At 35.9% G+C, this 72,089-nt stretch overlaps 1 protein-coding gene across 1 annotated transcript; it reads left to right on the forward strand.

The window, feature by feature from the left end:
* Positions 1–14,966: 14,966 nt before the first annotated feature.
* On the forward strand, positions 14,967–23,943 carry LOC131153049 (uncharacterized). Its single transcript, XM_058105071.1, has 4 exons — positions 14,967–15,626; positions 15,872–15,963; positions 16,452–16,570; positions 23,721–23,943. The coding sequence occupies exons 1-4, from the start codon at positions 15,404–15,406 to the stop codon at positions 23,797–23,799; spliced, it is 513 nt and encodes a 170-aa protein (XP_057961054.1). The 5' UTR covers positions 14,967–15,403; the 3' UTR covers positions 23,800–23,943.
* Positions 23,944–72,089: the final 48,146 nt, after the last annotated feature.

The following is a 72,089-nucleotide window of genomic DNA, read 5'->3' on the forward strand; positions in this document are numbered from 1 at the left end:
AAGACTACGACTATGTTATTAGCTATCACTCAGGAAAGGCTAATGTGGTAGCCGATGCTCTGAGCCGAAAGTCTGTGGATGCGTCTGTTTCGGCAGTGGAGGTTCAGCATTAGATCTGTATGGACCTTGGAAGGTTGAGTTTGGAGGTAGTAGAAGGAAACCATCAGGTTGTCTTTGCTAGCTTGGTGGTATAGCCAACTTTGCAGAAGAGGATCCATGTGGCACAAAAGGAGGATCTCGAGTTGGTTGAGGTTATGGAAGGAATTCAGAAGGGGTTGAAGCCGGATTTCAGTATCTACGGCGAGCGGATATTAAGATTTCGAGGTAGGGTTTGTGTACCAAATGATGCCATGATTAAAAGGGTCATTCTAGAGGAGGCACATCATTCACTTTACACTGTACACCCTAGTAGTACGAAAATGTAGCGATATTTGAGGGAATCTTTCTGGTGGTCCAACATGAAAAAAGACATCGCTCGTTTTGTAGAGTAGTGCTTGACATGTCAGCGGATCAAAGAAGAACATCAGAAGCCGGCAAGACCACTTCAACCACTCTACGTCCCTAAGTGGAAGTGGGAATATGTCTCAATGGATTTTGTGACGGGTTTACCTGCGGCGGTGCATGGGCAGAATGCCATATAGGTTATAGTGGATTGGCTGACGAAGACTGCACATTTCATTCCAATCAGAGTCAACTACTCTATGAATAGACTAGCAGAACTTTATGTGCAGGAGGTGGTACGACTCCATGGTGTCCCTATATCTATTGTTTCAGATCTCAGTTGACCAAACTTGCCTTGAGGGAAAATTTGTATTTTTGGTCAAGCTTGAGCGACCGACCCCTAAAATGAACTAAATGCTTGGCCAACCAACCATACATTTTGGTCTGTCTTCTGCTCCTCAACCGATTGACCTTGTAGGTCAAAAGGGCTCAGGGTGACTGAACCTCAAGCATCGGTAGATCGGCGTTTGGCCTCAGCCGACTAAACCTACGAAGGCTCAGAATCTCTTTCGGCCAGCCGATCGATACCACCCATAGTCGACCAAACTTGTTTTAAATTTCAAAATGGTTGTGTGCGTGTTAATTCGACCGATGCTGAGGGTCAGCCAATCGAACCTCTCAGTTTGGCTTATTTTTTAAGCGATAATCATCATTAATTTTTCACTTAACATTTCAAAAATACCAAGTGTGTCCCTTAATTTATAAATACCCCTTCATAAGCTTAAATTAGCAACTTTGATTAATTTCAAAACTCTCTAAAATATTTTGTTAATCAAAGTTCCCCCCGTATTGTTTTCATTGCAAAAATTCTATTTGGAGAAAATTTTTCACACTCTCGCCAACTCTCTTTCATTCATTGAAAATTTATTTTACAAGAGAGGATTTTATTTGGGCATTCATAAGCACATATTCTCACTCTCTCTTTTATTTTTGAAAATCATTTTGTGAGAGTTAGCTTAGTGGTTCTCCACATTGTTTTTCTTTGATAAATATTTTTGTGGATAATTTTTACAGGTTGTGAACCTTTGCATATTCATTGTATGATTCACAAGCTTACTTGTGTTTATTGACAAAAATCTTTTTTAGCTAAAAACCCTAGGTTCTCCTACTTCTTATTGAAAATATGTTTTTGGAGAAATATTTTATAAGGTTTCAATCTTTGAGTATTTATCTTATACATTATTTTGAAAGATTGCAAATTTTATTTTAAGAAAAACACCCTTGCTCTCTGAGCATATTTCATATCATTATAGAGTGCATATCTAAGCTTTAATGTTGTACATCTCTTCTTGTATTTTCATAAACATTTTTATATGTACAAAAATGGTTTTATGTACTAGTTCGGTTTAGCCTGTAAAATGAACTACGGAGTCTGTGCCCTATGAGGGAGATCAGTTTAGTTCAGTCTAGTAAATTGAACTGGGAGTCTCTGCCCCGTAAGAGAGACTAGTTGGGCTCAATCTGGTAATTGAACTAGGTCTTGGCATTGCCCATAAAGTGTTGTTGGGTTATAACTTCGTCTAGTAAGTGTAGCTAGGATTTACCTTGCTCCATAAGGAAAGGTTGTAAACGGCTTCTGCTCCGCCCGTTTAAGTGAGTAGGGATAGTAGAATCCTTGGAAGGTATGCCCAAGGTAGGGACGCAGGCTGGTTTGGCCGAACCTTGATAACAAATATCATGTGTCTTTTGTTTATCTCATTTATTTTTTGCACTTTAATTTCCATAAGTGTATGCTTGTTTATTTACTGTTATAATTATCTGCATGCATAAATTTGAATTAAATGAGATATGTTGCACAAGTGTATGTTTACATATAGAGGCTAATCATTTCACATACACGCTTTAAATCTCAAATGGGATATGATGAGATGTTGATATGCAAATATTTAAATTGTAGAAAATGCCATATTTGTTTTTAAATATTTGCATACTTTATTAGTTGGGGGAATTAAGACTGCTTAGAAAGACCCTAGGTTGAAAAATACTGTCTGAGATCTTAAGTTGACATAGAAAGTTTTAAATCTCCAATTCACCCCCCTCCTCTTGGGATCACACCAATTACATCAGAAGCTGAGTTAATGGATTGTCCAATCAATGCAGTAAAGGCAATATTTTCAGCTTTTGGAAACAAAAAATGTCAAAAATTCAAAACCAAAACTTAAAGAAATCTTCATGATAAATGCAGAATGAATGTTTGAACAAGAAGACAAAATGAAAGAAGAAACCTTGTATAAGTCTGGACTTGCAATCCCAAATATTTTCTACAATTTTCATAAGTCATCACATGTTATGAAACATGGATTGGAGATTGTATCAGAAGAAGATGTTAGTTCAAGAAATTCAATAACCCATTTGAAGGCAAGCCAACACTTAACCAAAAGGAAGCATCAATTGGATGTTTTTATATATGAACAATTAATCTCCTAAACACAAACCTTTCTTTAGTTTGACCTGTTGTCAAAGAATAGGTTTTCATAATAAATGGACTTATCTTTGTAATTGGACCATTTTACCATTTCCTTGTATTGTCCCTCAAACCCTAAGATATTGTTAGTTGTAATAAGAATACTTTATCTAGTCTGAATAAAATAAATAAGGAATTAGAAACATATAGAAGCTCTTGAAACTGATTGAAGCACCATGATCAATCGTTTGGAAGATATGAATGGGAGATTTGACCCAAGGATGTCATTTGATATTTCATTGAATTAGAAGTGATCGAGTTCATGGACATGTTCATTTGATAAAAAAGGAATTTGAAGAGAATGGACAACAACTTCAACAAATAAAGAAGGATATGCACTGTTGCGACGTCCCGGAGCACGAGTGCCTCAAGGTGGCGAAATAAAAATTGTGATTTAAATTTCGGGAAAAATGGTGTAATGGAGTCGCCACTAACCTTCAGTGCAATTAGAACACTTGATATTTATCCAATTAAAGGTAGAATCAGTCTGCGTCACCAAAGTTGGGATCGAGAGTTTAGTTACGCAAGAGGAAGGTACGAGTACCCCCTACGCACTCATTCTTACGAACGGTACCTAATTAATTTTGAAATTATCCCTAAATAAATTTAAAAAATCTTTAAAATTACTCCCTTTTAGTAAATTTTTGAAATACACATAAAAATATATATAATATATATTCCCTCAGAACCGGGGTACGTGAAACCTAAAAACTCATACCCTCTCATTAAAATCATAGGGATAAAATCGAAAATATTTCATAGTGTAATATGAAAATATTATAATAATGATAAATATATAAATTCAAATTAGAGTACTAAGCATACCATATCAAACCTAAAAGATAAATAAAATACTAATGTATCAATTACATAATATTAAAATGATAAGATACCAAATATACATTATAATCCTGAATCTAATGTACTAAATATCTAATATTACTAAGATACTAAATATTTATTATTACTTAAAATAAAATATACTAAATAATATAATGTTACCTCGAAATACTAAATTACTAATTATATAATATTATTAAAATACTGAATTGCCAAATATATGTAACTACTTAAAATACTAAGCTATTAAATATGTGATTACTAAAAATACTAAACTACTAAATATATGATTACTACGAACCCAATTAATACTCACAAAATCCTACAAATATAATAATACTAAAAAACATCCCACAACGATACAATAATAACAACCAAAAACCTAAACACGAAGATCAAGTATTAAAATACAAAAGACAACAATAATTCTATAATAAAAATATTAAATATTTAATATGTACAACTAATCTAACAAAAATTTGACCTTAAACATTGAGACAAACCCCAATAAAAATTCTGCAACCATAATGATAAATCAATTAGTATCTTATAATGACTAAAACAAAAATATGACCATGGATATAAAACCAGTATTACAAAATAAAACTCAATAGTAATAAAATAAAATAAAAAAGGTCAGCATGTGTGTACTCTGTGTGTGTGTGTTGTGTGTGCAACGGTGTGTGCAGCGTGTGTGTGTGTGCGTTTTTGCATGTTTGCTAGGGTGCGTGAGTGTGTTGGCAGTGTGCTGTGTGCGAGAGTTAGTGTGTGTAAATGAGTGTTTTAGTGTGTGTAAATGAGTATTTCAGTGTGTGTAAAGGTGGGTGTTTCAGTGTTGCTGCTGTGATGGCTCACGGCTGGGCTGCGTGTGGTTGCTGTGGTAGTGCAGAGGCGGCTACCTAAGTGATGAGAGGACATCGGAGCTGCGGGATGGGGCTGTATATGTAAGCTCCTCGTTGGTGGGTGCTGGCCGTGGGTGTCTTGCAGCTGGAGTTGGCTGCGCCGGTGAAGTGAATCGCCGTGGATGTCTCACGGCTGGGCTGCGTTGGGGGGGGAGGGGGGGTCGTGAGCTGCTACAGAGGATTCGTCGGAGATAGTGATGGAGGTTGGAGATGGAGATGGTGACAGGCGTCTCCTCTGTGGCTGCTATGTGTGAAGACGGTTGTTGCAGCATCGTGGCCGAAGATTCTGCAGCGTCCTCCCTTGTTTGCTGCTGTGAAGGTGGTGCGGCTACTGTGGGACGCAAGAGCTACCAGCTGGGATGCTGGCCATGTGTTTTGCGATGACGTGATGGAGACTGGGCTGGGAGATTATGGTCGTGAGGGAGAATGGTAAAGGCTGTGGTGGGTCTGGCCGGAGAAGAGGGAATGGGGGTGAGGAACGGAGGCGGCTGCTGAGGCAGCCGGGAGGATGGTTGCTGGGGGAATGAGGGAGATGGGAGGATGTCATGGCGGTGGCGGTACGTGTGGCTAGGGCTGCCGCGTGAGGATCAAATGGGAGAAAGCTAGGGTTATTTTATCTCCTTTTTTTTTTTCTTTGGTTTCCGCCCCTTCCAGTTTTTGTGTGAACCCCCTCTTTTATAACCCTAAACCCCTAAGAAAACCCTAAGTTAACTGTGCGTGTGGGCTTGAGTGCAGGCCTATGGCCTCTCTCTTCTATTTTTCTTTTTTATAATAATAATAATAATAATAATAATATTATTATTATTATTAATAATACTGATAATAATAATAATTGTATAATAATAATAATAATAATGATAATTATACTAATAATAATAATAGTAATAAAGTAATAAATATTAAAACTAATAATAATAATAATAATAATAATAATAATAATAATAATAATAATCATCATCATCATCGTCATCATCATCATGATAATAATAATAATAATATTTAAAAGTAATGATAATAATAATAATAATAATAAAACTTTTGTTATATTAGGTTCAGGTAAAAATGGGGTGTCTACATGCACCATTAAGGTCACTATGTAGCGAAGATAGATCTTTGGAGAAGTTTGATATAAACAAATGAGTCTAAGCCTTAGAGCTTTATTTTTTTGCAAAATTAATGTATTGCCCTTTTGACAAACAATAAAGTTCAAGTTTTCCCTGAATATGTCTTCAATTTCAATTGTGACATCATTATTACTTATGGGAGATAGTTCTCTGTAGGCATCTTAATTATGGATGGGCTTGATCTCTAAAAGTGGGGTACATAGGCAACCTATCAAATGACGTGATAGGCTCAATCCATATAGTCACAAGGTTGTGGTTTCTATGAGAATTTAATGCTTGTTATTTGAATTTATAAATCAAAGCTTGCAATTCATTAAGACTCGGGTTGTTGGATAAAAAATTCGCTCAACTAAAATTGGGGCAGTTAAGGTTGTTCTTTGACATTTCAAGGATAATAATTGGGGCAGTTTTAAGGAAGTGGATGGACATTTTCAATATCTATATATATATTATGCTCAAATTTCTTATTTATTTCATAATGAATAGTAGTAAAATTATCGTTAGAACAATTAATAATGATTTTGCTGTTGACACCAAGTTTTCTTTTAACCTAGCTTCCAACAAACTTTTCAAGCTGAAAACTATTTATGAAGTATTTAGCAATATCACTAATGAAAGAATGAAAATACAGAAGATATATTCTGTAAGAACAAATGAAAAAAAGTTCAAGCACAAATTTTGATAGTTTTGGAAAGCTTTATTTAAGTACTTGGCTAAAGTGATGATTAAATCATAGAGTGACAATTTATATCATTCTCATTGGAGTAGTCCAAAATGGACATCTCTATCTTTTTCTAGTATATTAATAAAAAAATGTTAGTAAAAGGGGCAATTGTCAACAATTATTTTTTAACGAAACAATTTTTAACCTAAATGAAGAAATCAAAAGTGAAGAAAAAAAAAGAGAAAAATAAAACATTCTTCACTAGGGGTCGACCAGCCTTCCCTCCAAAATTTAGTCGTTAGTACCTCCTATATGCGGTCAACTAGCCTCGCCAATTTTCAAACTTTTGAGTTTTTTCCCTCTGATTGGTCGGAGATTTTGGGGTTACTATGTGCCTTTTTTATGTGACCTATCAACTTCTAATAATAGTAGTTGATAGTTAGTAGTTTTTTGTAGTTTTTTTTTTAATTTAAATTTATAAATTTTAAATTCAAAATGGATTTTCCCTCCATTTTATGCAAGTTCTATAAAAGAACCTCTTATGACATAGTTTAGGACACACCCAAGTGGGGGAAAGGTGAGGATTTCAAAGCATTTCATGGAATCAAAAGAGGATTTCTATAGAAGAAAAGAAACAAGAGAGAAACCACACTTCTCTTCTTTTTAAAAGGGGCTTTAGAGTGTGATTTGAATTGAGGGCGCCTTCCACTTGATTTAAAGAGGTTCATTATTCAAATAAGTCAGTGCCTAACCCTCTACGTTGTTCAATTCCAATCATTTGATCCCTTTTAGCATGTTGAGGCATATTGATGTATCTTTGAATATTATGATGAATGTTTCATGATTTCTCCATTAATTTAATTTGGAAACGCGTGTTAGGAGTAGTAAAACATGTTTATATCTTAAATGCAGAGAAAAAAGAATGTTTGAATGCCAAAATTTCATGTTTGTGTGGGAGTGCATGTTTAGATGGTCTATTAGCCCATGCAAGCGATCGAATAACCCCTTTTCCATTTGAAAAAAGTATCTGTAGGCTATAGGCAGTTGACTAACCCCATCAAGTAGTAGACCAACAAATCCCGAGAAAGCTATTTTTTTTGTACTCTCTTTTGATTTCCTCAAGAATCTCAAATATTTTGAAGTCTCTACACATGGTAGAGCACTTTTGGTTAAGTTTGTTTAACCTTTCCTAGAGTTTTTCATGATTTATCTATTTAAAAAAAAAAATTTTTTTTTATTTAAACAAATGAATTTGTATGAGTTTTCATAACAGAGTTCATACATCAATGAAGTAGCATTTGGATGTTCTTTATTTTTTCCAATTACATAAAGGCATGTTTTTGGTTCTCCTTAAAAAAAAAAATCCACAATTTCTTAAAATGGTTATTATGGTTTTCCTTCTAAAGAAACCAAAAAAGACTTCTTAGAAAATTCAACTTTTTTGACGAACCATTCATGATGTTGTTGTTGAATAGATTAAAAAGTTTCTTTTCTTAAAGTTAATGCAAGAGTTTTTAGGTTGGATTTTGTGATTTTCCTCCCAAAGAAACTAAAATTATGCGAATTCAAGAGTTTTCACAAAAATAATCCAAAAAATATTTTTAACTTTGAAATGAAATTGTTTTTGGGAACTACAATGGTTTAATTCCTCTTTTAAAATATTAGTCAGTCTACTTTGTAAATTTAGTCATACCAAACAAAAAACCAAAAGTGTCTTCTTCTTCTCTTCTTCATTTTATGTAATGTGTATGTTTGTATGTTTATTTTCGAATGGATGCATATGTACTAGGATTTTTATGAGATTAAGTTCTTTGCATAAATTTTATGAAAGTCTTTTCAAAAGAGCTAAGGGTTGATGAGTTTTCTAGTAAAGGAAATGAAAAGTTGCAGAAGACGGTCGATCAACCTCTGCAAGTGGTTGACTGTTTGGTATTCAAAAATATTTTATTACTAGTATTTTTCCAAAATTCAAATATTTAATTCAAAAATTTCTTTTAAATTGGAAGATACAAAAAAATAAAAAAATAAAAAAAATTGCAGTAACTGTTCATGGAATGGATGTTTTAGAGTGCTAGTTCTTTGAATTCCAATAAAAAGATATTCAAAGTATTGCCTTTTCTATTCACAAACGCGTCTAAACTTAGTTTCTTCTAAAAATTTCCTTTATTTTGTCTTTTTAGAAATTAAAATAAAATGATGTCTCCATTTTTTTTTAAAAAAAGGATAGATTAGAGAATTAATAATTTAATTGTCTATATTTATTTGATTTGTAAATAATCACCGAGATATAGGCTATCCAAAAGGAATTTCAAAAATCGATATCAATAGTCCCCAAAAAAAAAATTTATTTTTGGCAAACAATTCAACTTGCAAGTGATCTTGAATATTTCATTTCCTTTGCTTCCTTAGAGATTTATACCTTCACCTACATCTCCTTTCCCCAAACTTCTCCTTAATAAATAACTGTAAGCATATTAAATCAAAAAGCAACCTTTTCTTGTAAATTTTCAAACCTCCCAAGGAAATGGGCTTGTAAATGCTTTCCCACTCTTTAACATGAACCTTTTCTTCTCCATTAATATCCCTTTTTTTCATTAAAAAAAAAAAATTCTGATTTTTTTTTTATTTTTATTTAAGATCGGAATTCACAAGCCTTGTGTTTGAGAAAATGTATTTTAAACTGTAAGTTTGAATTTGCATGAATTTAAATAAAATATAATATAAAATTATATTATTTTTTAAAAATTCACACAAATTTAATTAAATTCAAAATTTCAAACGCTACCTGATAAACTTTGGACTTAAGGAATTCATTGAAAAGATTGAAAGTGATTTATATGTTGTTATCTAAAAAGAAGATATTGTATTTGCAATAGTATTGAGTAGTCATTTGCATGGCTCTTCTGATGAACATGACGCGAAGTTCAGTATCTATCGTTTTATAGGTCAAACTTGTAACCATTATTGTTCACTCTTTGCTAGTTTTGTATTTCTTATTTTACCAAATTGCACAATGCTTTTCTGTGCATTCTTATGGATAATTTATTCCAATTTTTAATTTTGTGGTTTTTAATAAACCATAAAATATCTTCTTTTTTTTTAGATCGTTCAACTATTAGAATTTATAACTTCTATATTATAAGTATTAGGTTCTAATTTAAGTTACGTTTGATTAATGAAATACTAGGCATATAAATTATTATCAAAAAACAATGACAAGACAACATTTTTAATAACAAGAAACAAACAAACAATAAATATTCATAAATTTTACTATGATAATACTTATTCCTTTGCTATTTAATGTTGTTATGAAAAACAACTATTCTCAAATTTGTATTACATTCCATCTTATTCACGAGAATAGCTTTTTGCGAATTAAAGTTAATCTAAGAGTTGGTGACAAGAAAGATAAGTGATCTCTATGAATTGAATCTTTTTAGATATCAAATGAGTTAAAAAAAAAAGTCTTGTTTTTTAAATGATGGCAAGCACTAATTTGGTACTTTCTTTTTTCTTTTCATTCTATAATGTTAAGTACAATTTCAAATTTAAACATTTCGATTTTCTTGCATGGGAATCTCAATGAATCCTACTGATTCTCTATGTGTCCCATCGAAAGCACGCATCACCAAATTGTTTTGCATCATGTATGAGAGGTCAACGGGTAATTTCTGTAGCGTAGTCATCGGCATAACATTGAGAGAAGACCTATTATCTATCAATACTTGCGATATCATATGGTCCTTGCGTTTGGTGGATATATGGAATGCCTTGTTATGACCCTGACCTTCTGACGGGATCTTCTCATCAGCAAAAATATTCAAAAGCTAAAATTTTAAATACAAATATTCTAATATATTGTATATGTATGTGTCTGTATACACACACACACACACACACACACAGATATATATATATATATATATAAAGAACAATAGAAATTGACCTCTCTTGACATTTAGTAAAAAAACCTGAATATATCTTGAAGTTTTAAAATTTTAAATTTGGTGAAAAAACCAAGGATCTTACTTGAGATTTGACAAAAAGATACAACTCTCAAAAAGATTTTGTGAAAGTTTTGAAAACCTTTATGGAGACATATTTCTTAATCTTCATGCAGATCTATGCATGATGATCTAGAACTTGTGATCAGCACAGTCTCATGTGTAACACTTTTTTTAATTTTTTAAATGTATAAGATTAATTTTGGGTAAAGATTCATTTATAATTATAAAGTATTATAATTTCACTTTAGACATAGCATTAGACTACTAATAAAAAATAAAAAAGTTAAAATTTCATTATATCGGATTTCCTCCTTAATTATATATATTGTAATTTGAAATAACACCAAATTTTGTTCATTTCAGGTAGGTACAATGTAAAACATGATGAGTGAGTGTAATAGCAAATGAACAAATTAATTAAAGTCAACTTATATATTGTAAGGAGATTTTGATCAATTAAATGAGATTTATAACCGAAGTTATACATAGATCCAATCTGTTAGGACCCTGTGAGCATCCAGAAGAAAATGACATCAAGAATTTTACGTGGTTCGGTCAAGAACGACCTACGTCCACGAAGCACACACCAACTATTCAATAACTCGCCGAAAAAATGTTACAATTCTCTCTCTCTTTCTCTCTTCCTCCCTTCTTCCTCTCAGCTCTCTCTGCACTCTCTGTGCTCTATCTGCACTGTGCTCTGCAGTTCTGTGCTATTGTATTGTGTTATACAATATCTTCCACAGCCTCTTTATATAGGCTTGGATTTTAAATGATAATCAATACAATTTAATCACAAATTGGAAGTTAAAAGAATAGATTAAATGGAGAATAAATTCCACGCATTTTCTAACTCATCTCAACGCGTCTCCAGCTGTGTTTCTAGCTCCATCTCTAACAATCTCCCACTTGGAGACAGAGACACCTTCTCAACCAGTATCATGAATAAATGATGTACTCAAAATATGTGTCTTCAGGCATGAAGACCAACTGAAGTTGAACACAACTTAAGTCCCTCTATAGTCGCCACCTTCTTGTTTGCTCAATTTCTGCGAACTAATCTGATGGCTGTCATCTTCACAACTGGTGTAAAAATGCCGATGTAGTCAATTCTATCCTTCTGTTTGAAGTCTTTGACTACCAACTGAGGCTTATACCTTCTAAAGCCGTCATGCTCCTCTTCGATTCTGTACACCCACTTATTGTGAAGGCCTTTGGGCAACTTCCACATTCTGTTGGAGGTGAGGGACTTCCTCTCATCCTTCATCGCAAGCTCCCACTTGCTCGTATCTGCCGCCTGACATGCTTCATCATAGCATTTGGGCACTCCTCTATCTGGAGTAGGAGACGGTGGTGCGACAATCTGCTCCACTAGTTCCTCCACCTGAGGATTTTCGGTATTCTGCTGATGTGTGCCAACACATTCACGGGTGTTTATCTGGAAACTAACCCTCTTCTGTTTCCTGATTATACAATCCTCACACATGTCAACCTGCACTGACTGTAGACCACTCAATTTTTCCTTTGAGTGCATCACCCTGAGTCCCTTCTCGCTCATGTGACCAAGCCATTGGTACCAGATGTTGCTGTCACCATTTCCTGCAGCAACTGAAATAGACATGGAGACATTGGAGGTTAGAAAAAGTGCTCCGCTTTTCTTACCTCACGCAATCGTTAGTACACCCTTTAAGACTTTCCATTCATCGCCAATGAATTTCGTTGTGTATCCCTTATCTGCCAACTGACCAACTGAGATCAAATTCTTTCTCAGGTCTGGAATATACCTGACATCCTTCAGCTTCCATACTGACCCGTTTATATTGATCTTCACAACTCCCTTGCCGGTTACGTTGCAAGGTTGATCGTTGCCAAGGTACACCTTACCAAAATTACCTGGTGTGTACTCCTCTAGGCAATCTCTGCAGCATGTGGCATGAAATGAGGTTCCGGAGTCTATAACCCAAGACTTCTATTTGCTCTCCGAAGAGCAGATCAACATCTCATCATTCTCAGAAGCAATATTTACTTCTGTCTTTGCCCTCGTCTCGAATTATTTCTTCTAACTCCTGCACTGGTTCCTGTAATGACCAGCCTTTCCACAGTTCCAGCACTCAATAACTTTAGTGCTCTAGGAACCTGTGTCCTGAGTACCTCTGGGATTTTTGGATTGAGACCGCCTGGACCTAGATCTACCGCGGTTGTTTGATCGTCCATGCCTGTTTCTTCTACCTCGACTCTCCATGTTCAAGGTTGAACTCGAATTGGAGCTATCGTTCAGCTGCATTCTTATTTCCTCCGTCAAAATCATGCTGATGACCTCATCGTATACAAGCTTCGATTTTCCTGCGGAGCTACTGATGGCAGTGATGACACCATTCCAATTTTCAAGCAGCTGACTGAAAATTAGTAGAGCCCGAATCTCATTATCAAACGTTATCCCAACTGAGGCGAGTTAATCAGACAACTCATTAAAGTTATTCACATGCCTGCTGAAACTCTCACCTGCAGACATGCTCATCGTAAGTAATCTTTTCATGAGATGTACCTTGTTTGCGGCTGAAGGCTGCTCATACATATTTGTGAGCGCATCCATCAGAGACTTGGTGGATGTTATATGCTTGATGTTGAACACCACATATTTCGACAACGTCATTCTGATGGCTCCGAGGGCTTTTCGATCAAGCAACTCCCACTCATCCTCGTTCATGGATTTTGGCTTACTCTTCAACGATAAGTGTAATTCCTTCCCAAACAAATAATCCTCTATCTGCATCTTCCAGAAACCAAAATTGTTCCCATTGAACATTTCGATTTTTTAGCTCTTTTTATTCGACATCTCAATTTGCTAATCTAGAGATGGAATTAGCTCAAATGGATAGCACGGATGGATCCAGAACGATCGAAAACCCTAGAAATGGTTCAAGTCGCTCGAAAAATGGACCCAAAACGATCCCGAAAAGCTTAGTCAAAGTTTTCAGTCAAATCTGGTCAAACCGTTGACGTGGCGCTGATGTGGCACCTTGCTGATGTGGCAGAAGTGGGACCCACTGGTGACATGGCGCTGACGTGGCAATGTGGGCCCACTAGCTGACGTGACACCTCTGCTAACGTGGTGCTCTTCTGTTGACGTGGCAGTGCCTGCTGATGTGGCGGCTCCGGCTGACGTGGCGCTTCGCTGCATGTCAGCTGACGTGGCGCTTCGCTGCATGTCAGCTGACGTGGTCGGTTCTGAGCGGTGGATCGGATCCGGTTCGTGGATCGGATCTTGGGTTCACCAGAGACTGAGAGTTTTTCGGGTCGGGCCGGGTAGAGAACCGGGTCGAGTCGAGGTAGTCGGGCGAGGAAGATGCATGCGGCGCATCGCCGGCGCGTGGAGAGGCGTCTTGCTTCGGCAAGATGCGTGGAGGCACATGCGGGCTTGTCTGAACTCCGTTCGAGCTCCGATGGACACCTTTCTCTTTGTCTCGACGAGGTGAATACTATGGTGGCCTCAAAACACACTTTCAATCTACTAGACGGAGCTCTAAATTTCGGGATCACTTATGATCTGGATTTTCTGCTCCAACCGGGCTCTGATATCACTTGTTAGGACCCTGTGAGCATACAGAAGAAAATGACACCAAGAATTTTACGTGGTTCGGTCAAGAACAACCTATGTCCACGGAGCACACACCAATTATTCAATAACTCGCTGGAAAAATGTTACAATTCTCTCTCTCTTTCTCTCTTCCTCCCTTCTTCCTCTCAACTCTCTCTGCACTCTCTATGCTCTATCTGCACTGTGCTTTGCAGTTCTATGCTATTGTATTGTGTTATACAATATCTTCCATAGCCTCTTTATATAGGCTTGGATTTTAAATGATAATCAATACAATTTAATCACAAATTGGAAGTTAAAAGAATAGATTAAATGGAGAATAAATTCCATGCGTTTTCTGACTCATCTCAACGCGTCTCCAGCTGTGTTTCTGATTCCATCTCTAACACAATCCATCAATGGGTGTATAAAAAATTTAAAATCTAATAATAAAAATTTACATATTTTTGTCAAACTTTAAAGATATCAATATCATTTTATTTATTTTCATTTTATGACGGACTTGAGATGGTCAAGCCTTCTAACTTGTCAAAATTAGGTGAACTCTTGTCTACCAATTACCGAATGAGCATCAGATAATTCAAAGTTTAGGTGAACTCTTGTCTACCAATTACCAAATGAGCATCAGGAAATTAAATTCAAAATTTTTCTCAGGATGAGTTGATCTATTGAAAAATTGAATTTAAAATCTTTTTGAAGCTCTCTCAGTTCACATCGCTCATCTTATTTTTCATTCAACCATGCGGAATGCACAGCTTTATTTTCATCCCAAGGCGTGATTTCAGATCTGCCATGGGTAAATTCAATTCAGGCATTTGAAATGCACATATTAAGTTCACATCGAGCGAACAAAATTTGAATCTGAGCAAAAACAAAATAAGGCGAAAGTGATGGATCCTCCAAGTTCCAACCCCCTGCACGGCGCACAATGCACAGCGCACCGCAAAATGTCCAAGAAAGAAGAAGAGGATAAGGCCGATGCTCCACCCGTCACATTGTCTTTGTGGTGTGGCGCCCACTTCTGATTAGTTGACTATCCGATGCCCCGGAAAATATCTCTCCCCTATTTTCCCACCTACCAAACAGAACATAACAACCTTCCCCAAAACGGAATTTTAAAGGGTACGCCTTCCAATTTCTAAAACCAGCAGCAGCACTCAGATACTTCAATAATTATCCTCTGTGTCTTGCCCGTCGGAAGCACAAATCTGATCTGATCATCCACCCTTGCAGGCTTTATCTTTCTCCGTCATTTATTCCTTTATACTCCTGTGAAACTTGGAGAAAAGCAGAGTCATCAATGGCGGAGGAAGGCGGAGGAGGAGAGGCGGAGAAGAGGGTGATGGTGGCCATCGACGAGAGCGAGAACAGCTACAACGCGCTCATGTGGGTTCTCGACAATCTCAAAGAATCCATCACCAAATCGCCGCTGGTGATTTTCGCCGCCCAGCCGCCTCCTCAGTACAACTACACCTTCGCCGCCTCCCTCGGCTCGGCGCGCATGTACTGCCCTGTTTCAGCCAGTTAGGTTTCCATCCCAATCCCATTGCTTGTTGTCTTCTTTTTAAAATTTTTTATGAGGGTTTTGAGTCCGTTTGGTTGTCGAGAAAGAAAAGGTAAGGGGGAACAAGAAAGGAAAAAGTGAAAATATGAGACTTTCGCGTTGAGTTCGGGTGATCATGTTGTCAAATTATGCATATTGGGTATTGTATTTGCTACTTGGATATCAAAATTGGCGTTGACATGTAGCAAATTTTGTGTGTTACAGCTGCGGATTTCGTGAACTCTGTGAGGGAGCAGGAGAAGAAGGTTGTGTTGGGTCTGCTGGAGAAAGCCAAGAGCATCTGTACTAGCAGGGGGGTATGGCTGCAACGCCTCTTTTTCTCTCATGAGTTTATAAGCATTTCAATGGCATCTGGATAATTCTCAGTTCTTACCGATTGTTTGTAGCAATTGATTTGTTTGTGTTGTTGTTAGTCTTTTATTTTTATTATTTATTTTTCAAAAATTAAAAATTAGATTTTATGATTTTTTTAGTAAGTTTGGCTAAGCTAATTATAATTTCTCTTTTAATTGTAATATTTTTTTAATTGTCGTTTGATTCAAAGGCAATGACAATTTGCTCTACCAATTTTTAATTTATTTTCTTTTTTCAGTTATCGGCTTGGTATCAGTTTGGCCCATTGGATAACCATAATTTAAACGGCTCGATTTCAGTTTGCATTTTCTAATGAATCGAAACTTCGATTTGGTTACGGTTTAGGGGCGTGGTTCGATTAACCGAATCACGGCCACACCTAACCATGAGCTACCTTAAAGGGTGATGCTCTTTATTTCTGTTTTTGCAGGTAAAGGCAGAGATAGTCACGGACATAGGGGATCCTTCCACAGCCATATGCAATGCAGTTGAAAAGTTAGAGATCAGTCTTCTTATTTTAGGCAACCAGGGCACTGGAAAACTCAAGAGGTTAGTTCTTTCTTCTCTTTTCTTTTATTTCTTGGACTCCCCTACAAAACAATGCACATCTCATTTACAAAAATTTTTAAATTGTGTTTCCGAAGCAACAATTTTAAGTTTTAGATTTAAATTTATACGAGTTTGGATGAAATTATATTTTATTTACAATATACATAATTTCAAGTTCAAAAAAAGTTTAATTTTTAATCTCCCAATCATTTAGTAACCCTATGTTTTGAGAGATTTTAGATTTAGAATTGTCTTGGGTTTGATAAGATGTAATCTAAAATTATATTGAAATTTTTTCAATTCCAAATCTAAGATACGAAATCCATATTCCTGAACACGGCGTAAGAGTTTTTCATTAATCTCTATTTCCGATCTCTTTTGAGACCAATATTCATAATTTGACCACTCCTCGGTGTTGGGAAAGGAGGGATACGGAAGTGATGGTCAATACACAAAGATCTCAAGATAAACCTTCCCCTAGTCCAATTAACACTAAATAGAATAATTAATTACCCAATAAACTAAAGTAACGAGTAGTCGAAAAAATACAAATCTGCCACACAATCACAAAGAGAATACCAAATTTATGTGAAAAACCCTTCGATGTGAAGGGAAAAACTACGAGACCTAAGTCCATTTCCAATCTTCTACTATATCAATGGTGGGTTAGAATAGGTATTCTTTAGTTAAAACTACAAGCATACATCAACTAAATTTAAATTTATTAAAAACAAGAAATTATTGGCATACAAATCAACATAAGTCATCACTAATAAAGATGGAATCAAACTTCAAAGGAAAATGGCGAGATCTTACAAAAAGTATGCAAATGATCTCTAAATGACATCAAATTGACCAGATTGAAAAAAGATAGGTCATGAACATGGTATTAAAATTTCAGCTCGATCGGATGATAATCACAATTTGATGGTAATGTTCAATATGATTACATAGATACCTCTAATGCCAACTTTTCTTCTCTCCTTTTCCTCTCATCTTTCTTCCTTCTTGGTTGCAAGAAGATGGGGTAACTCCCGTCATAACTCCCCTTTAGTGGATTATTCCAAGAACATACAAATCTTCGTCTTTCACTTAGACGTGAATTTCACTTAGGCATTAGCCAAGACATCCAAGTGGACCAATCACACATGCAAACACCAAACAACTCAAGAGGTTAGTTCATATTTTCTTTTCTTTTATTTCTTGCATTCCAACTAAAACAATGCATATGTCCCATTTAGAAAAATTTGAAAGTTGTAAAACAACTATTTTAGATTTTAGATTTGAATTTGTACCAGTTATAATGAAATTTAATATAATTTTATATTTTATTTTATTTAAAATGACACAATTTCAAATTTAAATTAAGTTTGATTTTTAAGCTCTCAAACATTCAATAATAGTTTTTCATTAATCTCTAATTCCAATCTCTTCTTGAAACCAATATAGATCACCATTGGTACCTTTTAGATCATGAGACTTTTGTGTTACATTTAATTCATGAAGTGCCTATTATAAGAATAGTTTTATAGATTATTTGTAATTTGTTATAAAAAACATTTATCAATCTTTTATCATGTTCCTGAAAAATTAGGCTCTAAGAAGTAAGATTCTATTTCAAGCATATCCTTCAATCATTTTAACTTATTTAATTCGAATTCCATGAAATTTATCGATCTACCAACAGAGATCTTATTAATAGTTAAATCTTTCATATCTTGTATGATTTACGAAATGAAATTGAATTGAGAATGAATCAATGAAGGATATAGTGAAATAAATATTTTGTTTCAATTTTTAATCAAGAGCATGAAATCAATATCAAACTTGAATTCCAATCCATAGATATGAATTAGAAACGGTGATAACATTAATTGTTGGGAATTAACAACAAATTCCTGAAACCTATGAGAAACAAAATAGAGAAAGAATACACACTAAAGAAAAATAAATCACACGCACAACATAGTATTTACGTAATTCAGTAATTTTGCCTACGTCCACAGAGTTGTAGGGATTTCACTATTATCAGGAAGAAAAACACAGAGAGTGCGACGGTACAATACTCTCTCTCTCTCTCTCTCTCTCGTGGAGTGTAACCGCTTGACCTAATCACCCAAAAACAATCATTTTATATGCTGCGCACAGAGTTCTGAATGGACTACAAAACGGACCTAATCCTTCGCTCCATGGACTAAGTCTTAGGATAGAAATCTCTCATTAAAGAAAAGTAGGGTCATCATTCAGATCGAACGTAACTAGACTCCACAAAAACACCCAATAAATCTCCCACTTGGAGACTAGTTCAAGCACCAATATCAACCTTAATCCTCCAAATAAACAATCCCTCATCCCTGCAACTCATCCTCTTGTCCTTAAGCTAAAAGACCAACTGAAGTTGCACACAGTTTCAGTTTCTCAATAGTGACACCTTTAGTCAACATGTCTACCGGGTTTTTAGATCCACAAATCTTCTCAAGTATTACTAGCTTATCTTCAACAAGGTAACGGATAAAGTATTATTTTGTCCATATATGCTTCGAATTTTTAGCAAGAAAAATTGCACTTTGATTGTCATTGTGTAGAATGCTCATCTACTGCTTCTTACCCAATTCGTCTAAGAAACCATGTAGCCAAATCATCTCCTTTTTAGTTTCAATTGCTGCAACATACTCACCTTTTGTAGTAGACAAAGTAATAATCTTTTGCAGATTTGAAACTCAAGATATAGTTGTACCACCCAGAGTAAATACAAACTCAATAGTACTCTTTCTACTATCATTATCACCAACAAAATCAACGTCTACATAGTCCTGCAGTTTCAAACTTGCACCTATGAAGCAAAGACATGTATCTTATGAACCCCTCCGATATCTCAGAATCCATTTGACTGCCTCTCAATGCTGCTTTCCTGGCCTACTCATGAATTTGCTCACAACTCCCACTGCATGTGCAATGTCTAGTCTTGTACACACCATAGTATACATCAAGCTGCCAATAGTTGAGGCATAGGGCACCTTGCTCATATGGTCCCTTTCTTCTTCTGTCTTCGGTGACTGTTCCTTGCTTAGTTTGAAATGACTACCCAAGGGTGTGTTCACTGGTTTAGCTTCATTCATGCTGAACCTGTTGAGAATTTTCTTCACATACTCTAACTGCAAAAGTTTCAATGTACCATTAGTCTTGTCTCTAATGATTCTCATTCCAAGGATTTGTTTTGTAGCTCCCAAATCCTTCATTGCAAACTATTTTGACAATTGCTTCTTCAAATTATTAATCTCCTCAATGCTAGACCCTACAATGAGCATATCATCTACACATAACAATAAAATGATGTAAGAATTGTCAAAGAACTTAACATAACAACATTGATCAGTTTCACATCTCTTGAACCCAATTTTATGCATAAAACTGTCAAATTTCTTATACCACTATCTAGGAGCTTATTTTAGACCATACAAGCTATTTCTTAGTTTGCAAACTAAATTCTCTTGTCCTTGGACAATGAACCCTTCTAGCTTGATCATGTAGATGTATTCCTCCAAGTCACCACGAAGGAATGCCATTTTCACATCTAACTGCTCAATATGTAGATTTTCTACAGCCACCATTCCTAGTACCAGTCTAATTATCGACATCTTCACAATTGGGGAAAATATTTTTGTGAAGTCAATGCCCTCCTTCTGTTGGAACCCTTTAACAACTAATCTGGCTTTGTAGCGCTTGCTACCATCATGTTCGTTCTTTATTCTGTATACCTACTTGTTGTGCAAAACCTTCTTCCCTACTGGAAATTCAATCAGTTCCCATGTTTGATTCCTTAACAAGGAATTCATCTCATCCTTTATGACTAACTCCCACTTGCTTGAACTTCATCCTGCAAGACTTCATCATAACACTCTGGCTCACCACCATTAGTTAATAGGAGATAATTTAGAGCAAGTGAATAATATTGTGGAGGTCTAACGGTCCTGAAAGATCTACGGACCGCAACTACAAGTGTACTCTGATTTACTTGTGATTCTACATTCTCCTTATCCTCTTCACCCCTTTCCTAGACAGTATTTTCAGTCAACTCATCTAAGTTAACTAACTCAGATTTCTTCTAATCTATCTCTGTGACATCTAGCACTACAGTTGACCTGTCCTTGTACATAACATTTTCATTAAATGTCACATTTCTACTTCTAATGATTTTCCTATTTTGTTAATTCCAAAATCGATAGCCAAATTTCTTATTACCATAGCCAATGAAATAACATATTTTGGACTTTGCATCAAGTTTACTACAAGCATCATAATTAATATGAACATAAGAAATACAACCAAAAACTTTTAAGTGAGAAAACTTTACCTCTTTATTGCTTTAAACCTCTTCAGGAAGTCTGAACTCCATGAGAACTGAAGGTCCTCAGTTTATCAGGTAAGCTGCAGTACTAATAGCATCAGTTCAGAAAGTTTTTGGTAATCTAGTATGTAACCTCATACTCCTAGCACACTCATTGAGAGTCTTGTTTTTGCGCTGCTCAACCACACCATTTTGTTGTGATGTCCTAAGAATGGTCTTTTCCATTCTGATTCCATGTACAACACAATACTCTCTGAACCCTCCATCTATGTACTCTTCTCCATTGTCTAATCTCAAACACTTTACTTTCAAACATGTCTCTGTTTCAACCATAGTCTTCTACTTCTTAAAAGTTTCAAATATATCATATTTATTTTTCAGAAAATAAACTCATACCTTTCTGGTTAAGTCATCAATGAAAGTAAGTTAGTTCCTTGAACCTCCAAGGGATGCAACAGGAGAAGGCCCACACAAATCTGTGTACACTAACTCTAACTTTTCAGCCTTCGGTGTCCTGCCAATTTTCAAGAAACTCACCCTTTTCTGCTTTCTTAAGATACAGCTTTCACATAATTCAAAATCAACGAACTTCAATTTTGGTAGTTTCCCTTTTGACAGCAGCATCTTCATCCTTTTCTCACTCATGTGACCAAGTCTGCGGTGTCATAAGCTTGTATCAGTACTTGCTTCAGCAACTGCAATTGTGTCTCTTAGACTTGAGGTTATGTATAGAGTACCAGATTTCTTTCCACAAGTCAATACTATGGCTCCCTTTGTAACCACCTTCCAAGTGCCACCAGCAAACAGAATAGCATGCCCTTCATCATCAAGATGTCTGACAGAAATCAGATTCCTTCTCAAGTCAAGAATATGTCGTTCCTTCTCCAGTAACCAAACAGACCCATTGGGCAACGACATCTGAACGTTTCCCATACCCACAACATCCAAGGTTGTACCATCAGCCAAATACACCTTACCAAAATCTCCTGCTACATAGTTCTGTATGATTTCATGGTGTGAAGTGGAATGAAACGAAGAACCTGAGTCCAAAACCCAATCATCAAGTGGGTTGTCTACTTCAAGAAGTAATGTATCCTGTATCTCTTCTGATACAGCATTAGCAGAGTCATCCTCATTCTTTTTCTTAAGACTTTTGCATTGTCTTCTAAAGTGACCCGTTTTCCCATAGTTCCAGCATTATCCTTTTTTGCAATATTTAAATTTACTTCTGTTCCGATTATAATTTCTGAATTTTGATCTGCCCCGATCTGAATTTCGGTCATTACCTCTACCTCTTGTCTCAAGGTTTAAGGCAGAACCAAATCCAAAGGTTTCACCCGTATCTCTTTTGCGAATCTCCTCAACCAAAATTAAATCTCTCATTGTACTTCATTTTTTCTTTTCCAGTAGAGTTGCTTACTACCATCCCCATTGCCTCCCAACTGTTTGGCAATGAAGCCAAAACAATCGATGCATGAATCTCATCATCAAAATCAATTTCCACAGACGATAATTGATTTGTGATAGTATTATACTCATTCAAATGTTGTGCTACTGATGCATTCTCTACCATCTTCAAATTAAACAATTTCTTCATCACATGTACCTTGTTATTTGCTGACGGTTTTTCATACATACCATACAGAGCCTTCATCAGACCTGCTGTAATCTTCTCCTTCACAACATTATGTGTAACAGACCTAGACAGAGTTAATTTTATAACTCCTAGTACCTATCTGTTAAGGAGAGTCCATTCCTCGTCCTTCATAGTAACATATTTTTCTCCTAGAAGCGGCAAATGTAACTTCTTCCCATAGAGATAATCTTCGATCTGCATCCTCCAGAATCCAAAGTTTGTGCCATTAAACTTTTCTATTCCAGATGTCTTTCCTGCTTCCTCTGTCATTGCTCCCACTTGAACCTAATCATAGGCTCTAATACCAATTGTTGGGAATTAACAACAAATTTCCGAAACATGTGAGAAACAAAATAGAGAAAGAATACACACCAAAGAAAAATCACACGCACAAGACAGTATTTACGTGGTTCGGTAATTTTGTCTACGTCCACGGAGTTGCAGAGATTTCACTATTATCAGGAAGAAAAATACAGAGAATGTAGAGGTACAATACTCTCTCTCTCTCGCTCTCTCGTGAAGTGTGATCGCTTGACCTAATCACTCAAAAACAATTATTTTACATGCTGCGCACAGGGTTCCGAATGTGTAGTTTGGGCCTTATGGCCCAATCCTTCACTCCATGGACTAAGCCTTAGGATGGAAATCTCTCATTAAAGAAAAGTCGGGTCATTATCCAGATCGAACACAACTAGGCTCCACAAAAATCCAACATTAATGAAATTAGGGTGGAAGTGAGTTTTAAGAGCCTGCCCTATAAATCAAATGCAACCTAGAATAACTCTTAGGTATCTCAATGGCCTCTTATCCTATATTTGCGATACGTTTTGAATTTTGAATTTGTGTGGATTTACAAAAGATATAATACAAAGTTATATTAAATTTTTTCCAAAATCACCTATATAAAATCCAAAAGCCGAAATTCATATTTCTAAATGCAGCATTAAGGTCTTTGGGAGTTTAAATTTTAATCTTAAATTTAAATTTGTTTGTACAAAATATAGTACAAAATTATATTGAATTTGATTAGAACCCATTCAAACTCAAGTTCAGAGTCTGAAATCCATGTTACGAAACAGTGCCTCTAACTTAGTTCAATATAATTCCAACACGTAGATTATCACAATTTATATGTTCAATTTTGTAACTCAATTCTATTTTTGCAGCACTTTGCTTGGGAGTGTGAGCAGCTATTGTGTTCAGAATGCCAAATGCCCTGTTCTCGTGGTTAAGAAACCCCTCTAAGACATCTTACCTTAGTTTGAATCCTTAATAAATTAATTAAACTATGCCAAGCACCTCCATGTTTGTATTATTCATTTGGTCGAACTTATTTCCACTTGCTGTAAATTATTAGAAGTTGATAATTATATATTTAGCATGCACAAATTTTGCTCTTTCATTTCCTTTTAATTGCCATTTATAAGGCTTCGTTAATTTTAAATGTACAAAACACTTGGAAAAGAAATATATTTTTCATGTTTGGTTATATAAAAAAAAAAAAGTATACTTAATTACTTTTAGGCATCAATAATACTTAATGTCGCAACTCCTCAGATGGCCTATCTCTAAACAGGCAGGGGAATGAACCTTTGGATCTCTTCAACTAAATGGCAAACTCGATAATATATGGAGTTTGGTGTAATATATGAGATTGAAAATGGGTAATTTATAAATAAACGAATTCACCACTAACCTATTTATTACAATGAACCTTCGGATTGCTTTGACTAAATGCCAAACTCGATAATATATGAAGTTTGGTGTAATATATGAGATTGAGAAATAGGTAATTTATAAATCAACGAAATCACCACTAACCTATTTATTATAGGTGTGGTTATAACACTTAATATATCATTAGTTTATTGGTCACTAAATTACATCTAGGTCCCAAGGAAATCAGTGATCCATAGTCTGCGTCATGAGGTTCGGATTCGGGAGTACGATTATGCAAATGAAAGGTGTTAGCACTCCTTCACGCCCATCCACTGGGTGATACTTGATTATTTAAAGATTACCTTCAAAATTACTGATCAAGATTTTAATTGTTCTGTTTATTCAATTACCTACCATTTAAATATTCAATAGTCCCACATAAGATAGAGGCTATCCTCACGTTGGGATCTTCAAAAGTGTGTATGGGATCTTCAAAAGTGTGTAAAAGACATGACTCTTAATGATCCATTTCAGGATTATTCAACATTTTTTCTTATTTTAAAAGGTGCTCATTACTTGATCTTTAACTTTTGGGAGGACCTGCATAAGACAATCTCCAATCTTTAGTCTTTAAAGGCATGCGAAGACATAACCTTCAAAAACCAGAGGAAAATTTCTTGAGGTTTTTATTCAATAGCATGTAGACACAAACATGGGAAAGACATATAAACAAGAAAAAAATACAGCATTTACACAATACAGTATTAATATTCAGGAAAAAATGACATGCAAGGTGTGCTCCATGATTCAAAGAGTTTAATAGAACCACTAATGAAAAGATTTAAAGTGATTCTACTAAAATCTCGCCCTTAGGAGATAATTGAGGATCAAAGAACTCCAACTGATTAAGCATTCCTTATAGGGTTATGCATGCATATACAAGCATGCATGCACACATACACATAAAAGAAAGGGAAAAACACACATTCATGTGGCAAGTAGGGCACACAAAAAGCAAACCACACAAGAAAAGTAACCAAAACAAAGTAAAAAGGGGCCTAATTTTTTTTTTATTATTTTTTAGGATTTCTCTCAATTTTTATTTATTTTTGAAATTCTTTATTTTTTTAAAAAAGGTTTTTGGCCCTTTAAATAAAAAAAACTTTGAGAATTTTTTACTGATTTTTTCTATTTTTTTTTTTAAAAAAATTTCTACAATTTTCTTAATTTTTTGAATGAAAAATGAACTAAAAAAGAATTTAAAATTTTTTTTATATAAAAAAAGGATGGAGCGGTTTATGTATCTTTTTATTTATTTATTTTGTTCTCTCTCTCTCTCTCTCTCTCTCTCTCTCTCTACCACAACCAACCACTACCATGGCCACCACCCTCTACATGGCCTCCAAGATAATCCCTTCTACTCTCTCTCTCTCTCTCTCTCTCTCTCTCTCTCTCTCTCTCTCTCTCTCACAACTCTCTCTCCGAATCTCCCTTCTCTTTCTTCTTCTCTTCAGATCTCTTTTTCTCTTATTTGGTTAAGTTAATGGATTAGGCTTAGGTTTTGGGGTCCAATTGACCTGGGTCATGGATGGGCCTAAGGTTTAGCTTTCTGTTAGGTTTTGGGCTTTGGTTTAGTTGGGGCCTAGGCTTTGGGCTTTGACTTAAGTTGGGTTTAAGTTTGAATTGGTTGGGTTAGGGCTTAAAATGTGTTTAATTAGTTGGGTCGTGGTCTTGGGTTAGATTTAGGATTTGGGCTGGGTGATTAGGCTAGGTTTAATTTTTAGAGATTAGACTAGGTTTAGGCTGAATCAAGTTAGGTTGGGCTCCGTTAGGATTTAGGTTAGGGTTGGGTTTAGGTTAATTTGGGCTTAGGTAACTGGGTAATTGGGCTCAGGTAAAGGGGTAGGTTAGGATTTGAATTGGTAGGGGTCCAGGGTAAATGAGTAAATTGACCCAAGTCAAGGTTGACCTAGATTGGGTTCGAGTTAGGTTAAGTTGACTCAGGTCAAGTTGACCCGAATCAATGGGTTAGTTTGACTTGGATCCTAGTCAAGTTGACTTTGGTATTTGGGTTGGTTTTAGGATTCTCGAGTCAAAATTTTGGGTCTTGACCTGGGTCTGTTTGGGATTTTTGTAAGGTTTTAGCAAGGATTTTTTGTCAAATTTGTGAATTCTATTTGGGGTACCTTGGGATCAAATTTTGAGTTTGAATGATTTGAATTAGGGTTTTGGTGTTCTCACCAAGGGATTATGAAACATGGTTGGGAAATTCTAGGTTTTGGTTTTTGATTCTGGTTGGGGCACTTTGGGTTTAAGGTAGCTTTAAGTTGAGGCTTCCTTGCCTATTTTTATTTTATGGGCTTCGCGACTGAGGCAATCATAGGTCTCAAAAATTCAATTAAATGCATGTGAGGTAGTATTTAAATAGGTAATTGAAAACACATTTTATATTAAATATCAACTCTAATTTTGCAAATTAAACATGGCTCACCTTAAAATTTTGCAATGCAATTTGTTGCGACGTCCTCGATGCAGAGTGGAAACACCACCAAGTGTCGTGTTGCCCCCGGGTACACGAACTGAAAAAGGTGGATTTTTAAAATAATTTTTTTGTGGAAAACATAGTGTATGAAGTCGCCACTAACCTTTTAATATGGTTTGAACACTTGATTACTACCTTGTTATGAATAGAATTGGTCTGCGCTACTAGAGTTAGGCTCGGAAGTTCAGTTACGCGAGGGGAAGGTATTAGCACCCCATACGCGCCCGTTCTTATGAACGGTACCAAATTAATTGAAAATTATCCTATAAATTAAACTTAATAAGCCTTCAAAATTACTCCCTTTCAGAAAGTGTAAAGAAATGCCCAAAATGAATACCATATAGATATTCCTTCAAAATCGGAGCATATCATACTTTGAAAAGCTCAATGCCTCCCATTGCAATCATTGGGATCGGAAAATCAAGAAAATAGTTAGAAAAATACACTCTCGCAACTTTTGAAATCTTATAGGAATTTTTGAAGTATGAAAAATAATATTCTAGAAGGTTTGGGAATTCATTCAGGATTAAAAGAGTGTCAAAAATGATCTTCAGCCTCAAAAATATTTTTTCTTGATTTTTCTTTCATTTTTTGAATTTTTTTATAATTTTCATGAATTCTTGAAATAACAAAAAGACAATTAAGGCAAAATCATGAAAATCGAGACCAATTTTTTTTTTTTTTTGAATTTTCTGATTTTTTTTTTTTTTTGTATTTTCCCGGATTTTTGTATGTTCAAAACAAATTTTAGTCCAAGAATATTTTTGTGAAATTTTGTATTATTTGTTTTTTTTTTTTTTTGTGATTTTTAACATAAAAATTATTTTAAGATGAAAGGCACTAGAAACTGGCTTAGAAACATTTTTAGAAATTTCCTCAATTTTTACTTTTTTTATTTTTTTGAAATTTTCTTTAATTTTCATGATTTTTATGGATTTTTAAATGAATTATCTAAACATTTATAATTAAAAAAAGAGAACACAGGTGCAAGCCAATTCAGGGGTGAACCGGTCAAACATTGACCGATCGTGGAGGGAACCGGTTTAAGATTTGGTCAGGACCAAACCAGTTTATGGAGGAACCGGTGGGTTAGCTGGTGAGTAATTAATATGTTTTTGAGCCATAGAGCGCTTAAAAGTTCTAGTGTGAGATGACAAAAGATGACTCTGTTTTCTAGAGCACGACTTTTCATGCATCCACTTGACAAGCATACCAAAACATCCTGGCAGGAAGCTTGATAAATGGTCTTTGATATTCCAAGCCTTCCAAAATGAGAGACACGAAATCCCAAAACTTCATTAACTCAAGATTAGTTATGAGAAATGCCTTCCCAGCCGCAAAAACCATCATGGAACAAAGAGCTTCTTATGTATGAAGAAGAAGAACACCATCACCGATCACCGTGCATGTCCCAGTCAGAGCTAAAACAAACAGACATCTCTGCAACACCCTATGTGTCTCTAACATAGACTTTAATCTCGACCCAAAACATGTTAGGTCTGAACCAAAACTATTGCCATCCTTCTTGTACTTGGAGAGCTCCTCATCCGCAACCTGGCAGTTTGGGTGATGAGTTGACTCTGGCGTGTTGGCAGAGCAAGGAATAGAGACAAGAGTGTCACCATTTTTCCATGCACAAGTGGCATCACTAGAGGTATGTGTGAGAGAGTGGATGGTGGAAGGGCATGAAGCCGTGCGTGAGGTGTGCAGGTAGTGTGTATTTTAGTGTGTGTATGAGTTTGTGTGCAGGTGTGTGTGAGTGAGTGCATGAGGTGCATGAGTGAGTATGTGCATGAAGTGTGTGCAAGTGACCCCTTTTACAACCAAACCGTGAGCATCAGTCAACTTGGAGAACACCCTAAAATCTCATCACCATGATGAGTGTTGGTCCGGATATGCGTCTAGAGGGGGTGAAAAGACATTTTTCGCGGATATGCAAGATTTTCTGCAATCACACAATGTTTTTGGCAAGAACAAGAGTATTATATCGCAGTGTATAAATCAAGCAAATGGTAATGGAAAAGCAACACAAGAGAGAAAGGAGGAGAGACACTTAACACAGCGATATTATCGTGGTTCAACACCGCGCCAACGTCCATGCCTTGAGACCAACTCAAGGATTCCCAAAAATCCACTATATGATCCTCCTTCCGGCAGAGAAGCCTACACAATCAGCTGCTCACAAAGAGCTCTTATAATGGTGCTCACGTAGAGACACCTTACAATGGCTCACAAAGAACCTTACAATACTAGTAGTTGGAAGAGAGGTAGATACAATCTTAAATGCTCCTCTTGAGTTGAGTATCACAATGTAATCCTCACACAATTTCCTCTTTTTCAATGGAGTGTAAACAAAAGCAAGAGCAAGAGGGCAAGTGGTTGCACAATGAAACCCTAAAGTAAATGCACAATGAATGTTTTCAACAATTAGTGAGCTTCACTACTTTGAAGTTAATGCAAAAGACCTATTTTAAACACCAAAGGGGGGAGCTTAGCACTAGAGAGCCATTGGGCATTTATTGATATGAGACAAGAAGAAAACTAGTCGTTCTGCCGCATTAAATGAAGCCTGCAGCTCCATGTTCGTCGACGAGCCCTTTAGCTTATTCGTCAACGAAGCTCTGTGTTCATCGACGAGTCACTGATTCTGAATTTTGGTAGATCTCGGTTTCTTTTCGTTGATGAGTACCCTATGTACATCGACAAAATGTGTGCAAATTTCATCGTCGAATCCCCTATATTTATCAACGAAGGTGCTTTGAACTTTTTGGTGTTCTCAGTATCTTCTCGTCGACGAGTACCTTGTGTACGTCAACGAGGGCCTGTGTTATTCTTGTTGACGAGACCTTGTGTTTGTTGACGGGACCCCTTTTACTTTTTTAAAAATTCATTTCAACCAAGTTTATGTTGAAGTAAAAAAGGTCCTTATCTATATTTTAGAAATGATCTTTGATCTATTTCAAGATGTCTTAGGTTTAATAAAATATTTTTGAGGGTTTTAGACATCTTGTGCATTTTTACTTGACTTGTTATATATGTGGAATTGTGCCTGTGTTCTAGTGATATGTATGTGATTTGCCCATTTCTTACTTGTTCTTTTGAGTCACACCATACACAAAGGATTACAAAAACAATCTCTCTAACTCTCACACTCAACTGAGAACATGTGCTTGCTATGTAGGATCCATGAATGCTTTGGTTTGAGTGGCTGAGTTCTAGTCATGTCATATGTTGCTTTTGGCTGGTTTGAAACTTGCTTGCTTTGGAGCTGTTCTGTGCAACTGAGCTGGACTAGAGAAAAAAGTCCATAACCTTAAAGAACTGCTAATGGGTTGTTGTCATCAAAACACAGTTTGAATGAAAGACCCTTAACCACTTGGTCTAACATTCTCCTCCTTTTTGTTGATGACAATCCATTAGTGTTCTTTTTGAAAATATGCTCCCCTTTACTATATGTAAATGTTTGGATTTTAAACAGTTCCTCCCCCTTAATGTATGCATTATTTAAACAGAGATTCAATTAAATTTTCTGCAGCATGTCGTCTATAAATAATGCATTTTCCATTATTTTTTTAAACTTGCATGAAACCTATGCTTGACAGTTCAGTATATCAACATTTCAGTATTCTACGCAAGTATTCAAACATTTCAGTTCTTTGCATTCAACGTAAGTTCATTCATAATTCATGTTCATCAATCAAAATATATGCAAAGTAATCACTACATCAATCACAAGTACATGCTGAGTTATCACTAGGACTAATACTATCTTATCGATAAACTACTACATCCGAAACTATAACATTTGAAGGCCTATATGCTGAGTTTCCTAGACAGTTTTTTCAGTCAACTCATCTAAGTTAACTAACTCAGATTTCTTCTAATCTATCTCTGTGACATCTAGCACTACAGTTGACCTATCCTTGTACATAACCTTTTCATTAAAGGTCACATTTCTACTTCTAATGATTTTCCTGTTTTGTTAATTCCAAAATCGATAGCCAAATTTCTTATCACCGTAGCCAATGAAATAACATATTTTGGACTTTGCATCAAGTTTACTACAAGCATCAGAATTAATATGAACATAAGAAACACAACCAAAAACTTTTAAGTGAGAAAACTTTATCTCTTTATTGCTCCAAACCTCTTCAGGAAGTCTGAACTCCATGAGAACTGAAGGTCCTCAGTTTATTAGGTAAGCTGCAGTACTAACAGCATCAGCTCAGAAAGTTTTTAGTAATCTAGTATGCAACCTCATACTCCTAGCACACTCATTGAGAGTCCTATTTTTGCGCTCAACCACACCATTTTGTTGTGGTGTCCTAGGAATGGTCTTTTCCATTCCGATTCCATGTGCAACACAATACTCTCTGAACCCTCCATCTATGTACTCTTCTCCATTATCTAACCTCAAACACTTTACTTTCAAACATGTCTTTGTTTCAACCATAGCCTTCCACTTCTTAAAAGTTTCAAATATATCATATTTATTTTTCAGAAAATAAACTCATACCTTTCTGATTGAGTCATCAATGAAAGTAAGTTAGTTCCTTGAACCTCCAAGGGATGCAACAGGAGAAGGCCCACACAAATCTGTGTATACTAACTCTAACTTTTCAGCCTTCGGTGTCCTGCCAAATTTCAAGAAACTCACCCTTTTTTGCTTTCTTAAGATGCAGCTTTCACATAATTCAATATCAACGAATTTCAATTATGGTAGTTTCCCTTTTGACAGCAGCATCTTCATCCCTTTCTCACTCATGTGACCAAGTCTGCGGTGTCATAAGCTGGTATCAGTACTTGCTTTAGCAACTGCAATTGTATCTCTTAGACTTGAGGTTATGTATAGAGTACCAAATTTCTTTCCACAAGTTAATACTATAGCTCCCTTTGTAACCACCTTCCAAGTGCCACCAGCAAACAGAATAGCATGCCCTTCATCATCAAGATGTCTGACAGAAATCAGATTCCTTCTCAAGTCAAGAATATGTCGTACCTTCTCCAGTAACCAAAAAGACCCATTGGGCAACGACATCCGAACGTTTCCCATACCCACAACATCCAAGGTTGTACCATCAGCCAAATACACCTTACCAAAATCTCTTGCTACATAGTTCTGTATGATTTCATGGTGTGAAGTGGTATGAAACGAAGATCCTGAGTCCAAAACCCAATCATCAAGTGGTTTGTCTACTTCAAGAAGTAATGTATCCTGTACCTGTTCTGATACAAGCATTAGCAGAGTCATCCTCATTCTTTTTCTTAAGACTTTTGCATTGTCTCCTAAAGTGACCCATTTTCCCATAGTTCCAGCATTATCCTTTTTTGCCATATTTAAATTTACTTCTGTTTCGATTATAATTTCTGAATTTTGATCTGCCCCGATCTGAATTTCGGTCATTACCTCTACCTCTTGTCTCAAGGTTTAAGGTAGAACCAAATCCAAAGGTTTCACCCGTATCTCTTCTGCGAATCTCCTCAACCAAAATTAAATCTCTCATTGTACTTCAGTTTTTTTTTTTTTCCAGTAGAGTTGCTTACTACCATCCCCATTGCCTCCCAATTGTTTGGCAATGAAGCCAAAACAATCGATGCATGAATCTCATCATCAAAATCAATTTCCACAGACGATAATTGATTTGTGATAGTATTATACTCATTCAAATGTTGTGCTACTGATGCATTCTCTACCATCTTCAAATTAAACAATTTCTTCATCACATGTACCTTGTTATTTGTTGACGATTTTTCATACATACCATACAAAGCCTTCATTAAACCTGCTGTAATCTTCTCCTTCACAACATTATGTGTAACAGACCTAGACAGAGTTAATTTTATAACTCCTAATACCTGTCTGTTAAGGAGAGTCTATTCCTCGTCCTTCATAGTAACATGTTTTTCTCCTAGAAGCGGCAAATGTAACTTCTTCCCATAGAGATAATCTTCGATCTGCATCCTCTAGAATCCAAAGTTTGTGCCATTAAACTTTTCTATTCCAGATGTCTTTCCTGCTTCCTCTGTCATTGCTCCCACTCGAACCTAATCCTAGGCTCTAATACCAATTGTTGGGAATTAACAACAAATTTCCGAAACATGTAAGAAACTAAATAGAGAAAGAATACACACCAAAGAAAAATCACTCGCACAAGACAGTTTTTACGTGGTTCGGTAATTTTGTCTACGTCCACGGAGTTGCAGGGATTTCACTATTATCAGGAAGAAAAATACAGAGAATGTAGAGGTACAATACTCTCTCTCTCTCGCTCTCTCGTGAAGTGTGACCGCTTGACCTAATCACCCAAAAACAATCATTTTACATGCTGCGCACAGGGTTCCGAATGTGTAGTTTGGGCCTTATGGCCCAATCCTTCGCTCCATGGACTAAGCCTTAGGATGGAAATCTCTCATTAAAGAAAAGTCGGGTCATCATTCAGATCGAACACAACTAGGCTCCACAAAAACCCAACATTAATGAAATTAGGGTGGAAGTGAGTTTTAAGAGCCTTCCCTATAAATCAAATGCAACCTTGAATGACTCTTAGGTATCTCAATGGCCTCTTATCCTATATTCGCGATACGTTTTGAATTTTGAATTTGTGTGGATTTACAAAAGATATAATACAAAGTTATATTAAATTTTTTCCAAAATCACCTATATCAAATCCAAAAGCTGAAATTCATATTTCTAAATGCAGCATTAAGGTCTTTGGGAGTTTAAATTTTAATCTTAAATTTAAATTTGTTTGTACAAAATACAGTACAAAATTATATTGAATTTGATTAGAACCCATTCAAACTCAAGTTCACAGTCTGAAATCTATGTTACGAAACAGTGCCTCTAACTTAGTTCAATATAATTCCAACACGTAGATTATCACAATTTATATGTTCAATTTTGTAACTCAATTCTATTTTTGCAGCACTTTGCTTGGGAGTGTGAGCAGCTATTGTGTTCAGAATGCCAAATGCCCTGTTCTCGTGGTTAAGAAACCCCTCTAAGACATCTTACCTTAGTTTGAATCCTTAATTAATTAATTAAACTATGCCAAGCACCTCCATGTTTGTATTATTCATTTGGTCGAACTTATTTCCACTTGCTGTAAATTATTAGAAGTTGATAATTATATATTTAGCATGCACAAATTTTGCTCTTTCATTTCCTTTTAATTGCCATTTATAAGGCTTCGTTAATTTTAAATGTACAAAACACTTGGAAAAGAAATATATTTTTCATGTTTGGTTATATAAAAAAAAAAAAAAGTATACTTAATTGCTTTTAGGCATCAATAATACTTAATGTCGCAACTCCTCAGATGGCCTATCTCTAAACAGGCAGGGGAATGAACCTTTGGATCTCTTCAACTAAATGGCAAACTCGATAATATATGGAGTTTGGTGTAATATATGAGATTGAAAATGGGTAATTTATAAATCAACGAATCCACCACTAACCTATTTATTACAATGAACCTTCGGATTGCTTTGACTAAATGCCAAACTCGATAATATATGAAGTCTGGTGTAATATATGAGATTGAGAAATAGGTAATTTATGAATCAACGAAATCACCACTAACCTATTTATTATAGGTGTGGTTATAACACTTACTTAATATACCATTAGTTTATTGGTCTCTAAATTACATCTAGGTCCCAAGGAAATCTGTGATCCATAGTCTGCGTCATGAGGTTCGGATTTGGGAGTACGATTATGCAAATGAAAGGTGTTAGCACTGCTTCACGCCCATCCATTGGGTGATACTTGATTATTTAAAGATTACCTTCAAAATTACTGATCAAGATTTTAATTGTTCTATTTATTCAATTACCTACCATTTAAATATTCAATAGTCCCACATAAGATAGAGGCTATCCTCACCTTGGGATCTTCAAAAGTGTGTAAAAGACATGACTCTTAATGATCCATTTCAAGATTATTTAACATTTTTTCTTATTTTAAAAGGTGTTCATTACTTGATCTTTAACTTTTGGGAGGACCTGCATAAGACAATCTCCAATCTTTAGTCTTTAAAGGCATGCGAAGACATAACCTTCAAAAACCAGAGGAAAATTCCTTGAGGTTTTTATTCAATAGCATGTAGACACAAACATGGAAAAGACATATAAACAAGAAAAAAATACAGCATTTACACAATACAATATTAATATTCAGGAAAAAATGACATGCAAGGTGTGCTCCATGATTCAAAGAGTTTAATAGAACCACTAATGAAAAGATTTAAAGTGATTATGCTAAAATCTCGCCCTTAGGAGATAATTGAGGATCAAAGAACCCCAACTGATTAAGCATTCCTTTTAGAGTTATGCATGCATATACAAGCATGCATGCACACATACACAAAAAAAGAAAGGGAAAAACACATTCATGTGGCAAGTAGGGCACACAAAAAGCAAACCACACAAGAAAAGTAACCAAAACAAAGTAAAAAAGGGCCTAAAATTTTTCTTTATCTTTTAGGATTTCTCTCAAATTTTTTTTTTTTTTGAAATTCTTTATTTTTTTGAAAAGGTTTTTGGCCCTTTAAGTAAAAAAAGACTTTGAGAATTTTTTCTGATTTTTTATATATATTTTTAAAAAATTTGCAATTTTCTCAATTTTTTGAATGAAAAATGAACTAAAAATGAATTTTAATTTTTTTATATAAAAAAAGGATGGAGCGGTTTATGTATCTTTTTATTTATTTATTTTGTTCTTTCTACTCTTCCCCTCTCCCTCTCTCTCTCTCTCTCTCTCTCTCTCTCTCTCTCTCTCTCTCTCTCTCTACCACAACCAGCCACTACCATGGGCACCACCCTCTACGTGGCCTCCAAGATAATCCCTTCTACTGTCTCTCTCTCTCCCTCTCTCCTCACATCTCTCTCTTCGAATCTCCCTTCTCTTTCTTCTTCTCTTCAGATCTCTTTTCTCTTATTTGGTTAGGTTAATGGATTAGGCTTAGGTTTTGGGGTCCAATTGGACCTGGGTCATGGATGGGCCTAAGGTTTAGCTTTCTGTTAGGTTTTGGGCTTTGGTTTAGTTGGGGCCTAGGCTTTGGGCTTTGACTTAAGTTGGGTTTAAGTTTGAATTGGTTGGGTTAGGGCTTAAGACGTGTTTAATTAGTTAGGTCGTGGTCTTAGGTTAGATTTAGGATTTGGGCTAGGTGATTAGGCTAGGTTTAAGTTTTAGAGATTAGACTAGGTTTAGGCTGAATCAAGTTAGGTTGGCCTCAGTTAGCTGGGATTTAGGTTAGGGTTGGGTTTAGGTTAATTTGGGCTTTGGTAACTGGGTAATTGGGCTCGGGTAAGGGGGTAGATTAGGATTTGAATTGGTAGGGGTCCAGGGTAAATGAGTGAATTGACCTAAGTCAAGGTTGACCTAGATTGGGTTCGCGTTAGGTTAAGTTGACTCAGGTCAAGTTGACCTGAATCAATGGGTTAGTTTGAATTGGATCCTAGTCAAGTTGACTTTGGTCTTTGGGTTGGTTTTAGGATTCTCGAGTCAAAATTTTGGGTCTTGACCTGGGTCTGTTTGGGATTTTTGCAAAGTTTTAGCAAGGATTTTTGGTCAAATTTGTGAATTCTATTTGGGGTACCTTGGGATCAAATTTTGAGTTTGAATGATTTGAATTAGGGTTTTGGTGTTCTCGCCAAGGAATTATGAAACTTGGTTGATAAATTCTAGGTTTTGGTTTTCAATTCTGGTTGGGGCACTTTTGGTTTAGGGTAGCTTTAAGTTGAGGCTTCCTTACCTATTTTTATTTTAGGGGCTTCACGATTGAGGCAATTGTAGGTCTTAAAAATTCAATTAAATGCATGCGAGGTAGTATTTAAATAGGTAATTGAAAACACATTTTATATTAAATATCAACTCTAATTTTCCAAATTAAACATGGTTCACCTTAAAATTTTTGCAATGCAATTTGTTGGGACGTCCTCGACACGGAGCGGAAACACCACCAAGTGTCGTGTTGCCCCGGGGTACACAAATTGAAAAAGGTGGATTTTCAAAATAATATTTTTGTGGAAAACATAGTGTATGGAGTCGCCACTAACTTTTTAATGCAGTTTGAACACTTGATCACTATCCCGTTAGGAATAGAATTGGTTTGCACTACCAGAGTTAGGCTTGAAAGTTCAGTTATGCAAGGGGAAGGTATTAGCACCCCCTACGCGCCCATTCTTATAAATGGTACCAAATTAATTGAAAAGTATCGTATAAATCAAACTTAATAAGCCTTCAAAATTACTCCTTTTCAAAAAGTGTAAAGAAATGCCCAAAATTAATACTATATAGATATTCCTTCATAATCGGAGCATATCATACTTTGCAGAGCTCAATGCCTCCCATTGCAATCATTGGGATCGGATAATTGAGAAAATAGTTAGAAAAACACACTTGCGATTTTTGAAATCTTATAGAAATTTTCGAAGTATGAAAAATAATATTCTAGAAGGTTTGGGAATTCATTCAGGATTAAAAGAGTGTCAAAAATGATCTTCAACCACAAAAATATTTTTTCTTGATTTTTCTTTCAATTTTTGAATTTTTTTTTTTATAATTTTCATGAATTTTTGAAATAACAAAAAGACAATTAAGGCAAAATCATGAAAATCGAGACCAAATTTTATTTTATTTTTTAGAATTTTTTGAGTTTTCTGATTTTTTTTTTTTTTTTGTATTTTTTCGAATTTTTGTATGTTCAAAACAAATTTTAATCCAAAAATATTTTTGTAAAATTTTGTATTATATGTTTTTTTAACATAAAAATTATTTTAAGATGAAAGGCACTAGAAACTGGGCTAGAAACATTTTTAGAGTTTTTCTCAATTTTTACTGATTTTTTTTTTTGAAATTTTTTGTAATTTTTAAAATTTTTTTAAATTTTTAAATAAATTATCGAAACATTTAAAATTAAAAAAAGAGAACACTGGTGCATGCCAATTCAGGGGGTGAACCGGTCAAACATTGACTGATTGTGGCGAGAACGGGTTTAAGATTTGGTGAGGACCAAACCAGTTTATGGAGGAACCGGTGGGTTAACTGGTGACTATTTAATATGTTTATGAGCCATAGAGCACTTAAAAGTTCTAGTGTAAGAGACTAACAAAAAAAAAGTATTGAGATGACAAAAGATGACTTTGTTTTCTAGAGCACGACTTTTCAGGTGAGAGATGACGTTGGAGGATGAGTTCACCAGGGATTCGACAAAGTCTGAGTTGTCGAGTGAGGAGCAGGCAGCGGTTGACAAGGGCGGAGTCTGATGATGTTGATGTTGACCTTATAGGTCACGCCCGGTTTTGATAATGACAAATACCTGTTATATTTAATGAGTGTTTGAGGTTATGTGCAAGAACTCAAATTGACAGATCATAATGCACAAAGAGAAGATTGAAGTTGAAGACCTAATTTTTATTTGTATTGTATTTCACTTTTATTCAAAGGGTCTGTAATAGTAAATAGGATTTGGTCTGTAATAATCATACGTACCACCTGCATGATACAATTGGTAAGCTCAAACTAAAAAAGATAAGCTCAAAATGAAAATAACCTTAGAAAGACCTTCGGTCGACTAACACTAGATTTTTTCGGTGTCTTCAAAAGGACTTAAAAATGACCCTAAGACACTCACTATTGCACATATATATGTTGGTCATTTGAGTAGGGTGTTTGTTGCATGAAACAGAATCGAAATGCACAAAATGTGCACCTTCGGTCAACTGACACCTCATGTGTATTTTGCCCTTGGTCTATCGAACTTGATCCGGGTCAACTAGTTGACCACAGTCCGGTTGAACGAACTGTGTAGTTCATTTGCCTCCGGTCGACCAAGCCTCCTAGGAAGTCAACATTTTGACTTCTTGGTCAACCGAGCAAAAATTGTATACCACCAACCTGGTCGACCGAGTTCCCACATGTGGGAACCCAACTCTCTGGTCAACCGACCAGTCTAGTTCATTTTCACCCTAGACGACCAAACCTCGGACATTCACCTCGAACATACATGCCCGGTTGATGGAACGAGCAATTAATTGTTGGCCCGGTTGATCAAGCCATAAGAACTTCGGTCGACCGAACCTATCTTAGTCGACCAGTGCTCTCGGGTTGGACCTATTTTTTTACCATGGTTAACTCCGTAAAACAGGCTTAAATTAATTAAATAATGATTAAATCTTTTCTAATAATCCCGACTATCTCCCTAACGGTTATAATTCTAGGGGTATCTATATATACCCCTTCATTTGGAAAAATTAGCAAGAAGATTAGCCAACTTCATTAACAAATTCTCTCTAAAGAAAACATTTCTACTACTCATTTTTACACTCCTCTCACTCATACTTATCTTCTCATATTGCTTAAACTCTCTGTAAGTTGATTGAGTGATTCTTCTTAAAGGTTTACCCTTCTTGTTTGATTGGTTGAAACGATTTTCTTGAGAGTCAAACCTAAGTATTCTTAGGGAGCTTTGCTAATAAGTCTATCCTAAGAAGACTTGCTTTAAGCTTCTAAGTATTGCATTTGTGTTGCAATATCTTAGGAAGCTTGTATTTGTTTTTGGGTTGCAAAAAAATTTTCAAAAACATTCTCAAATATCTTGGGTGACTTATTTCAACATATTTTTGAAAGGATATTTGTCTATGTGATATTAATCTTTGTTGCAAAATTCATTGACTTACATATCATTTGCTGAATACAAAGATTATATATTTTTTACAAACCAAGCATATACATTATGTGATATTTACGTGATTGAGATATTCTGCTGATTTGAATATTTGAGACTTAAACTCTTTGTTCAAGCACGTTGAATGAATATCTTGTGAAACAAAGAACATAGTGGTTTGCACTCTCACGCACTGATTACACAGATAACAAATATTTATTTGAGAGTTGATATATTGTAAACCACACTGAGCTTACTTATTATATCTTATTGGTGGTGTATGTGATTACACGTAACTGGGTATATATCTGCTTTACATTAAAGTATAATCACTGTACCATTCTCATTGATTGTAAAAATAATGTTGTATTTCCAAGCATGGGCCTGAAGAGGGAGACTAGTCCTTTAAAATAGTCCCAGAATGGCTTAAACCCGGTTAGGAAAGTTAGGTGCACCATCCTATTAAGGTGTAGGTTAAGATCAGCCCCGCTAATTGACCTGGTTGTAAAGGTTGAGGTCAGCCCTATGCTAATTGACCTTGTTATAATCGGTGCTGCTCAACCCATTAAGTGAGCCTTTAATGGAATCCTCGGACTTGCGAGTTAGAGGCAAGGACGTAGGCACAGCTGGTCAAACCCTTATAACATATCGTATGTCATGTTTATATTTCTGCGCTTTATATTTACCACACGTGTATGCTATGGTGTGAATGATGTGCTTGATTTAAATTTCCACACATTATATTTATTGGCGCATTTGGAATTGCATAGAAAGACCCTAGGGTGTATTATACGGCAATCTCATTTACCCTAGGTGATAAATTTTAAATTTCCAATTCACTCTCCCTCTTGAGAATACACCAATTCTAACAGATGGGGTTGGGAGCTGTCGTGAACGCAGTGCAGAGATGTCAAAGGATGAAGATCTAAAGGGCGTCAATGACGACGGAGAACGAAAAAAAAGACGAAGATGTCACTGATCTATTGCAACTTTCGAAAGGAATGATGATCAAGTGCCGGAAACGTGTAGTGGCCAAAGATAGATTAGGATGAAGGAGACGGTCGACAAAGGAAGGACCGGTAGTGGATGGATCTATGGTGGTATACAACAAAGGGTTTGGCTCTTCTGAGAGCACCACCACAAATTTTGTTTTGGGTGAAGAACAAGGGTTTGGTATTGAGAGGGAGAGGAAAAGGGAAAGAGAGATGGTGGGGTTCGTGAAAGAGGTCTGGGTGTTCGGAGATGGAGATACGTGCTGCGAGTGCAGGTGTGGTCGTGAGTGGGTGAGGCTGTCATCGCCAGAGCTGCAGAAGAATGGAAATAGTGGTTGTCGGGATGAAGAGGATGGATATGGGACCAATGCTTGTTTGGGTGGCGTTGATGTGGCGAGAATGAAGGGAGGAGAGCAAGGAGCAGAATGCTCTTGGTGTGTGTTAAGTGCCTCTTGACTCACTTGAAAAATGAGCAGCTCGAAAGCTATTCCAAGTATAGAAGTTCAATTGTATAATAATTAGCCCAAGGGCCAGATCGTCTCCTCAAGGAATGAAGTTTAATTCCAAACTCAGTGTAATTCCAAAAGAAAATAAGAAACAAAAGGTTTATTGAATACAGTTCAGATTCGGGTTTTAGGATGTTTGAGATTTCTTTGACGAATTAAACAACGTGAAATTTAATTTATGAACCTAGCACGCAATAAATTAACAATGAGATATAGGAAAGGGCACAATGAAATAGACGATGGCAAAATTAAATACCAAACATAATCCTACTTTTAATCAGCCAGGCAAGAAATAAATCTCACGTTTGAACTATAGACAAAAAGCTTAAGGACGATAACTTTACTACGTAACTTAAGCATGCAACTATAAAAAACCTTAATCAAACACAAACTCAAACAAAAACTAAATTTTAATACAATCAAGAACGCAAACCAAAATTAAACTAAATCCAACCAAACTTAAGATTTTTTCAAAAAAAATCTGAGTGTAACTCTAGAAAATAACTCAAATCAAAACTCATTCAAAAAATGATATGAAATAAAATAAAAAGTAAACTAAATTTAATAACGCGAATAACCCAAATAAAAATTTAAACTAATGATATTAAATAAAAAAAAAGTGTGAATAACCCCAACATAATTTAAACTTTCAATAAAGACTTTAAATAAAATACGAAAAAAAAAAAAAACTAAAGATAACAATTCTGAAACATTAACAAGTATTTAAATGCTAAAGAAAGAGAAAGGAAGTAAAGAGAGATGAAGAGAGAGAGAGAGAGAGAGAGAGAGAGAGAGAGAGAGAGAGAGAGGTAGAGAGAGAGAGAGAGAGAGAGAGAGAGATGCAAACCCTGGAGGTCTGTTTCGCATAGCAGGCTTGTTGCTGTTTTTCTTCTTTACTATGGCTGCCTGCTGCCTCCTCTCCAAAAGCTGTACCCAAAATTAATCCTAGCTGAAGTCTACCCTCAAAAAACCGTACCTAAAGCTCTCTCAAAAGCAAACCTACAAACTAATATAATAATATCCCCCAGACTCCCCTTTTTACAATTCGACCCCCAGCAAATTGAAGACCCAAAGCCTCTTTGTTGCATGGGCGAGTCAAATCAAGTTATTTTTTTTTTTTTTCGTTTTCTTGTTTGTTTCTTTTTTTTCTTTTTTATTTTGGTTTCCTAACGCACAAGCCCAATTTTGACCTTTCTACAACTGGTAGCTCTCAAAACTTAAAATACAAAAGTTGTACAGCATTTTCTTGGCTTTCCATAGTATTTTTAATCATCTCGATCAGAGCTCGGACAAGAGAGTAATGCTCAGATTACGAAGTAATGTCTGCTTTAATGTTCATAAATTACCCTGTAATAATAAAATACAAAAATTCATAAATTATTGAATAAAAAGCCAAATATTATAAATTGAGCCCAATGTTAAAATATTGAACACAATTAGACATTTAACTAAAATTATAATCTTTAATGCATGAATTTAAACACCTAATTACACAACTTAGACGCATAATCACACCCCAACTAACGTTTTGCTAGTTTTTAACAAATAACATGAATGAAATCCAAGACGGTACCATCAAACACCAATTTCAGTGAATATTAGATGAGTGCACATGCAACACAAATATGTCATTTCACATACAGGAATATCATCAGATTACACACTAGCTCGTTCATGCACAACTCCGAAGCAAGTCACTCATGCAAGTTTCATCATTATATGATCATCAAGAACAGTATACTCATGTAAAGTCAACCAGAAATTAATTCAGAGTTAATGTAGCCAAATAAATTTGAGTATAAATAAGCGAAATATCTAGACATGTGTAATGTGTGTGACTTGTTACACCCAGGATATCCATGGGACACCTACAGAACGATTGTTTTGACTCGATCTAACTAGTCTACCCTCAAAAACACTCAAAAGGGATGAGTTCACTCATCATATGTGAGGAGGAGTATCATGATCAAACATCTCACATATTGCAAGGAACAAACGCTAAATGTATGTAATGGACTAGTCTGAAAATGATCCAGCCTATTTGTGAGGTGTCGGGTCCTTCACCCTAGTATCTTCTCACCTACTCGCCATATCCAACCAAGACCACCCTAGATCGACTTATTCACAAACCAAACGTGAATACATCTAAGGCATTAAGCGATTAAAGAGTCTTCATATGTGGAGATCATATGTCGTGTCTTTGACTTTGTGTGGTATTTGTTTGGAGCAAGTATTAACCTTTCACTTCATGTGCATTTCTATTTTTCCTTTTTCTTTCTTCTGCTCATTTTTCAAATTTTTTCTTTTCCTGATCAATTAGGACAATCATTACACTTCTTTTGCTGTCTTCATACCATCCATGTGAATTGAGTTCGAACAGTAGTCTATGAACTAAGTCTATCTCTAGGGATGGCTCACCCTTCACATCTTGAGTAGGTTACAAGACCTAGGTTTCTATCTCCCCACTGGATGTCACCTCTAGGCTAGTAAGTCAAAAACTGAGACTAGTATACAAAGAGTATTCGGAAAAAAAAAAAGTTGAGTTTCATAAACTCTGAGATGATGTCAAAAACTAAAAAAAAAAAATGATAAATGGTTCAACAGTACCTCACAAGGTGTCATAGTCGCCACAAGTGTTCTCTCGGTGCTCACAAGGAACCTTAAGTGCAACAAATTATGTGAATGTGTATATTCAGCCTTATGAGATACCATGTAAATACAAAAGTTTATATAGTCAGATTAACACGAATGAACTACCAGTCAACCTTCAAAAAGTTATAATTCCTAGATTAACCATATAAAGAGAAATTACACATAAATAACCCACTATACAACTTAAGTTTATAACTCATAGGTTATATGTAAGTATGTAAAGGGTATAAGTCAGTGTTAATCATGACCTAATCATTCATATTCAAATTATATATATATATATATATATATATATATATATATATATATATATATATATATATATAAACTAACTCAGCAAGTGGAGGTGCACAATGTCACATGCAAATTCTCACCCCCTCCCCTAAAACTAAAGTGAAACATTGTCCTCAATGCGAAAGTAGAGGGGAAATAAAAAACTGCGCACTATGGAAACAAGTTAAAATAAAACACAAAAAATCACTACAACTAATGCAATAGAAAAAAGAAAAGAAAAATGCAAATAAAGAAACAAATAAAGAAAAAAGAAAAAAAAAAGAAAAAAAAAAGTAATAGGAGAGAAAGGTCAGAAAGCTCCCCTAGGGTCTTGCAGATGCAAGACCTCTTCATTTGAATCAAAGGGAGTCATGAGAGGCTTGAGCCGCTATCCATTGGCCATGAAACTGTTACCATTCGTTGGATCCACAATTTTCACTATGTCGTGGGGATAAGCGTGTTCAACGATGTACAAGCCATCCCATCGGGACCTCAGTTTCTCGGAAAGCAGATGCAATCTAGAGTCATAGAAAAGATTTTTCTGATTCATAAAAAGTTGTTTATCCTTGATTTTATTGTCATGCAACATCTTCATATGCTTCTTCGCTAAGCGAGCCTTGTCATAAACTTCCCTCTTGGATTCTTTAAGCTTACACACCTATAACTTTCTCAAGCCTTTGGCATCATCAAGTGAAAAGTTAATTTGTTTTATAACCCATAATGTATGATGCTGAATCTCAACAGGTAAATGAGATACCTTACCATGCACTAACCTATGGGGGAACATCTCTAAATTTGTCTTGAAAGCAGTTTAATAGGCCTAGAGTGCATCAACCAATTTCTCTAACTAACCTTTTCGATTAGGACAACCTATCTTCTCAAGTATGATCTTGATCTCTGCAAAGAACTTACGCTTATCCTATGTTACCCCATGTTTTGGCGTTCGGTCAGTGACAAGGTAGTTCACAATATCATCAAACCAAGAGGCACATGACATATCGGTGATAAGATAGATGATGTCAACATCTAACATTTTTAGGACTTCTTTCTTTACCACCTCCGTCATGGTTGGGTTCAGTTTCCATTACACATCACGAACTAATATTGCATCTATTTCTATGGATTACCAGTCTGATTCTGGAAACTCTCTAATCAAGGGAACTTTTTCATCAAATACCTTAGGCTGCTCGGGAGATTCACTCTCAAATGCACCATCAGAATCCAATGTCGACAACAGCTTTGAAATATCCAAGTTATCTACCACATCAACTACAAGTACATCTGAATCATCACACTCATTCGGCATATTGTGAGCATTAAACGCGTTCATCTCCAATGTCATATTTCCTAATGTGAGATTCAGTACTCCACTTCAACAATTGATCAATGCATTGGAGGTAGCAAGGAATGGCTGCCCAAGAATAATAGATGCCTGGTAGATGTTGGAGACAGGCTGCTGTATATCCAAAACTACAAAGTCCACTGGGTAATAAAATTTTTCAACTTGTACTAATACATCTTCAATAACACCTTGTGGAGCTTTTAATGAACTATCTGCCAACTGTAGCATCATGGGTTTTTTCTTCAACTCACCTAAACCCAACTGCTCATATATTGAAAATGGGGGCAAATTCACACTACTCCCCAAATCAAGTAAAGCTCTCCCGATACGAGATTTAAAAATCATAATAGAAATAGTGGGAGAACCAGGATCTCTAACCTTCTGAGGAGTCGGACTCAATATTAACGCACTAACTTGCTCGGTCAAGAAAGTTTTCTTCTTTACGTTCAATTTTCTTTTCACTGTGCACAGATCCTTCAGAAATTTTGCATATGTAGGAACTTGCTATATGGCTTCCAAAAGTAGAATGTTGATCTTCACTTGCTTGAAGATTTCTTGAATTTCATTGTGATATTTGTTCTTTTGACCAGCTGCTAACCTCTGAGGATAGGGTACCATAGGTCAGTACTCTTTACTAGTCTCATCCTCCACCTTAACTGACTTCTTTGAATCTGAGCTTGCTTTATTTTATTTTTCTTTTGCTTCATCTGTCTCAGTTGCAACGTCAAGTGTTAAGGCAACTATTTGTTAATCAATAGGTATCTCAAGATGGGAAACTTCTTTTATGCCCCTCAAGGTAATAACAGTCTTTGTCATTTCAATAGAATCCCCTGAAACGGTATGCACTGGTTGCTATTGTTGTTGGTATATCCGAGGATTAGGCTGAGGTTGTGCTGGAAATTTCCCTTTTTTCTAAGGTATTCAGTTGTGTACTTCTCTTATTAATAGTTTCTCTCAGTTCATTGATAGCTTGAGTATTGTGGTTGTTGGTCGTGACGTGAATCTGCATGAATTATTGAAACATATTCACCATCTGTGTTATGCTATCATTAGAAGATTTATTTGATGGAATAAGAGCTAAATTAGGTTGAAATCCTAGAGGTGCGTAGCTATGAGAGATCTACTTCAGTTGATACAGTTGTTGAGGAGCTCCAACTAGACGATATAGTAGCTGCGGAGGTGGTGCATAAGACTGCGGAAATTGCTAAAACTATGAGGAAGATGAGCCAGACTGATCATTCCTCCATGATAAGTTTGGGTGATTCCTCCATCCCGGATTATAAGTGTTTGAGAATGGCTGATTTTGAGATTTTTTGACCCTATTTTGTTAATTGCATCTGATCAAATCCATTCTCCTGTAATACTGGTAAACGTGGCCAATCCTACCAATTTCGTAGCTTTCACTTTCTCTAACTCCATATCCTCTACTTTCTTAGGCATAGAAGCAATGAGAGCTTGTAGGTGAGTTCCTTTTTTACCTCGTATTTACCTCTACCACCAATTGCTCTGAGAGGTTGTGCTTCTATTTGCGCCCAATCATATCATGTGGTCCATTGTTGGGCAATTTCAGTTAAGTAATAAAAGAATGATAGAGCCTTGTCTGGTTCCTTGTTGAAGAACTCCCCATTGCACGTAATCTAGAAAAATTGTTTACATTCAGGGGTAAGAGCAGTATAGAAATAATTGACTAACCTCCAAGATTTGAATCCGTGATGTGGACAAATACTCATTAGATCCTTGAAACCACTCCCAACAAGCCTAGAAGGTCTCATCACCTTTTTGCATGAATTGGCAGATCTACTCCTACAAGTACTGGGTTCTTTGAAAAGGAAAAAACTTGTTTAAAAACTTACGCTGCATTTCAGCTCAACTAGTAATAGAGTTAGGTCTCAGAGAGTTAAACTAGATTTTTGCCTTATTTTTCAAAGAAAAAGGAAATAAGCAAAGTTTGACATACTCATCAGTTCCAGCCCTATTAATGAAAGTGATACAAACCAACTCAAAATCTATTAAATGCTGATATGAACTTTCAAAATCCATCTCGTGAAACTGGGGTATCACAGATAACATACCATGCTTCATTGTGAAGTTCAGTGTATCGTGTGGTAACACAATGCAAGAAGGTGTAGAAGTGCATGGAGGCTATAGAAAATCCTAAAGTGTACGTTGTGTAGGTGCAGCCATAACTCTCTCAAAAATTTCTTTAAAAATATCACTCAAATCAATTTCATAATCACTTGTAAAAGTTACAGAAGAACAATTAGATTCTGTGCTCTATGTGTCACTACTTGTGCTAAGTGAAATTTTTGACATTATATTTGAAATATCTCGAATCCAAGGCATCAAACATCAAAACAAACAGAATAAATTCACCAACACAACAGCAAACAAGCATGGTCAATTTTTTCAATTTTTTTATTTTTATTTTTTATTTTTTTTTTATTTTTTTTATTAAAATCAAAAATAATTGAAAAAACACAAATTTTAAAATTCAATCTGGCACTTCTGGCAACGGCGCCAAAAACTTGACTCACTCGAAAATGAGCAATTCGGAAGCTATCCCAAGTATAGGAATTCAGTCGTGTAATAATTGGTCCAAATGTCAAATCGTCTCCTCAGGGAATACAGTTTAATTCTAAATTTAGTGTAATTACAAAAGAAAATAAGAGAGAGAGAGAGAGAGAGAGAGAGAGAGAGAGAGAGAGAGAGAGAGAGAGAGAGATGTAGGCCGTGGAGGTGTGTTTCACACAGCAGCCTTGCTGCTGCTTTTCTTCTTTGCTACGGCTGCCTGCCGCTTCTCCCCTCCAAAAGCTGCTCCCAAAATTAATCCTAGTTGAAGTCTACCCTCAAAGAAACCCTACCTAAAGCTCTGTCAAAAGCAAACCTTCAAACTAATATAATATCCCCTAAACTCACCTTTTTACAATTCGGCTCCCAGCAAATTAAAGACCCTGCAAATTGAAGACCCAACGCCTCTTTGTTGTATGGGCAAGTCAAATCAAGTCCTTTCTTTTGTTTTTTTTTTTTTTTTCGTTTTTTTCGTTTTCTTGTTTGTTTCTTGTTTGTTCATTTCCTAACACACAAGCCCAATTTTGACCTTCCTATAGCTCATAGCTTTCAAAACTCAAAACACGAAAGTTGTAGAGCATTTTCTTAGCTTTCGACATCATTTTGAATCATCTCAATCGGAACTCGAACGAGAGAGTTATGCATAGATTACGAAGTAATGTTGGCTTTAATGTCCATAAATTACCCTACAATAATAAAATTCCAAAAATTCATAAATTATTGAATAAAAAGCCAAATATTATAAATTGAGCGCAATGTTAAAATATTGAATATAATTAGGTATTTAATTAAAATTATAATCTTTAATACATGAATTTAAATGCCTAATTACGCAACTTAGACGCATAATCGCCTCTGCTACCCTTCTCGATTACATATGCTTACATAATAAGGTTTTAACGAGCATGAACGTAACCAATTCAAAAAATTGCATCCTAAAATAGTAACTAGGCTATGAACTCCATATTAGGTCCTCCATGAATTAAAACAAGCATATATCAGTATGAGATAATAAATAGATAACTCAAATCAATTTTTCTTTTGTCTCACCTGTGTCGCATTGCCTAGATCAACGACAGTGGAGATGAAAATCCATGAGCCTGCGAGAGTTACTTTCCAACTTGCACCGCCCGCCGCAGATCGTTGGCAGGACCTAATGACAAGAGCAACTCATAAAACGAACATTGAATCAGCATCGGGACAAAAATGACCAGATCGTACCACGCCGCCAATGAGGACAAAAGCTTAACAACTCAGGTTGATGAAGTGGCAAAAACCATGAAGGATGAATAGCCAAGGCAAGCAATCGTAGAATGAGTGCGAGTGGAGCCCCCATGCGGCCATGAATGCTAGAGCTGTAGGGAAGGTTGGTGGTGGGAGGATGGAGAGGCAGGTGAACTGTGTGAGAATGGGAGAGCAGGGAGAGATGGGAGATGTCGAGGTGAGCGTGAGAATCGAACAGGGACAAGGGATGAAAAGGAAGAAATGAAGAGGGATCGAGAGCCTCCATGAGCTAGTGAGAGATAAAGAGAGATGGGAGAGCCTGCGAGTGGGAGAAAAAGTGAGATAGAGAGAGCCTGAGGGGACTGAAGGCAGCAAGAGAAATGGATAGTGTTAGTTGGTCGTAGCCCGAGAGTATCTACGTGTGCCCCGTAGCAGATATGCAATACAGAGTCAGAGGGGAGGGGTGAATGGCTCTTTTCACGTACTTGAAAATTCTTTCCTCAAAACAAAGTGCTTGGAAGGATTCAAGCAATTATATCACAATATATGGAATTTACATCATGCCCAAGATAAACAATAAAGAGTAGGGAGAGAGAAGCTTAACATCGGGATTTAACATGTTTTGGCACCCAACCTACGTCCACGCCTTAGCACCAAGCTAAGGATTTCGCAATCCACTATACACAATCTCCTTCACTGGCAGAGAAGCCTTACAACTTAGGAACAAATCCCTACCACGTTCGCCAAGAGCCTTCACTTCAATTCACAACGAACCTTAACCAAACGGTTCACAAAGAACGTTACAAGCAACCTTACAAGAATATGGAAATACAACACAATGCTCCTCGAATGAGCAAATATAAATTACAACCCAAACCTCACACTATTCTCTTAAGAACTGAATCAACCACAATAAGTGAGCAAGAAAGAATGAGCGCATGTAATGAAGAACTAATATGCAATGTGCTAGGTTTTGTATAAAATGATGTTTTTCACTAAGAATGATCAAAGACCTTCAAAACTATGTTAATACAAGTCTAATAGCTTGTATTTATAGACCAAGAGTCAAAGGAACCATTAACTAGCCGTTGGGGAGAAGAAAATATATTTTATTTGGTAAACTAACCGTTTTCCTCGCGTTGGAGCAGTTCTTCCCATTGGACTCGTCGACTAGTCCCACATTGCCACTCGTCAACGAATCCTCTGTGTTCGTTGAAAAGTGCCTTGAATAAAAAAAAGTCATCAACATGAAAGTTGTGGAATTTTGGCTTAGATTTCTAGGGACAGAAAGATCGTCCTTTTTGGACTTTTTTAGAAAAATTTATGCCCTAAATACTAAAAGGTGTTCAAGACTCAAGGCTGCACTACGTTAGTGACGATTGTTTTGTTTTTTCTTGTCAAAAAGTCTTCTAATGACTTAAAAAATTCTTGGACAAAAATATATGAAATATATTAAGTCTAATGAAGATTAATACTTGTCTAAGTGAGTTTCGCCATGAATATAAGATATCTTGTTTCATGAAAACATATTTGAAAACTCATTTTGATATCTTATATGCTTAGTATGTCCTTTATTGAAAATATACTTTACTTTCTTTGCACCCTAGGACATAAGACTCATTTTGATAAAATTGGGACTAAGTATGAAGATGTCCAAAATACCAAGATGTTTGAAAACTTGTCCCTTTGAAAACATATCTTGAGTTTAGGATTCTTTTTGACAAACTCTTTGTTTTAACTTTGAAAACCATAAAAGTTGAGTTTGTGATTTTAGTGCAATCCTATAAACCCATGTGTCCTAATATGCATGCATTAGCCAAACTCTTACTCAGAAATTATGCAGAAACAAAACGCAAGGGTTACAACAAGTTCCTACCACACACAACTCTTGTTACAAATAATTCAATGATGAAGCTTCCATCGATTGTGCTTGGGTCCTTCCGAGTACGTGTCCATTTGATATTTACTTATTGACGTCTACTCAGCCTGATCTTTGCCTTCAATCTAGTACTTCATGTATGAATACCTATGCTAAGCATGATTTGCAAAGATAAGAAAACATAGGAACAATATATAGGTTAATATCATCAAAATACTTTAAACAATGATGGTGAAGCCATCAAAGCTAACATTCTCCCCCTTTTTAATGATGTCTAACCTATTACTAATTTACTTAATCTTTGCATTCGTATTTATACTTAACACTACTTATTATGCCAAGATTAGCTAACCTAGAACCACTAATGGGTTGTTATCATCAAAATAATACAATTGAGCTCACTTGACCTTTAAGGCTAACAGATAGACTAGGAGAGACAAAGATTGGAGAGAGGAGAGTTTACGTGAAAGGTGACACGTGAACAATGGAAATTCAGACCCTCCTTTGCTACATTGAGCTAAGACTCCCTATTTATAGGGAGTCCAGGTGGTGCAGATTTGGCGAGAGAATGCCTCTTTCTTCAATAGAATTTTTATTCCCTCCTCCCAGCCTGTTCCTTTATTCTTGCAAGGGAATATTGCAACCACCCACATGCACATGCCTCTTTTTCCTTTTTTTTTTTTTGGAAATTTCTTTAACTTCCAGCTTGTTGATTTCCAACTCTGTTAAGTAGGCTCTTACGGGTATGATGCATGTGACTCTAGTCTTGATTTTTTTATTTCTTTGCATTTTATTTGTATTTTCTTGGTATTTTCTCTTTTGTATTTTTTTGATGTCTCTTGTGCTTTTTGTTGTCCAATTTCATCTTCCCAAAAAGAGAGACTTGGTTTAAAGAAAAAAAAAAACTTGATTCTCGGAAATAGAAGGACCCGGACTTGATAAAAAAAAACGACTCAATAAAATACTTAATTTAAAGAATTCAATTTTAAAATTAATCGACTCAATTCAAAAATTTGAAAGACTCAATTTAAAAATTAGGGCTCAAATGAAAAGACTCAAGTTAAAAATTAAAAGACTCAATTAAAAAACAACAGGACTCATTTTTGAAATTACCGAGACTCAACTTAAAAATATTGTGACTCAAATAAAAGAATTTTAATTTTGAAAAGGACTCAATTGGATTTTTGAAAGGATCCTGCAATTTCTGGGATTTGAAGTCAACTTCTATTACGGCGGGTCTTCTCAAAAATTAGCATGATAAAAATTAGGGTGTCTACAGTTGCCCCTCTTTATAGGCACTGTTGCTTAAAAATAACAATGGGGGTTTCTCCTCTGTTATTTCAAAGTAACATGACTATAAAGATAAAAGACACCAATTTTTACCAAGTCAGAGCACATTGACGATCGGGGTGAAACAATTTTTTTTTATTTAAAAAAACATGGTCATTTTGCCAAGAATGATCAATCGGGCGAATTCCATGGTGTACTGGACTTGTACTGGATTTGGGAATCCGAGTAGTATAGCCATTGGGGATAACTCGTACCAGGCATGGGGACCTGGATACCATAGCAAATAGGGAAAACTCGTATCGGGCATGACGATCCGAGTACCATAGTAAATTGGAAAAACTCATATTGGACATGGGAACTTGAGTACCATAGTAAATAGGGAACTCGTATTGGGCATGGGGACCTGAATACCATAGTAAATTGGGCAACTCGTATTGGGCATGGGGACCTTGGTACCATAGTAAATTAGGAAACTTGTACTGGGCATGGCGACCTAAGTACCATAGTAAATTTGAAAAAATCGTACCGAGCATGGTGACCCAAGTACCATAATAAATTGGGAAAACTCGTATTGGGCATGGGGACCCGAGTACCATAGTAAATTTGGAAAACTAGTACTGGGCATGGGGGCCTGAGTACCATAGTAAATAGGGAACTTGTATTGGGCACAGGGACTCGAATACCATAGTAAATTGGGCAACTCATACTAGGCATAGGGACCCTAGTACCATAGTAAATTGGGAAACTCGTATCAGGCATGGCGACCCGAGTACCATAGTAAATAGGGAACTTGTACTGGGCCTAGAGACCTGAGTACCATAGCAAATAAGGAACTTGTACTGGGCATGGGGACCCAAGTACCATTGCAAATAGGGAACTCATACTGGTCCTGGAGACCCGAGTACCATAGCAAATAGGGAAATCGTACTAGATATGGGGACCCGATACCATAACAAATAGGGAATTCGTATTGGGCCTGGAGACCCGAGTACCATAGTAAATTGGGAACTCATACTGGGCATGGGGACCCGAGTACCATAGCAAATAGGGAACTCGTACTAGACCTAGAGACTCGAGAGTCATAGTAAATTGGGAACTCGTACTAGGCATGGGGACTCGAGTACCATAGTAAATAGGGAAACCCATACTAGGTATGGTAACCCTGGTACCAAAGTAAATTAGGGAAATTCGTACTAGGTATGGTGACTCGAGTATCATAGTAAATTGGGAAACTCGTACAGGGCATGGGGACCCTTGTATTATAGTAAATTGGAAAAACTCATACCGGGCATGGTGACCCGAATACCATAGCAAATTAGGAAACTCATACTAAGTATGGTCATCTGAGTACCATGGAAAATAAGGAGAACTCGTACCAGGCATGGTGACGTAAATACCATAGTAAATTGGGCAAATTGTATTGAGCATGGAGACCCTGGTACCATAGTAAATTGGGAAATTCGTACCGGACATGGGGATCAGAATACCATAGTAAATTGGGTAGTTCATACTGAGCATGGGGACCCTTTTACCATAGTAAATTAGGAAACCCATATTGGGCATAGAGACCCGAGTACCATAGTAAATTAGGAAACTAGTACTGGGCATGGGGACCCGAGTACCATAGTAAATTAGGAGAACTAGTACTGGGCATGGTGACCCGAGTACCATAGTTAATAAGGAGAACTCGTACCGGGCATGGTGACCTGAATACCATAGCAAATTGGGCAAATCGTTTTGGGCATGGGGACCTTGGTACCATAGTAAATTGGGAAACTTGTACAGGGTATAGGGACCCAAGTACCATAACAAATTGGGAAACTCGTATCGGGCATGGTGACCCAAGTACCATAGCAATTAAGGAGAACTTATACCAGGCATGCTGACCCGAATACCATAGTAGGGCAACTCATACTAGGCATAGGAACCCTAGTACCATAGTAAATTGGAAAAATTGTACCGAGCATAGGGACTTGAGTTCCATAGTCAATTAGGAGAACTAGTATCAAGCATGGTGACCCAAGTACCGTAGAAAATAAGGACTCATACCAGGCATGGTGACCTGAACACCATAGTAAATTAAGGAAAACTTTATAAAAGATTATTTGAAGGTTGGAGACATATTTTTGGGTTTTAAAGACTTGTGCCCCAATCTCAAAGTGGTCATCTGTGCCTGGGATCAATTGCCCTAGTTTCAAAGTATGTCATTTTGTGCTTGGAGTCAATTGCCCCAATTTCAAAGCATGCCATTCTGTGTCTGAGGTCAGTTGCCCCAGTTTCAAAGGATGTCATTCTATGCCTCGAGTCAACTGCCCCAGTTTCAAAGAATGTCATTCTGTGCCTGGGGTCAAATGCCCCAATTTCAAACATTAGTAAGACAAGAATGACTTAGTCCAAGATGCCAAAAGGATTATTCAACCACCTACTCAACAAGACAAGTATGAATGAATGGTGCTTTATTGCTATATGTATGCATGTTACCACTTGTGATGCTAAAATGCAGGGATATATGCATGTTGCATGAGACGATGCTAGAATGCAGTGATATGTTGCTATGTGTATGTGTGCATGATGATGCATATTCATGTTGAGTGTCATAAAGACATGTATGCATTCTTTCTTTTTCCTAGACCACTTTTCAAATTCTAGTCCCATGTGAGGGTCCTGAATTGGTTCGTTTAGGAATTCAACTTGTCATTTGCCCCAGTTTTATTTGTCATTGATCTTGGCCACGTTTTCAAATTTTACTTTGATGTGAAGGTACTAGGATTGGCTACAAAGAAGCTCATCATGGAATTTGTCCTAGTTGTCACTGATTGTGGCCAAGCTTTTAACTTCTTCTTGGATGTATAGGCTCTGGAACTAGTTCAACACGGATTTCGCCCCAGTTAAATGCATTTGTAAGTGCTCCTGATCATGTTTTCAAAGTCTACTCTGATGTGAAGGTACCGAGACTAGCTACAGTGGAGCTTAACCTAGAATTTGCCTCAGTTACACGCATTTGTAACTACTCTTGGCCATATTTTCAAATTATTCTCTGAGTAAGCAAATCTATGAAGTGACTCCTAGAAAATCAACAAGCTTTGCGGGATACTTCATTGATTATTCAATCGTCTTTTGGAGCTTTTGAAGGATGAAAGGGGTTCTGAGGGTGAATGATTATGCATTTTGGACATCAATTTGCAAAATCAAATGGTCATATGTACAAAACAGATGTTTCTCCATGTTCATTCTATTTTGAAAGGAAAATTTTATACTAGTATGCTAAAGTCATGTGACATTGATGTTAGTCTATCAGGCTAGATGATTGACTTTCCCCCTTTGTTGATTGCCCCAGTTTTGTCGAAGAACATTCCCCCTTCTGTCTTTTGCTGGGAAACCATTGTCACTTTCTTGTTCTGGTTGTTGTCCATAGTTTAATGAAGCTATACCTCTAATTTGATCTTGAGATGGACTTTGGGACTCGAGACGAAACATAGGCCTTAGGATATGGGTTCTTAGAAAAATAAAGAAACCAAGGCTCAAAATTCCCTTCCCCAAATGATATCTTCTACCCCAGTTTGTGGCGAAGTTTTTGCAAAGTATTGGCCAAACTTGTCATTTGAACAAGTTGCCTACGTACCTTTTCAAAATCAGATCATTGCATAAGTTCAGACTTAGTCATTAAGTTTGACAATTCATTTGAGACAACAATGCGTACTAATATGGTCAGGACTTTCATTTGGACCGTAGTGTAGGCTGGGGATACAAGGTCAAAGAAGAAAGAGATATAATAAGGCTCAATTTTTGTTGATGTTATCAAGGGTAATCATTAGCCAAGGATCACATGTGATGTATGTCCCCGATTTTTCTATCTCTTTCTTTTTTCTTTTCTTTTTTTTTCTCTTTTTCGCATCTTCTTTTTTACTGCACCTTTCATCATCTTTTTATGGAAGAATCTTTAGCTCTATTTTAGATTGAACTCCCTTTGGGACCAAATCCTTTTAAAATTGCCCCAGTGTGGGGGTGTGATCCTTTGACGGTTCAGACCAAGAATTGAATATTTCGGGCTCAATAGGGTTAGCAAGAGGTTTTTCTTGATCTTCTTTCTGGGTAGCAGAAAAATGGCATGCCATCATTTTAGCAGCTAATTGTTGTCTTGCATGATTTTTCAAACCCTTGAAAACCTCGAACCCTGTTTAATCTTTAGGGAAATGACTTTTTAGAAGAAAAGATTTGACATTAAGGCTAAAATGGTGTAATAAGTTATAAATCATTGCTTGGTTCTTTTGGGAAAACTAGTCAACCAAGGATGACCATCTATCATTTGATCAAAACAAAGGTGGTGAACCACATGAACTTGTGGAACAATTAACTACCATTTCATGGTTTTTGAGTAAAATGCTTCTTTGACGTGTGAATCCACAGAACGAGGAAAATTGTTTCATCTTCTTTAACCTCCATTTTCTAGCTTACACTGACATCTGTCTCAGGTTCATGAATACTGGTATTGTTATTTTCCTTATTCTCACATGAAACATGAGCAAACATAATTTTGCAATTGAACTCTTGATGCAATACGAAAGTGCATAGCCTCATTTCATTGATGAGAATGAAATTCTCTGAGATAGAAATGTCACGAGATTACAAAGAGAAAATGAAAATAAAGAAGACAAAAGTACCATATGAAGTGGACGAGATAGTCAAAATTTTGCCAATCTGTACTTGTGCTCTAGCAGCAAAAAGGTAAACCAATTCATTTAGGCCACATCTATTATATTCCTTTGCTTGACCCTGGCTCCCAAACCTTCTTACAGCATGTTTACCACTTCCTTCCCCGTGATTGGGTAGAGGTTCACTCTAAATTTTAGACAATTTATCATCAAAATGCAACCACCCTGCGTCTTTTAATGATTGTACTTTATGTTTGAACGCTGAGCAACGCTCGATGGTATGTCCCAGGGTATTGACATGATACGGTCACCAAGCATTCGAGTTATACCATTACGAAAAGAGATGCCAAATAGCTATCCTAGTGATGACTAAGATGAGCTTTCTTTCAAACAATTGAGGGAACAGTTCTAAATAGGACTTAGGAGTTGATTCCACCCTATTAGGACCTCTTCCTTGTGTCTGAACATTTTGCTGGGTTGGTGTGGGCATGGAAGAGACAATCTGAGGCCCTACGCCCCCATGCGCTATCTATTTAACAAAATTGCTCCTAAGCCCCTAGTGTCTGCCCCCCTTGATAATGTCATTCTTAGATCATCTGAGCTTCTTTTTTTTTTCTTTCTATTGGCCCAATCGGAAAAGCTTAGCTCTGTTTCTGCACACTTCACTTTCCCTATATTGATTGCCCCTTCAATTTGATTTTTGGTGATTGCCCAATCGGGACCATTTTGAGGGATACTTCTAAGAAGATGGTCAACATGAGGATTTTCAAAAGGGCTATCATATAGACAAATTGCTTTTCTGTTTTTAACCAAGGGGTGGCCCTGTGTTGTCATATCTCGCCCTTGATAAGAGTACCTACTCGTCTTCTCCTCCATACTCTTTGAAGTTAAAGCTGCATTATGGCTATAATGAGTGATAAAAGTGTGAGCTAAATCCTTCTATGTATGTTTTTTTACTCAGTTGTACTAGCTTAAAGCTTCCCAATCAAACTATATTGGAAATAGTAGGTGAGTAAATCATCGCTGTCAGCATGTGCTGCCATCTTTTGGAAATACATCCCAATGTGAGCTAAGGGGCATTCAGACTCACTAAACTTCTCAAACTCTGGGATGTTGATCTTCAGGGGAAGAACAGAGTCTGGCACCAAACTAGGGTTACCAGTGGCTAATGAATCAAAAACGCTTGCTCCCTCCAAAGGTAGCAACTACTCTTTCTCTATTCCCTTTTCATGACTCATTCCTAAGATAGGGGTTTGTCTTTTGCTTACTTCTTCAACTACTTTTTCTTCTATGGTGTCAACATTAGTGACTAGCAACGCATAGACATCTCTCTTAGGTTGAGAACTTGAGTCCTGGGTTGTCAGGACAAATGTGTGCAAGCTCAAGCCTAAGCCAGCCAGCAACTCCACCAATTGTGATGAAGGACGTTCACAAATAGGTACAGTTTGCAGTGGAAGCACGAGCTTGCTTTTAGCAGCCTATCTTGGGGGTTGCACAGTCTTGCACGAAGAGGTGGTTATCCCTATTAATTTGATCATCTGATCCTTAATCTCTTGAATTTCTCCATAGATCTTCTCCTAACTCTACTCAAGAGCTTTTATACGTATTTCCAACTTATTCCACATGATCCTGCCTTTTCTTTTGGTGTTGTAGGGTAGAGGTAGGCTCAATGCTGGGATCCCGGACTTTAATTTGGCCTGATTTTACAGGAAGTTGGAATGTGATTACCGGCCCATTAGAGAAGAGCATGCACAAATCATGTGTGAATTTATGCATGGATGCATGTAATGCAACCTAAGTAATCATTTGGCTAGAGTTCCAAGAAAAACCCTATCCATTCATGATTTCGAGGATGATCCATTTTCCTATGGGTAGGGTACTTTAGGAGATAAAATTTAGCTTTTTCACAAATGAATTGGACTTTTTCAAAGCATTTGCCAAGTGATATGGATGCCTGAGTGGATGCAGAATGCACAACATAAAGCATTTCAAAACATATATACAACAATCATAGATTACCACATGTGGAGAAGGATGTGGCTTCCGTTCCAACCCTAGTGAATGGGTCGGTATACACACGGGGTTCTCTAAGGCTCTACCCTAGGCAAGGGATTCCAGATGATTATGTGTGGTTAAGCTTTATCCATATTGAAAAAGGTCCCCAGATTGAAACTCCATCCTCCCTCACAAAGGTCCAGGCAAAGTTCGCACTGAGCGAAGTGATTCGCGAGTCCCTATAAACTCTGCCATATAGGGACTGACACTATTACACTCCTTTCTAATCATAGCTGGAAAAGCCCAAGTATAGAGCTATGAAAGTGTGTGAGTTCAATTTTAACCCGATCCCCTTACCTCACATTTATCCACATATTTATTCAAACAAAATATTCATAGATAATCACATGCTTGAAAGTAAGTACAACTAATCCATATATCAAATTATACACATGCGTGACAAGGTATTCACAATCAATCATATGCTTAATATGGAAATAAAGCACTCGGAACTAATCACATGCTTATTCAACTACCAAAGTAAGCAAAGCATATACAATTAGTCCTATATTCACAATTATTTACATATGTACAATCAAATTATATATTTTTACAAAAATGAAATGGAGTGCTCACAAAAGCTTATCAAATTTTGAGTTTTAGGATAATCTTCAACTAATTACTGGCTCGACTCTTAACATATCCAGTGGAGTCTCCAAGTTGTCGCAACGTCCTCGGCGTGGGGTAGAAACACAACCAAGTGTCTTGTTGCCCCGAGGTGCCCGAACTTAAAAAGGTGGATTTTTAAAATAATGTTTTTGTGGAAAACATAGTGTATGGGAATCCAAAAATATTTTGTGAAATTTTGTATTTTTTAAATCTTTTGTGATTTTTAACATAAAAATTATTTTAAGATGAAAAGCAATGGAAACTGGCTGACAAACATTTTTAGAATTTTCTTCAATTTTCCTGATTTTTTTGAAATTTTTCTGTAATTTTTATAATTTTTATGGATTTTTAAATGAATTATCTAAACATTTTTAAAAAAAGAGAAAGAGAACATCGGTGCAAACTGGTTCAAGTGGTGAACCGGTCAAACATTGACCAGTCTTAGAGGGAACCAGTTTAAGGTCCGGTTAGGACCAAACTAGTTTATGGAGGAACCAGTGGGTTAGCTGGTGAGTATTTAATATGTTTTTAAGTCGCAGAGTGCTTAAAAGTTCTAGTGCAAGAGGCTAACAAAAGAAAAAGTACTGAGATGACAAAAGATGGCTTTGTTTTTTAGAGCATGACTTTTCATGCATCCACTTGACAAGCATACCAAACCATCCTGGCAAGAAGTTTGATAAATGGTCTTTGATATTCCAAGCCTGTCAAAATGAGAGACATGAAATCCCAAATCTTCATTATGAGAAATGCCTTCCCAACTGCAAAAACCATCCTGGAACAAAGAGCTTCTTCTGCATGAAGAAGAAGAACACCATCACCGATCACCGTGCATGTAACGCCCCAACCTGGGTTTGTTAGGAAGCACTGTGTCTCTCGTCCTCCACTTGGACCAAACAAGAGGGGGCAGACCTTATTGGACTAATGAATAGCCCCACAGACCAACACGTGTTTTTTTCAGTGTGTTTTTTCCTCACTCACACATTGCTGAGAAAACTTTCCAAAAGGGTCACTCATCCCAAGGTTACTCCAAGTCAAACACGTTTAACCGTGAACTTCTTATGAGAAGGCTCTTGAAAGAAAGATGCACCTTGTTAATATGGATACTAACATCAAATCATTTTTTAAGCCTTTCTTTCACGAGGTATCACATTCTCCCCCACTTACAAAACGCAACGTCCTCGTTGTGAACCCACATTTTCAAACCCAGGCGATGTAAATCTAATCACATTTCTGGTTGGGTAATTGCTCTGATACCATTTTGTAATGCCACAACCTGGGTCTGTCAGGGAGCACTGCATCTCTCCTCCTCTACCTGGACTAGACAAAAGGGGGGCAGGCCTTATCGGACTAATGACTGTCCCCACAGACCAACACGTATCATTTTCAGTGTGTTTTGTGCTCACTCACATACTTTATGAGAAAACTTCCCAGAAGGTCACTCATCACAAGATTACTCCAAGCCAAGCACGCTTAACCGTGGAGTTTTTATGGGAAGGCTCCCGAAAAGAAAAGTGCACCTTATTGATATGGATAGTAACATCAAATCCTTTTTTAAGTCTTTCTTCCATGGGGTATCATAATGCATGTCCCAATCAGAGCTAAAACAAACAGACATCTCTACAACACCCTATGCGTCTCTAACGTAGACTTCAATCTCGACCCAACAATTGTTGGGTCTGAACCAAAACTATTGGCATCCTTCTTATATTCGGAGAGCTCCTTATCTGTAACCTGGTAGTTTGGGTGATATATTGACTCTGGCGTGTTGGCAAAGGAAGGAATAGAGACAAGAGTTTCGCCATTGTTCCATGCACAAGTGGCATCACTAGAGGTATGTATGAGAGAGTGCACAGTGGATGGGCATGAAGTCGTGGATGAGGCGTGCAGGCAATGTGTATTTTAGTGTGTGTGTGTGTGTGTGTGTGTGTGTGTGTAGGTCTATGTGATTGAGTGCATGAGGTGTGTGAGCAAGTATGTGCATGAAGTGTGTGCAGGTGACCCCTTTTGCAACCAAACCGTGAGCATCAATAAGCTTGGAGAACACCCCAAAATCTCATCGCCATGATGAGAACAAAAGTAGGCCTAGAAAATCGAAGCAAAGAAGCTAGAGGAATAAAAGCAAGAAAGAAACTCACCCTGAGGCTCACACTGTACTGCGGTTGTAGACACCCTATTTTTAACCAGACATTTTTGAGGAGACCCAGCATAATAAAAGTTGACTTTGAATCCCAGAAATTGGAGGACCCCTTTTGAAAAAATTGATTGAGTCCCAGTATTTTTAATAAGTCCTAGTATTTTTAATTAAGTCCCGAAATTTTTAAATTGAGTCCTAGTATCTTTTAATTGAGTCATGAAGTTTTAAATTGAGTCTCGGTGTTTTTAAAACCGAGTCCCAGTGTTTTAATTGAGTTTTGTTAAATAGAGTCCCTATATTTTTTCAGATCGAGTCTATTTTTTTTTTTTTTTTAGTGAGCCCCAAATTTTTTTTTTTTTAATGAAAATTGAGTCTTTATTCTTTTTTTTTTTTTTTTTTTTTTTGGCCTTATATAAAAGAAAAGACAAATAAAAAAAGTTGCGCGGGGGAGCTTAGGGTTTTAGATATTTAGGTATTCTTTGGGCTTATAAATATGAAGGAAGACAAGAAAGAAAAGGGGGCCACATACCACATTCTCTTCTCTCCCTCTCCATCTTCGCAACTTCCATGCACAGGGGCAGCCATCATCTCCATCCCTATCACACTTATTCAATCTTACTCTTTCCTATTCTCTCACCCACCATCACTCCCTATTCTCGGCCACCAGTGTTGGCCGGACTATAAGGCCATTCAGCAGTTTGCCTAGGGCCCCCAATTTTTTTTTAATATTAACATATTTATGATATCATCACTTCCCATACATTGATTTTCCCACTATCTCAAAAGTTGGGGCCCCCAATTTTTTTTTTATAATGTTAACATTATTTATGATGTCATCTTTTCCCATTCATTGATTTTCTCACTATCTCAAAAGTAAATGAAATTGTATTTTGAAAAGTAAAGTAAATGTAATTTAATTCTTTATTTTTCAAGTCTCAATGTAATCTTGAATATAAAACTTTAATTAGTGATTTTGCATCTCAAAAAGTTAGAAAAATTAATTTTCAATAAAAATAAAAATTAAACAAAATATTAAGGGCTCCTAATTAAATCATTCACCTAGGACTCTATATTGTGAAGAGTCGGCCCTGCCAGCCACGACTGCCCATCTCCCTCATTCTCACATAGCCAGCCACCCTCCTAAACCGTCTCTCCCTCTGGCCACAGCCTCACGGCCTATCCTTTCCCTGCAAATGACCTCTAGTCTTCGTTACCCACAACTGGCCTCCCTTACGACACTCCCACTTCGCCGGAAAAACAGCACAACCACTCCTTCCACAGCCATCCTCCAGCAGCATACATAGCACACGACCTCACTCTCCTCCACCAATTGACCCACAGCAGCAAAGAGGGCACGACGAAAGCCACCTTTCCATCTTTTCGGCCATTCTACGTAACACACGACCACCATGTTGACTCTATGAGTCTAATCCCATTTAAATTATGATAAAACCAATGTTTCTCACCTGTGCACTGAGCTTCTTGAACAGGTTTATCCTTAGCATGCACTTTTGGTAGGAACTTAAGCAAATCATACGGACTATGAAGATCAAGCTTCATTTATGACATCTGAAGAATCCAAAGAATGAAAACCTATTTTTCTAATTGTATTTGCATTCATTTTTTATTGGTTTGTAATAGTAAATGTAGGAAAAGGTATGTAATAATCTCTGCATGTCATGCATGTAGGTAATTGTAAGTTCAAAACCATAAAAAGACCTGAGAAAGACCTTAAGTATTTGGTCGACGGACGCCGGATTTTTTCAGTGTCCTCAAAAGACCTTAGAAAGACCCTAGGTCCTTGCACAATACTTAGGAAAGTCCCCATTATCACATATATTATCTAGGGAATCTTATGTTTTGAAATTGGGCTTAATATGCAAAATTTGTGAGAGGTCGGGCGACCGAACCCATTGTGTTCAAAACACATCAGGTGCCCGAATCGTGGACAAGTCAAAATGTTGACTTGGTTTCAGGCAACCAAACCAAAATGAATGCACCGTCCACGAGTGACCGAACCACTGAGGTGACCATTCTCAACAACTCAGCCAACCGAACTTTACGTTCAAAATGTCCTCAGGCGACTGAATACATGAGTTTGGTTAACTAAACCATAGACCGGGCGATCGAAATACAGACAAAATGATTTTCGCCTTGGATTAGCCAACCGAGCCCAGGTTCGAGCACCCGAACATTTAAAAGTTGCTTTTTTAACTGAGTCTATTCGAGCGACCGAACCAAGGTTCAGCCACTCGAAAACTCTCAGGTTGCTTATTTTTTTACCGAGGTTAAAATGCTTAAATAAGGTTAAAATTTCTAAATTATTTTAAAATAATTCTAATAATGCCCTACATGTCCTAAACAGTCATAATTTGCCCTACTTCTATATATAGGAGTTCATTTGTGTGGATTAGCATCAGATTAACAAAAATCATTAGCAAGAAATCCTTTCAAACTCAAAATCCTATTTTGCCTATAACAGTTCCAAATACTCTCATACCTTCATTCCTTTGATCAATCTTAGCATTGTGAGAGCCTTTTGTTTGTGTTATTACTTTGTATAGATTGCTTACTACTCCCATCACTCTTGCTTGATTGACTTATTTATTTTTGGGATTTAAACAAAGTTTATCCCACAGATTTAAGTTAAATAAATCTTGTGTTGGGATAAACTCAGTAGCTTGGGGATCTTTGCATTGTTATTGCAAGATTACTGTAACTATATTTTTGGTATGCAAAATATTTTACAAGCTATAATTTTTTCAAACAACTAATGTGCTTATTTCATTGAGGAAAATATTTTGAGTTGGTTTGAATGTTTGATTAGCATCTTTGAAATCCTAATCTATTATGAAGATTTGTTATACTTTGTTTCAAAGAAATAGCTAGTTAGAACACTCTTGATCATATTTGTTATTATAATTTGCTGAGTGTTTGCTTGCACAAAATCACATCACTAAACTTACAATTTCCTATATTGTTGATATGTGGCTGATTGATTACATTTGGTACATATCTGCTTGATTGAGAAGCAGAATCACTATACTCAGTTTATTATTGAGATATACTATTGTATTCCAGGCGTGGCCTGAGGGGATGGTAATCCAGCCCACTAAGGATTGTATGTAAAGGTTGAGGTCAACCCTGTGCTAATTAACCTGATTGTATTTAGGTGTCACTCCACCCATTAAGTGAGCACATAGTGTAATCTTTGTGCTGGTAAGCCAAAGGGGGACGTAGGCAGGATTGTCCTAACTCCGATATCATATTCGGTGTCACTTTTACATTTCCTGCATTATATTTTGCTTTGTGCTTGATTTAATTTCCCCATTGAATATACTGCATATCTGATTGTCATTAAATTGTATCTAGTTAAGAAATACTAAAATTGTGGTGCATGTACTAAAACTTGTTTAATATATCATATCTACAATTTCATATATACTTGGACTGCTCCTAGGTTGCATTATACTGTCACTAGATTAGTTTAACCTAGGAGGACATTTTTTTTAAATCTCCAATTCACCCCCCCCCCCCTCTTGGGATTGCACCAAAGCTAACACACCATCTCCAACCTCCGGCAGCGGCAACCCCATCTCTGGCTATCGTGCACACATTCCCATCAATCTCCTTCTCCATCCACGACAACAGATGGTCTTTGCGGGCACATACTAAGAAGAGACCAAGGGAGGCACAACCAAGCAAGCTTACACTCTAGGGTCACAGCCCTCTTCTTCTTTCTCGCAACTCCTTGCAACAATCCACAGCCACCATCCTCACAATACAGCTACCCACGGCCACACAGCACACAGCCACTTTTCCCTTTTGCTGTCTGTAGCTGTTCATAGCCAACATAACCCCCCTACATAGTGAGCCTCCTCTACCCTCACATTCGCACACACACACACACCTTATGTTTTAAAGTTTAAATTTTTTCTTTATTTTATCATTATTGTGTATATTAAAATTGTTATTAAAGGGTTTGTTTTAATATTCAATCTTCATATTGTTGTATATATTAAAATTGTTATTGAAGGGTTTTTATATTTGTTTTAATATTCAATCTTCATATTTTCGGGTTTATTGAAATTGTTATTGTAGGGTTTTATGGTTGAAATATCTATTTCAGGTTTTTTATTGTTCTTGGTTATATGTTTTGTGTTTATTGTATAATCTTGTTATTGTAGGGTTTTATGTTTGAAATACTTATGTAGGTTTTTTTTATATACTTATGATTATATTTTTGCTATTATTTATTGTATCTTAAATGTGCAATTTTGTTATTATAGGGTTTTTATTTTTGTAATGTTCATTAGATATTCCGGTTTAGATTTTTGTAGTTTTCATTGCGTATATGTAATGTCAATATTGTTAGTGTAGGATTTTTATTATTGTTCAATTCTCATATTTAGGGTTGTGGTTATTGTTATGTTTATTTAATGTGTAATATTTAAATATTAAGGTTTTTTTTATTGTTGTTATATGTTAGGGTTTGTTATTTGTTAAATGTTTAGTACTTGTTTTGTAAGGTTTTTATTTTTGTTGTATGTATCAGTATTTAAATATTTATGATTTTTATGTTGATTTTGTAACATTTAAAATGTAATAGTTATTCTTTTTGCTTGTATTATATTTAGGGTTTTTGTCATTATTGTTAATTTTAATATGTAATATGTTAGTATTTAGGGTTTATTTTGTTGTCATTATAATATTCAATGTGTAATATATTCATCTTATTGGCTTATATGCTTATTTACGGTTCTTTGTTTTTATTGTAATATTTAATGGGTAATATATTCACCTTATTTGCTTGTATAATTATTTTGGGGGGGGGGGGGGGGAAGGTTTAATTATTATTTTTATTGTGACATTTAATGGGTAATATATTTATCTTATTTGATTGCATAGTTATTTAGGGATTTTTATTATTATTGTATCATTTAATGTGTAATGTGATCATTTCATTTACTTGCATAATCATTTAGGGTATTCTTAATCATTATTGTACTATTTAATGTTGCTCCCATATTTATCATTGTATATTATTGCTTATTAATGTTAAAGCTAATTCGTTGCCATATTTATCCCTGCATATCTACATATTGATCTTAGAATTGATTGTTTCCATAATTTCATTATTTTGTTGTCATACTCATAATCGTGTAATAACATACTAATTTTAGAATCGATTTGCTTTCCATATTGTATAGTTTACATGTTAATTGTAAAATTGTTTTTTTCTTTAATTATTTCTATTAGCCTTAGTGGCTAAGGTTTCTCATTCTAGTTGGTTTTATTAGTGTCCCTTGGTTGACTATTCTATTTACTTAAGTTCAATTCAGAAAAACAGGACATTACCAAAGAAAGCAAAATTATCAAACAAGTCTTGATGAGGCAATGAGCAAACGAATCATTGAAGAAGCAATACGCAAGAGTCAGGGTCAAAGCCACAAGAATCACTCAAAGCACAACCAACGGTAGCATATGCAAAGTCTTAATTTGTTTATATGTATGATGGGTAGTGTGTGAGGTAGGACACTCTTGTAACTCCTTTGTTTAGGATGTTGGTAAGATTATTTAGAAAGAGCTGAGCAAGTGCATATGCATCTAGTTCATATTAGTATAGGACATCAAAACATGTTTTCACATGAACACCAAGTCACATTAAGTGTAGAAGATGTCAAAATGAGTGGTTTTATCAAACGCCTAATGCATCATTAGATTGAATTTTAATAGTTGGAACTTGTCCTTACATTAGGATGATCATTTAGAGGCTTATTGTATGAATGACTTGATGCATGGTCGACCACTACAAGGGAATGGTCGACCAGACATTCCAGTAGCTGAAATTTTTCACAAACCATGGGAATGGTCAACCAGACATTCCAGTAGCTAAAATTTTTCACAGACCATGGGAATGGTCGACCACTATAGGGGAATGGTCGACCAGACATTCTAGTAGTTTTCACAAATCAGGTGAATGGTCAACTGTTGTAGGGGAATGGTCAACCATTGAAGGTGTATGGTCGATTGAAGATGTATGTTCGACCATCAGCCTCAAGTAGAAAGCATTAAATGGATAATAACGACTAGTTTTCACCTTGTCTCTTCTCCATTAATGCCCAACGACTATCCAGAGTATTGCTTATCCCTTTGGCCTTAAATATGAGCCTTTGCATTTATTTCAATAAGATTTTTGTAAGCACTTTGGTTGTCGAGAACATTCATTAAGCACTCACTCTAGGGTTTCATTTGTGCTCTCTTGCTCCTTACTCTTGTTTACACATCATTTGCAAAGAGAGGAGTAGTATAAGGTGTTAATTTGTACTATCTGCTCAAGAAAGGGCATTATGTTGTAATATCTCATTGTTTTGATTCATTGTGGTAAAGGGTTCTTTGTGAGCCTTTGTAAGGTGACTCTTGGTGAGCACCTTGTTGTAGCTCTTAGTGAGCTGTTCGATTGTAAAGGCTTCTCTACCAGTGAATGAGGGTTGCTTAGTGGATTTGGGGAATCCTTGAGGTGGTCTCAAGGCATGGACGTAGGCTTGGTGCCGAAGCACATTAATATCACTATGTTAAGCTTTTCTTATCCTTCCACTTTCATATTGCTTGCTTGTTATTATTTTCCTTGAATATAAATTGAAATTTAATACTCTTGTATCTTGTCAAGATAATTTTGTGATATTTTAATAACCCAATTCACCCCCCCCCCTCCTCTTGGGATTACACCTTAACTTTCAATTGGTATAAGAGTCAGGTTATAACAAATCTTAATACATGACACATGTAGGAGTAGCTGCCTTTGGAGAGGGTCAATCCTCAACTAGACCACCTATATTTTGTGGACTTAATTATACTTTTTGGAAACAATGAGTGAAGATTTATCTTCAAACCATAAATTGGAAAGCATGGAAGTTTGTCACATATGGTGACTTAATCCCTAAAAAACTAATAGATGGAAAAGAAATTTCTAAGGAAGAAAAAGACATAACCGAAATAGATCATAAAATGCTGCAAGCTAGTCAACTCTAGTTCTATAAACGCCTTATATTGTGAGAATTCAATAAAGTCATGGCTTGTAAAACGGCAAAGGAAATTTGGGATAAAGTTGTGGTAACTTACAAAGGTACCGTAGATGTTAGAGACAATAGAATTGATATGTTGACTAGTGAATACGAAGCTTTTAGGATGAATCCTGACGAATCAATTAAAAACATGTACACTTGGTTTACACATATCATAAACTCATTAAACGTTTTGGGGAAAACATATTCTACCTATGAGATGATACGTAAAATCCTTAGAGGACTTCCACTTGTATGGGAACCAAAAGTTACAGCCATGATGGAAGGTAGAAACCTTAAGACTACCTCACTAGATGAACTCATAGGATCCCTTCTCACGTACAAGATGGTTATAAATGAAAGAAGTGGAAAATTTAAAGCTCAGGAATCCATTGCTTTTAAAGCATCAAACAAAAACTCCAGTGATGAAGATGAAGAGGAGATTGATGAAAATAAAATAGCCTTCATATCCAAGAAACTTGTAAAATTCTTAGAAGGGAGAATAAATTTACTAGAAAAATCTGGAACTCAAAATCAGATGAAGAAGAAGACAAGGAAATTAGTAAAAAGAAAACAAAGACCGAACCTCCAACATGCTATAGTTGTAAGAAAGTTGGACATATAAAATCAGATTGTCCACAACTTAAAGAAAGATTCCAAAAAGAAAAGGAAAAAGGCAATGAAAGCAACTACTTGGGATAATATGAGTACAAGTAGTTCAGATAATGAATCAAGTAACCAAGAGGATGATTGTTTTATGGCATGGGATAATGATGAAGAACAAAATTCCTTATCCAAATCTTTTAATAATTCTTGTGATGATTCAACAGAAAAATCCAATGATGAAAGTATATCTTCTTATGAAGAACTTCAAAATGAACTATTCAAGATGCATAAGAATTTAGTTAATATGACTAAAAGATATACATCATTGAAAAATAAGAATGAAGGTGTAATGAAAAAGTTGGAATCTCTAAAACTTGCTAAAAGAGAAAAAGATTTATAAATCAATAGACCAAAAAGTAAGAATGAGAAGATGATAAAAGAACTAGAAGATATAAAGTCCAAAACTTCTATGGATAATGAAAAAGACTTATATATTTCTGAACTAGAAAATAAAATTATCAAGATGTCTCAAAACCAAGAAAAGTTGCAAGAAAAGGGTAAAAATACTCTAGACTCAAGAATTAGTGATCTTAAGAGGAAAAATGAGGATCAAGCTAAAATTATTTAAAATTTCACTAGAGGAAAAGAAAACTTTGATAGAATGATTAGTGTACAAAGAATGTCATTGAATAAAGAAGGCATAGGGTTCAATGGAATTGAAAATATAAGGAAAAAAAAACCTCTATATGGGATACTTTACGAAAGCCTCTAAAGACTATGCTAGAACCTCCTCTAATGCTTATACTCACACTACATGTTTTTTATGTAAGAAGAAAGGATACATTAAGTTCGAATATCTATTAAAAAGGAAAGATGTGAAAATTAGACAAGTTTGGAGAATAAAAGAATCAACTTCTTCTAAACCATCCGGAGCCAAAAAAGTATGGGTACCTAGATAAAAATCCTAGTTCACAAACTAAGGACTCCAAAGATATTAGGATTAGTCACTCCCTTTTAGAAATTAAGAAAGCTACTTAATCCAATTCAATACAAGGATATTGAACTAGTTGAAATGGAAAATCTCAAAGAAGAGTTTAAGAGCATATTGGCGACTATAACATTGAAACAAATAAAAAAAAAAATGACATTGTTGGCCAAAATCATAGGATGATTCGTACAAGGCTTAACTTAGAAAGTATTAAGATTTGGAAAGCAATATTAATTTTGGGAATTCATATGAAATCGAAAGAAAGAAAATCTGAAGCAAATTGAGCTTATTGCATGAGTATTTTGATTAAGAAAAGATATTTGAACAAAATAAGAGGTATTTGAGCAAAATAAGAGGTATTTAAGCAAAGTGAGAGATATTTGAGAATGAGAGATACTTGAGCAACATGAGAACAATTTGAGCAAAATTGTAGCATAATGCCCAAATGATAATAATATGCTCCATGCTTATATGATATGTTGATATGCTACATACTTATTTGCTAAACGCTGATATTCTGACATGCATATGTGGTAAGATACTAATAATATGATAATATGAATTAAATACTAGCTATGACTTTGCTAAAATGCTGACATGTATGATATCTTGATATTGTCAAAGACAAGATAATGACTTGACTTATATTGATGATTTATGGCTCACTGTACATTGCAAATTTGAGCATAAAATTATTAAGCATGATTAAGAAGCATGAATCTTCATATGATATTGATATATAAGTATGAAATTAATTCTTGACCATATCAGTTTACATGCTAATGATGGATCACATTATATATCTCTTGCATAATTGACTAATGGACAAATATGTTATGATAAATTCTGGCTTATGGACCTTGTTAAAAAAATTTTGGTCCTTAGTACCTTATCATAAGATTTCTTTCAGTTTAATCATTTTGTTAATATAAAAAGAGGGAGAAAGTTTAGCAAAATTTGAATGTGAACAAACTAAATATGAGCATGTTATGATATTGATGATTGTTCTTGGTATTATTCTTGATATTGGTATCCATGAGCACTTACATGAAATTAATTGATATTTGAGCATGACATGATAAATTTAAAAGCATGATTGGTATTCTTGGCACCTTCATAAATACATAGTTTATACTTCAAGAATGAAATTATAAACCTATTGAATATGAAATACATTTTACATTCAGGGGGACTTAGACTTGATAAATAATGATATCATGATTTATGTTCATTACTTAAAATCATTGAACATTATGATAATTGAAAATTATTATATACAATCTTTTGTATTTTCTCATTCTACTTTGGGAACTTATTGTCTATTTTTTTATGCATGTTGAATGCAAAGTTTTTGTTTTGAGCCTTCACTAGATCTATACTTTTGCTTATGGTTGCTCATTGCCTTAGTATTTATACATTTTTCTTGATATCTTACTTTTTTGATTGATGTCAAAAGGGGAAGAAGTTTTGGGTAAAAATTGAGCATGATACTGCATACCTAAGCAAGTATATTAACTCAACTATGAAAGTATTTGATCTTGAATGATGTGATCTTGATCTTGAATGATGTGATTTGATATATGAGCATGATATTAAAATTAATATTGAAATTGATCTTGATATTGCAAATATTGTTAAATTTATACTTATTGTAAGGGGGAATCTTTTTAAGGTTTGCTCAATTTTTTTTTTGCTCCTTATTTGTCATCATTAAAAAGTGAGAGATTCTTGACCTTACAAGCCTTAAAAATCTTGTTTTGATGATAATAAATTAGAGGAACTCAACATATTTGGTTAAGTGATGATATTTTAGGACTCAAGTATGTGAATAC

The sequence above is a fragment of the Malania oleifera genome, chromosome 4 (genome assembly GCF_029873635.1).
Source record: "Malania oleifera isolate guangnan ecotype guangnan chromosome 4, ASM2987363v1, whole genome shotgun sequence".
Lineage (NCBI taxonomy): Eukaryota > Viridiplantae > Streptophyta > Magnoliopsida > Santalales > Ximeniaceae > Malania > Malania oleifera.

Coding starts and splice junctions, on each gene's coding strand:
- LOC131153049 (XM_058105071.1), top strand. CDS start 15,404: ATGGCGGAGGAAGGCGGAGGAGGAGAGGCGGAGAAGAGGGTGATGGTG. Junction 15,964..16,451: donor GCATCTGTACTAGCAGGGGG/GTATGGCTGCAA, acceptor CTGTTTTTGCAG/GTAAAGGCAGAGATAGTCAC. Junction 16,571..23,720: donor GGCACTGGAAAACTCAAGAG/GTTAGTTCTTTC, acceptor CTATTTTTGCAG/CACTTTGCTTGGGAGTGTGA.